This window comes from Chiloscyllium plagiosum, unplaced genomic scaffold (genome assembly GCF_037043375.1).
Source record: "Chiloscyllium plagiosum isolate Xiang-an unplaced genomic scaffold, Cpla_swu_hap1 HiC_scaffold_25, whole genome shotgun sequence".
Taxonomy (NCBI): Eukaryota; Metazoa; Chordata; class Chondrichthyes; order Orectolobiformes; family Hemiscylliidae; genus Chiloscyllium; species Chiloscyllium plagiosum.
In genome coordinates, this window is record NW_028270163.1 from 6,139,685 (window position 1) to 6,211,773 (window position 72,089).

Sequence of the window (72,089 nt, forward strand, 5' to 3'; positions counted from 1 at the left end):
ATTCTGCCACCCTGGTGCACTTTGTATGATACAATCTGCCTGTAGAACATACAAAAGAAACCTTTCACAGTATCTCAGTACATGTGACAACAATATGTCATACAATCAACTAATATCTTAAGCCTACATTTCCCATCTCCCAAACCCTCCCTCTGCCCTCAAATTAATTTAAAGCTGACTGTCTAGCCTGAGATATTGAATCCACCAGGACACTGGTCCCAGCACAACTCAAGTGCAGCCCATCGCACGAGACCCACTTCCTTCTAGCCCAGCGCTGATGCCAGTGCCCCAGGAACAGAAACCCTTTCCAGTTTTTGAACCACACATTGAAGTTCTTGAGTGTATTTACCTGATGCCAGGCTGCCCATGACTCATAGAGATGATTACCTTGGATGTTCTGCTTTTCAATTTAGCTCCCTACTGTTCAAAGTTTTTCTGCAAAACCTACTGTCTAGTCCTAGCACCCCCAACCCACCAAAACCTGCCCCAGGAAACAGTTTCTCATGCTTTAATTTGTCAAGGCATTCATGGTGATGAATACATCTATGTAGTAGCCCTTAGGTATATTTTCACTAAATATAGCAAAATCTATGAACCTAAATCATCATCACCAGTCAGATGCCTTCAGGCTAAAGTCAACAGCCATGATTTTGGGCTTTAACATGAAGACTGCCTGATTTATTTATGTAACAACATTCAGAAGTTAATAAAATGGTGGTTTCTTGAAATGATAATGCTTTTCATCATTTGTTTCCATTTTATTGTTAAAAACGAGCAAGCTGTGGACTCATACAACTAACACCAGGGAAGCAAAGACAATGTTTCCATCAATACGATTGCACCAGCTGCTGCGTGAAAGGGAACAGTGCCCACTCCTGACTAGTTAGGCCATTAACCCATCTGGTAATGGGTGTGTGCATCATCAAAATTAGCCAGAAGAGGTTTGGATTATTGACTATGGCAGCAGCACTTAGGCAAGCACTTCAAGGACAAAGGGCACTGATTCAAAGAGTGAATGAGGAGGTGATGATCAGGATGTAGCAATGGTGATGGGTATGAGCAGCTGGGGCAAACAGGTCTTCATACCCAGCATCGATATTTAGGTAAACATTTCTATAAACTTACAGTGCTCCTTTGAAGAAACGTTAACTTGGCCACTGTCACCCCGGATGAATCTGAAAATAAACAGTGAACCAGTTTTGCATGGGTTTTGCTGACTTATAAATGCAAAAGGCATAGCACCTGCTTTAAAGCCTCCTGTTTGATATTTATTTCTTTATGTGATAACATGAACAGTGCTTTTCCAGCTCTCGATAAATTTGTGCATGTTCATTGAAGACCTGGACATATGTTTACAGCAACAAAAAAAGAAATTGCTGGGAAGTCTCAGCAGGTCTGGTGGTGAAGTAACCCTGTAGAGCCCAGTATCCAGTCACCAAGTCACTGTTTACTTACCAGTAGACAATCCCTGACACTTATCCAGCTCCCTCAGAGTGAACAGAACCTCTAACACTCCTGTCTATATCTGTCAGCCAGAGCTCCCTGATTAGACCAGATTAACAGTCCCAATAAGAAAATTTATATTCTACAAGGTCTATCTAGTTGACCTCATTATCATCCCCACATCCCTCCTCCCCTAAGTCTGAGGACAGAGGCCAGTACTTTGTTTTGTGGCTCCTCCTGGGCCTTTTAGCACTGGGTCAGGTTTCCAAACTCTGCCTCCGATACAGGTGGTGTGTAATGCACAGTGGCTTGACTATTGCACCTGGAGTGTCTCGAAAGAAACTAATTCTCTTCTTCAGATGGCAAAGCCATCAAGGTGACAACAGCCACTGTGACCATCTCAGATTCTGAGGTATCTTCAACGCTTGGCAGAGATGGAGAAACCACGAGTTCCAATAACCTTTCCAACTGCCCCGAGGAGCTGGGTACATGTTGCTTCCTCACTGGTTGTGAATTTGCAGCTTTCATACAGTTCACATGCTTTTTCAGGGCCATCGCTTCCTACCCAAAACTTATATGTCACTGGACCTGACCTCGTGTCGATCTCTTACCCACGCAGGGCCATTGCCATGGTTCCTACATCAAACTTTGTCCCCTGAAGTAAATTGTCACTCTCAATTAGCGGAGTCTTGTATCAAGCAATGGGGTTCCTGATGCTGTTTCCCTCCCCCCCCCCAGGTCCGGGCAGATCAGGTTTAACCTGGTGTGGGCTCCACTCCCCGATAGAAACTCTGCTGGAGCTGTCCCTGTAATTGCATGAGGGATGGTCCTTTAATCAAATTGGAATCAGAACAGTTTGGTGTCCACTAAAGCTGTTTCTTTAAGCCTGCCCTCAGAGTTTGAACTGCTCTTTCCGCTAGACCATTGGATGATGGATGGTATTGAGCTGTCCATATACATTGAATACCATTCAACTTTAAGAAATACTCAAATTCCCTGCTGGTAAACGATGGCCAGTTATCTGTGACCAACACTTTTGGAATCTGTGTATTGCAAAAGATGCATCACCCTCTGTGTGAAAATATTGTCCCTTAGGTCCCTTTTAAATCTTTCCACTCTCACCTAAAACTCATGCCCTCTAATTTTGGATTCCCTTACCCTGGGGAAAAGACTTTATCTATTTTCCTTATCCATGCCCCTCATAATTTTATAAGCCTCTATAATGTCACCCCTTAGCCTCCGACGCTCCAGCGAAAACAGCCCCTATAGCTCAAATCCTCCAACCCTGGCAACATCCTTCTAAATCTTTTCTGAAATCTTTCAAGTTTCACAACAGCCTTCCCGTAGCAGGGAGACCAGAACTGAATGCGGTATTGCTTTCACTCAAGTTGTCTTCTCCAAGCTCAATCAGCCTGTCCATTTCCTTGGAATACTCTGCAACTCATATACTCCACTTGCCGCATTTTCTAATGATAAAGTCACTTGTAGTGCTTGTTTAAAGTCCAATTGGGCTTCAAAAGGTGGAGCACTGGAGCAGGAGAATCAACATTTAGTGCATTTGGCTTTCATCAGGAAGCGCTTCACCGAAATGTTGACATTCCTTCTCCTCGGATGCTGCCTGACCTGCTGTGCTTTTCCAGCACCACACTTTTTGACTCTGATCTCCAGCATCTGCAGTCCTCACTTTCTCCTGGTCCAATTGGGCTTCAGCTGGTAGATGCTTTCACATGGTTCCATCATTAATCCCACATATCAAACAGTCGCTCAGTGTCTCATTAAGGGTTAAACCAAAATTATATGCCTCTGCCCCTCGTCTTAACCTAGTCAAAAATCCCGATGTGGATTCTCCTGGTTATCGGATTGCCGAGTAAAACCGATAGCATCTCAGATTTAGAGGATGCTTAGGGCCATAATATTGCTAAACTAAGGCCATCAGCAAAGGTTTTAGTATCTGGTGTCTCAGGGAATGTTAGGCTACTATTAACTGAAAAAGCTGTGGGTTCCTAAGCTGTCAGGAGAGTTACTCACCGCTTTTCACCCGCCCCAATGTCATTTGCCCAGAACAAATATCGCATTCTATCCACACACTGGGCCCAGTCTTCGACAGCAGGCTTGAACGAATCAAGCTTCCCAAATAACAGCATGATGCCAGAAATGCTTACCCCAACTCAAAGACAACAGTTTTGAATGAATTTCTTCAGGAGCATGCTAATCTCTTGTCACCACTGAAAGATCTCCTCGAAGGCCCAGTATCCCCTCACTAAGTCACGTTTTAAATATATGTGGAGAGTCCTTGGCACGGATCCAGCTCCTTCAGAGCCAGCTCTCAGAGTGAACAGAACCTCCTGTTTATATCTGTCAGTCAGGGCTCCCTGATTGGACCGGATTAAGAGCCCCAATCAGAGAACTCATATTCTATGAGGTCCTCCTGACTGACCTCATTATAATCATGACAGCAGCGCCTCTAAAGGTGCTGCCAGACCTGCTGAGAGTTTCCAGCAATTTTTGTTTTTGCTTCAGTTTCCAACATCTGCAGTTCTTCCGTTCATTTTGTCATATGTTTACAGCATGTGGAAAACAGGAAATGCTGCCTACTTGGGACAGCCTCTGAAAAGAAAGACAACTTTGTAGCGAATCCCATCTTCCCAACTAGTCCACACTGACCCTCTGAAAAGTAACCCACCCACACCCATACCCCTATCCTAATATCTTATGTTTACCCCTAACTAATGCACCTAGCCTACACATCCCTGGACACTATGGACTGTGGGAGGAAACTGGAGCACCCGAAGGAAACCCATGCAGACATGGGGAGAATGTGAAAACTCCACATAGACAGTCGCTCAAGGCTGGAATCAAATTCAGGTCCCTGGTGCTGTGAGGCAGCAGTGCTAACCACTGAGCCACCATGTCTCATTACCCCTTCCAGAAAAAACTCAAACTTTTTCAAATGCAGTGCAAGTGCAATGATGTTTATGTAAGCCATGATGTTAACAGGAGTCATTTTCATACATGATAAGACCATAAGACATAAGAGTAGAAATCCAGCCATTCAGCCCATTGAGTTAGCTCTGCCATTCAATCATGGTTGATAATTTTCTCAACCCCATTCTCCTGCTTTCTCACCGTAACCATTGATTCCCCTTGACAATCAAGAACCTATCTATCTTGATTTTAAATATACTCAATGACCTGGCCTCCACAGCCTTCTGTGGCAGTGAATTCCGTACCTTTCCCACTCTCTGGCTGTTGAAGTTTCTCCTTATTTTCGTTCTGATAGGTCTTCCCTTTACTCTAAGTCTGTGCCCTCCGGTCCTAATCTCTTCTACCAATGGAAACATCTTCCCAACATCCACTCTGTCCAGGCCTTTCAGTATTCTGTAAGTTTCAATTAGATTCCCCTCCTCATCCTTCTAAACTCCATCGAGTATAAACCCAGAGTCTTCAAACATTCCTCAGATGTGACGCTTTTCATTCCTAGGATCATTCTCGTGAACCTCCTCTGAATCTGCTCCAGGAGCAGTAATTGTTCCTGAGATAGGGGGCCCAAAACTGCTCACGATACTCCAAATGTGGCCTGTCCAGAGCCTTATAGGGCCTCAGAAATATATTCCTGCTTTCTCTTCAAGATCTCTCAAGATAGCTGCTAACACTTCATTTGCCTTCCTAACTACTGACTTAACCTGCAAGTTTCTCTTGAGAGAATTCTGGATTAGAGCTCCCAAGTCTCTTTGCACTTCAGACTTCTGAATTTTCTCCCTATTTTGAAAATGACCCATGCTTCTATTCTTCCTCCCAAAGTGCATGACCTTACACTTTCCCAAGTTGTACTCCATCTGTCACCTCATTGCCCACACTCCTAACCTGTCGAAATCCTTCTGCAGCCTTCCCACCTCCTCAATGCTACCTGTCCCTCTACTGATCTTTGTATCATCTGCAAACTTAGCCAGAATGCCCTCAGTTCCCTCATCCATATCATTAATGTATAAAGTGATAAGTTGTGGTCCCAATACTGAGCCTTGTGGAACACCACTTGTCACTGGCTGCCATCCTGAGAAGGACCCTTTTATCCCCACTCTCTGCTTCCTGCCAGTCAGCCAAGCTTCTATCCATGCTAGCACCTTGCCTCTAACACCATGGGCCCTTATCTTACTCAGTAGCTTCCTGTGTGGCACCTTGTCAAAGGCTTTCTTGAAGTCCAGGTAGATAATATCCATTGGCTCTCGGTCGAACCTGCTCGTTACTTCCTTAAAGAATTCTGGAAAATTTGTTAAGTCTGACCTCCCTTTGTTGAAACCATGATGACTTTGCCCTATTTTACCATATACTTCCAAGTATTCAGAAATCTCATCCTTCACAATGGACACCAAAATCTTACCCATGACTGAGGTTACCACGAACAGCAATGAAAAGGAACACTCTCCAGGAAAGCAAGCAACGTTTCGGGCATAAGCCCTTCCTCAGGTACTAAATTGCTCATAGTATCTAGGAATCTGCAGGCTAGATGGGTTAGCTATCTGAAATGGATGTTTACTGGGTTTGATCTGGATAGGATGCTCTTTGGAACATTGGAGAGGACACAATGGACCAAATAGCCTACTTCCACACTGTAGTGATTCTGTGATACTCCACTAAGCTCTTTGAATGTCTAAAACCATAGACTTCTGACATAACACAGTTGGAAGTTTATCGGTACAAGTCCCACTTGTAAGACACATAACCTAGACTGGCTTCAGCGTAATATCGATTGACTGCTGTATTGTTGGAGCTGAGATAGAAGAGCTTTCGAGTCTGCTCTAATTTACAAGTGACTGTGGCTGACCTTTGACCTCAACTTCTCTTTCCCTCTCAACCTTTGTATTCCTAATCCTTAAATAACCAAACGTCTGTTGAGCTTATTCTCAAATGTATTCAATGAATGAACATTAGAGGTAGGGAATTCTAAATGTTAGCACACTCTGAGTGAAGAAATTTGTTCACATCTCAGTCGTAAATGACTAATGTATTTTCCCAAGACTGCAAACTCTGCAGCCAGGCAAAACATCCTCCCAGCATCTACTATGCCAAATTCTCTGAGAATTTTACATGTTTCATTGAGATCACTTCCCGTTCTTATAAATCCCAGAGAGTATTGGCTCATTCAACTCAATCTCTCTTCATAGGACAGGGTCTCTCACCGCAGGATGCAACCTCATAAGCCTTCATGACACTCCCATCACCACCTCTCCCCTCCTCCATGGCATATCCTTCATGAGATCAGGAGATCAGAACTACACAGTATTCCCTTATGTGAGAAACATAGAAGATCGAGAAAGGAGGAGACCGTTCGGCCCTTTAAGCTGCTCCACCATTTTCACCATCATGGCTGATCATCCAACTCAATAGCCTAGTCCTGTTTTCTCCCCATAACCTTTGACCCCATTTGCCCCTAGTGCTATATCTATCTGCCTCTTGAGCACTTCCAATGTTTTGGCATCAACTACTCCCTGTGATGAATTCCACAGGCTCACCACTCTTTGGGTGAAGAAATGTCTCCTCATCTCCATCCTAAATGGTCCACCCGAATCCTCAGACTGTGACCCCTGGTTCTGGACACACCCACCATTGGGAACATCCTCCCTGCATCTACTCTGTCTAGTTCTGTTAGAATTTTATAAGTCTCTATGAGATCCCTCCTTCACTTGTCTGTACTCCAGTGAAAATAATCCTAATCTAGTCAATCTCTTCTCATACGTCAGTCCCACCATCCCCGGAATCAGCCTGGGAAACCCTTGCTGTACTCCCTTGAGAGCAAGAGCATCCTTCCTTAGGATGGAGGCCAAAACTGCACACAATATTCTTGGTGTGGCCTCACCAAGGCCCTCTATCACTGCAGCAACACATCCCTGCCTCCTGTACTCGAACCTGTCACAAGGAAGGCCAGCATACCATTTGCCTTCTTTACCGCCCTACTGCCCCTGCATGCCTACCTTCAGCAACTGGAATACAAGGGCACCCGGGTCCCACTGCACATTCCCCTTTCCCAATTTACAGCTATTCAGGTAGTAATCTACCTTCTTGTTTTTGCTTCCAATGTGAACAACCTCACGTTTATCCTAATCATCTGTCATTGATTTGCCCACTCCCCCAACCTGTCCAGATCATGCTGAAGGATCTCTACATCCACGTCACAGCTCACCCTCCCACCCAACTCTGTATCATCTGCAAACTTTGAGTTGTTGCATTTTGTTCCCTCTTACAAATCATGAATATATATTGTGAATAGCTGGGGCCCTTGCACCAATCCATGTGGATTAGGAATATGCAGATTGAGAGGGAAAGTGGAGTTGAGGTCAAAGGTCAGCCATGGTCTCTTGCATGTCAGAACAGACCCAAAGAGAGTCATTTTTTATGGCTCATTTTTCTTATATCTCAGCTCCAACAATACAGCAGTCTATCCTTGTGGTTTCACCCATTTCATGTATAATTGCTGAAAAGCTTCCATAATCCTATATTCCAACCTGCTGCTTTAACTGATTGCTTGTTATATCTCCATGTTAATTTTCTTCCATTTGTATGCTTCTAAATTAACCCCTCTCTCAAATAATAAGAAATATTCTGAATTATTTCTTCCTATTTTTAGTGCCTTGAGTTTTTCTAGTACTTTTTCTTTACTGATATTAACTAGTGGCACGGTGGCTCAGTGGTTAGCACTGATGCCTCACAGTGGCAGGGACCTGGGTTCAATTCCAGCCTTGGGGGACTGTCTGTGTGGCACCTGCACGTTCTCCCCATGTCTGTGTGGGCTTTCTTCCACAATCCAAAGGTGCACAGGTTAGGTGAATTGGCTGTGCTAATAGTGTTTGGGAATGTGTAGGTTAGGTGCATTTGTCAGGGGGGCACGTAGCGTTATGAGGAATGGGTCTGTGTGGGTTACTCTTCAGAGTGTTGGTGTGGACTTGCTGGGCTGAATAGCCTGTTTGAACACTGTAGGGATTCTATTATGCCCTTTTATTGGATCCTTGTTTCCAAACATATTCCAAAATGTTTTGTTTTGTCTCTTTTGCTGTGAGGGCAGATGTATGGGGCTGGATTTTCCCCTTGGTGGCAGGAATCAGGAATTGGATGGATTTCCTCACATTTCCTGACTGGCAATGACTTCTTCACATTATCTTCATGGTTGGTGACAAGGATGAGCTGGCGTTGGTACCTCTGCCTCTCAGACAGGCTGGAGATGGACGTGGAGATGGGCACACAGGAATAAGGATAGGTTAAAAGACCTGACATACATGAGGATATTGGCACATTTCTGGAGATGAATATGAGGCCCTTCAACCCTCAAGTCCTCACCCCTTCACCATCCATAGCCCGAAATACCCAACAAACCCTTCCTTTAGTAATCAATATATACCAATGAGCAAACCTTTGCCCTAACAGTAGGTGGCACAGTGGCTCAGTGGTTAGCACTGCTGACTCACAGCGCCAGGGACCCAGGTTCAATTCCAGCCTCGGGCGACTGTCTACGTGGAGTTTGGGAGAAAGTGGGTCTGCAGACGCAGATAGTGTTCGGGGATGTGTAGGTTAGGTGCATTAGACATGGGAAACGCATGGTTATATGGTAGGGGAATAGGTCTCGGTGGGATACCCTTCAGAGGGTCTGTGTGGACTTGCTGGGCCGAAGGGCCTGTTTCTACACTATAGGAATTCTATGGCAACATGAAGAAGCCTTTGAGAAACTTACACGTCTATCAAAAGGAACAAAATTCGACATCAAAATCACCTTTAAAAATGCTATCTGCTCATAAATTTGAGATAATAATCAAACTACTTTAAAATCTATTTTTTAAAATCCTCTTAATTGTTCTGTTAGTATAACCAAACTCACGGTACCCTGGACAGCTATTCCAATAATGCCTGCTGAGCTGAATCCATTAGTGGGGTTGGAATGCAGCCAGATATTCATAATAAGATTTTAGGAAACGAGTGTGTCAATAAACCTTCCAGAGCTGAATATATTACAGCTTTTGAAGTCAGATAGAAGCTCAGCCTTTGTCAATTTTCTGAATGTTGAAACAGATGACTAACATCAGAGGTTGAGGGGCGACTTTATAGTGGTTTACAAAATCATGAGCACGTGAATGGCAGGTGTTTTTCCCTAGGGCGGGGCATTTCAAGACTAGGAGGCATAGTTTTAAGGTGGGAGGAGAAAAATTTAACAAAGACTTGGGGGAATCTTTTAAAAATGGAGTGGCTTGCAAGTGGAATAAACTTTGAGAGGAAGTGATGTTACAACGTTTAAAAGACATTTGGATAAGTATGTGAATAAGGAAGGTTTGGAGGGATGTGGGCCAAACACAAGCATGTGGGACTAGTTTACTTTGGGATTATAGTCCGCATGGACTGGTTGGACCAAAGGGTTTGTTTCCGTGTTACTTTGTCCCCTTTTTTGTTATTCTGTGCTGATTTCCAATCTTCAGGCTTGCTATTATTTATTTATCCTTTAAATCAATTACAGTCCTTAGTTGTCTTGATTAGCCACAGGAGAAAGTGAGGGCTGCAGATGCTGGAGATCAGAGCTGAATATGTGTTGCTGGAAAAGCGCAGCAGGTCAGGCAGCATCCAAGGAACAGGAGAATCGACGTTTCGGGCATAAGCCACAGTCCCACTACTTTTCCTGTGATGTTTTGATTCCTCAAGGATGCTTGTTGAGAATTTTTTTTAAAAATTAGGATGCTTGCTATTGATTATTTACCATCATATCTTTGAATTTCCCAATCTGAACTGACTTGCCATCATATGCCAGCATAAATACGTTGTAGAGTCATAGGACAGATTGAATTTAGCCCCAGACAGAGCTAAGTGATGGGCGATACTGTTCAAATCAGGTGAAAGTTCATGTGATGGACAGCCTGTCTCCTTCCTGTCTCAATTAGAATCCCTGCAGTATTCAAACAGGCCATTTGGCCCAACAAGTCCATGTCGACCCTCCGAAGAGTAACCCACCTAGACCCATTCCCCTACCCCATGAATCTACATTTACCCCTGATTAATGCACTTAACCTACACATTAAGTCAGGCACTAGGGAGACCAAGGTTGACTCCAAGTCAATTGAAGCCTTTAAATGGCAGGGGCTTTCTGCAATATGTGAGATGGTTGCCAGGTAAGCTGTATGCTGTTCAGAATGTGGACCCCAATTGGGCATACCCCTGCCCTTGGAAGAACTCTGTTGGCATCATGGTCCACTTCCACAAGACGATCTGCTGCTGCCCTCCATACCAACGCTCCATTATTCCATTTCATGTCAGCCTTTGGTTTCACTTTACTCTGGTTAGATTCCATGCTATCCCATTGAAGTTGACCATTTGCAATTTTATTCAGTTTAGAAGTCCTCTTTTTAACCTGACCTACATCGTTCTTAAATCCAATATTAAATTCTATCCTGCTCTGATCACTCTTCACTCTTTTACATCAGGTTATTACCTTGGATCACTGCACAAAACTTGATCTTTAATTGCACGTTTGCTCATTAATTTCTTGATCCATTTGCCTGCAAAACTGTAAGCATTGCATCAATGCATCCACAAAGCTACATTTACACAATCGGTGTGCCGGTTTATATGAGAATTAAATAGCCCATGATTAGTGAATTACCCTCATTGCATGCTCCTTTAATTTTCCAATCTATGCTCTGTCCAACACTGTCATTACTGTTAGCATGCCAATAAACTATCTCATCATTTTGTTTTTCCTGCATTTTGCTATTTCTTAGCCTCATTCAGTGGGCAGAACCTTCTGTTATGGAGTACGTGTTCAATGGAGGCTTAGAACTGGGCATCATTTGATGGTGTATTGACGTTTCCCATACAGTTTTATTGCTGTCAGCCAGTTATACATGCATGTGCGAGGAGCATGCTTGACTTTGTTGTGAGGGAAGCAGGGAGCTGACCCCTCGCTGTTACATTATGGGATCAAAGCTCCTGATGTAATATTTAAAGAGATTGACTTATTGTTTTGTCACATGTACCTAGGTACAATGAAAAGTTTAGTTTTGCCATCAGTACAGGCAGACCACAGCAAACAAGGACATACAGATCATAGGGTGCTTTGACAGAGTGAGGTGTACAGGGTTACAGCTACACAGGAGGTGTGTAAAGCAAGATAAACATTAGGTTTGAATTAGAGACATCCATTCAGCAATCTAATAACAGCAGGGAGGAAGCTGTTCTTGAATCTGTTGGTACATGTGTTTAAGCTTCTGCCTGGTGGAAGAGGTTGGAAGGGGGTATTACCAAGGTGGGAGGATAAAGCATTAGCTTTCAGAGTGCTTCTCCTTCATCACCACCTCAAAAGCTAGTGATTCTGAATAAGCCTGTTGGACTTTAACCTGGTGTTGTGTGATTTTTAACTTTGTCCTATTGGAGGGAAACAAGACACACATTAACTTAGATGCAGGTGCAGGAGTTTCCATTGTTTCAGCAGCACTGGGAAAGGGACCCTGTTCAGGCATCACACAAAAACGATTACATGCCCAGCAGTTATTGAACTCAATGCCATTGGAGGATTGAATGCATCCTTTCAATGTATCTATATATTAAAAAAAACTTTATATATGATCTTAAACCAGAGCTGTTCACTCTTAAGCAGGAAAGTTTGTACCGATGTGCACATGTTTCACAGAGTAGAGGAAATGGAGAGGCAACAGGATTTGCCTGAAACCCTCAGAGCTGAATTTCCACAACTAATGTTGGCTCTAGAAAAGCTGAATGCGGCATACTACAACTGACTACATCCTGAAACAAAGCCAGTATTTACACCAAGAAACATTCCTCATTCAATCACGCCAAAGGTAAGGAAGGGAATTAATGTTGAAGTAATTGATTATCTCTTTCATGATTCATTTTGGAAGGTTGAATTTGAATGTAGATTTCAGGTTTAAAGGCAGGATTCTTGGAGGAACAGAGGGATCTTGGGGTTCACACCCAGAGATCCCTCAAAGTTGACACCCAAGTTGATCTGGTTGTTAAGAAGGCCTATGGTGTGTTGGCTTTTAATAGCGGAGGATTGAGTTTAAGAGCCGTGAAGTTATGCTGCAGCTCTATAGAGCCCTGGTTAGACCACACTTAGAACATTGTATTAAGCCCTGGTCACCTCATTATAGGAAGGATGTGGAAGCTTTAGAGAGGGTGCAGAGGAGATTTAGCAGGATGCTGCCTGAAATGGAAGGCATGTCTTCTGAAGAGAGGTTGAGGGAGCTAGGGCTTTTCTCATTGGAGCAAAGAAGGATGAGAGGTGACTTGATGGTGGTGTACAAAATAATGAGGACCATAGATAAAGTGGATAGTCAGAGACTTTTCTTCAGGGCAGAAATGGCTATCAGGAAGGGTCATAACTTTAAGGTGATTGGAGGAAGGTTTAGGGGAGGTGTCAGAGATAGGCTCTTCACACAGAGAATGGTGGGTATGTGGAATGCACTGCCAATGGTGGTAGTAGAGTCAGATACATAAGGGACTGTTAAGTGACTCTTGGAGAGGCACATGGATGATAGTACAATGAACGGTATGTAGGTTAGTCTGATCTTAGAGTAGGGTAGAAGATTGGCACAACATTGAGGGCTGAAGGGCCTGTACTGTGCTGTACTGTTCTATGCTCTATGTTCTATGATAGATCCAAAAAGCTGGAGCTCTGATGTGGTCCTAGGGCCAAAACCCAATCAATCTATCGGAATGTGAATAGATCTTGCATAGCTGAATAAAGGAGCTGGATTTGTATTTAATGCTATGTTGTGGGTGGACAAGAACTTAGTAAAAATAATGAATCTACTGGAAAAATTGGGGTTTAGAAATGACCTAGTGATGAAAAGACCTCATTGCTCATCAATCTTAATGACTCATGTGCCTGTCCCCGTTGCTCAGAAGGGAAGGGTGGAGAAGAGCAGAGCAATAGTTATTGGGGACTCGATAGTTCGGGGCACAGATAGGCGGTTTTGTGGGGGCGAGAGAGACTCATGTTTGGTATGTTGCCTCCCAGGTGCAAGGGTACGTGATGTCTCTGATCGTGTTTTCCGGGTCCTTAAGGGGGAGGGGGAGCAGCCCGAAGTCATGGTCTACATTGGCACCAAAGACATAGGTAGGAAGAGGGCTGAGGATGTTAGGCAGGCTTTCAGGGAGCTAGGTTGGAAGCTCAGAGTTAGAACAAACAGTGTTGTTGTCTCTGGTTTCTTACCCGTGCCATGTGATAGAGAGTTGAGGAATAGGGAGAGAGAACAGTTAAATGCATGGCTACAGGGATGGTGCAGGAGGGAGGGATTCCGGTATCTGGATAACTGGGGTTCTTTCTGGGAAAGGTGCGACCTCTATAAACAGGATGGTCTATACCTGAACCTGAGGGGCACCAGTATCCTTGGCGGGAGGTTTGCTAGTGCTTTTGGGGGGGGTTTAAACTAACTCTGCAGGGACATGGGAACCTAGACTGTAGCTTTAGGGTGCAGGACCTGGAATGTAGATTAGATTAGATTACATTACAGTGTGGAAACAGGCCCTTCGGCCCAACAAGTCCACACCGACCCGCCGAAGCGAAACCCACCCATACCCCTACATTTACCCCTTACCTAACACTACGGGCAATTTAGCATGGCCAATTCACCTGACCCTGCACATCTTTTGGATTGTGGGAGGAAACCGGAGCACCCGGAGGAAACCCACGCAGACACGGGGAGAACGTGCAAACTCCACACAGTCAGTCGCATGAGGCGGGAATTGAACCCGGGTCTCAGGCGCTGTGAGGCAGCAGTGCTAACCACTGTGCCACCGTGCCGCCCACGGGCAGGTTAGGAACATGGCATCAATCTCAAAGGAGGGTGCCTGTAAACAGGAAAGTGGCTTGAAGTGTGTATACTTCAATGCAAGAAGTATACGAAATAAGGTAGGTGAACTTGCAGCGTGGGTTGGTACCTGGACTTTGATGTTGTGGCTATTACGGAGACATGGGTAAAACAAGGACAGGATTGGCTGTTGCAGGTTCCAGAGTTTAAATGTTTTAGTAGGGTCAGAGATGGGGGTAAAAGAGGGGGAGGTGTGGCATTGCTTGTCAAAGATAGTATTACAGCGGTGGAAAGGACGATGGATGAAGACCCGCCATCTGAGGCAGTTTGGGCTGAGGTTAGGAATAGGAAAGGTGAGGTCACCCTGTTAGGAGTCTTTTACAGGCCTCCTAATAGTCCTCGAGATGTAGAAGAAAGGATTGCGAGGATGATTCAGGAGAAGAGTGAAAGTAATAGGGTGGTTGTTATGGGGGACTTTAACTTTTCAGTTATTGACTGGGAAAGCTATAGCTCGAGTTCGTTAGATGGGTCGGTGTTTGTCCAATGTGTGCAGGAGGGTTTCCTGACACAATATGTAGACAGGCCATACTGGATTTGGTTCTGGGTAACGAACCAGGCCAGGTGTTAGAATTGGAGGTAGGTGAGCACTTTGGGGACAGTGACCACAACTTGGTGACTTTTACTCTAGTGATGGAGAGGGATAAGTGTGCACTGCAGGGCAAGAGTTATAGCTGGGGGCAGGGAAATTATGATGCGGTGAGGCATGACCAAGGATGCGTGGCTTGGAAAAGTAGGCTTCAAGGCATGGGCACAATTGATATGTGGAGCTTGTTCAAGGAGCAACTATTGAGTGTCCTTGATAAGTATGTACCTGTCAGGCTGGAGGAAAGGGTCGTGTGAGGGAGCCGTGGTTTAATAAGGAATTGGAATCCCTTGTTAAAGGGAAGAGGGCGGCCTATGTAAAGATGAGGCGTGAAGGTTCAATTGGGGCGATTGAGAGTTATAAGGTAGCCAGGAAGGATCTGAAGAGAGAGCTAAGAGCAGCAAGGAGGGGACATGATAAGTCCCTAGTTGGTAGGATTAGGGAAAACCCTAAGGCTTCCTATAGGTATGTCAGGAATAAAAGAATGACTAGGGTAGGAATAGGTCCAGTCAAGGATAGTAGTGGGAAGTTGCGTGTGGAGGCTAAAGAGATTGGGGAGACACTGAATGAATACTTTTCGCTAGTATTCACTCAGGAACAGGACATTGTTGCCGATGTGAATACTGAGTCACAATTAATTAGAATGGACGGCTTTGAGGTATGTAGGGAAGAGGTGTTGGAAATTCTGGAAAGGGTGAAAATAGATAAGTCCCCTGGGCCTGATGGCATTTATCCTAGGATTCTCTGGGAAGCAAGGGAGGAGATTGCAGAGCCATTGGCCTTGATTTTTATGTCCTCGTTGTCTACAAGAATAGTGCCAGAAGATTGGAGGCTAGGAAATGTTGTTCCCTTGTTCAAGAAGGGGAGTAGGGATAACCCTAGTAACTATAGGCCAGTGAGTCTCACTTCTGTTGTGGGCAAAGTTTTAGAGAAAATTGTAAGGGATAGGATTTATGAACATCTGGATAGGAATAATGTGATCAAGGATAGTCAGCATGGTTTTGTGAAGGGCAGGTCGTGCCTCACAAACCCTATTGAATTCTTTGAGAAGGTGACTAAGGAGGTGGATGAGGGTAAAGCGGTAAATGTGGTGTATATGGATTTTAGTAAGGCGTTTGATAAGGTTCCCCATGGTAGGCTACTGCAAAAAATACGGAGGTATGGCATTGAGGGTGAGTTGGAGGTTTGGATTAGGAATTGGCTGGATGGAAGAAGACAGAGGTTGGTAATTGATGGTAAAGGTTCATCTTGGAGTGCAGTTACTAGCGGTGTTCCGCAAGGATCTGTTTTGGGACCATTGCTGTTTGTCATTTTTATAAATGACCTGGAGGAGGGGCTAGAAGGTTGGATGAGCAAGTTTGCGGATGATACGAAAGTCGGTGGAGTTGTTGACAGTGAGGAAGGATGTGTCAGGTTACAGCGGGATATAGATAAGCTGCAGAGCTGGGCAGAAAGGTGGCAAATGGAGTTCAATGTAGATAAGTGTGAGGTGATTCACTTTGGTAAGAGTAACAAAAAGATGGGGTACTGGGCTAATAGTCGGATACTTGGTAGTGTGGATGAGCAGAGGGATCTTGGTGTCCATGTACTCAGATCTCTAAAAGTTGCCACCCAGGTAAATAGTGCGGTGAAGAAGGCATATGGCGTACTGGCTTTTATTGGTAGAGGAATTGAGTTCCGGAGTCCTGAGGTCATGTTGCAGTTGTATAAGACTCTGGTGCGGCCGCATCTGGAGTATTGTGTGCAGTTTTGGTCACCATACTATAGGAAGGATGTGGAGACACTGGAACGGGTGCAGAGGAGGTTTACCAGGATGTTGCCTGGTATGGTAGGAAGATCGTATGAGGAAAGGCTGAGGCACTTGGGGCTGTTTTCATTGGAGAAAAGAAGGTTTGGGGTGACTTGATAGAGGTGTACAAGATGATTAGGGGTTTAGATAGGGTTGACCGTGAGAACCTTTTTCCACGTATGGAGTCAGCTATTACGAGGGGGCATAGCTTTAAATTAAGGGGTGGTAGGTATAGGACAGATGTTAGGGGTAGATTCTTTACTCAGCGAGTCGTGAGTTCATGGAATGCCCTGCCAGTAGTAGTGGTGGACTCTCCCTCTTTATGGGCATTTAAACGGGCATTGGATAGGCACATGGAGGATAGTGGGCTAGTGTAGGTTAGGTGGGCTTGGATCGGCGCAACATCGAGGGCCAAAGGGCCTGTACTACGCTGTATTTTTTCTTTGTTTCTATGTTTCTATATTATTATGGCATCACAAAAGCACTAGAAATCATCCAAAAAATAATGGTATAGATGGAATTATATGTTGATGTCCTGATGCATGGATCCACTCAAACAGAACATGACACTGGAATGTGAGCTCTACTACAGTGATGCAAAGCATTCCCTCCAATTTTCACAGCCAACTGTCAAGTTCTTTGGTATATTGTAGTTGGATCAATTGCCAGAGTTGTCCAGAGATTCAGGGATAGGGAAAATCATGTCTCAAAGTTACTGTCCAACTTAGTTGTCAACACATAGCCGCATCAGAGGGTACAAGACTATACCTCACAAAAACCGAAAGAACTGTGGAAGCGAGAAATCAGAAACAAGAACGGAAGTTGCTGGAAAAGTTTTAGATTAGATGAGATTCCCTAAAGTTCAGCAGGTCTGGCAGCATCTGTGAAGAGAAATCAGGGTTAATGTTTTGGGTCTCAGTTGTGATGAAGGGTCACCAGAAACGTTAACTCTGAATTCTGTTCACAGATGCTGTCTCTCCTGTTGAGCTTTTCCAGCAAATTTTATTTTTATTTGTGACAAGATTATAAATGGTGTCAGAAGGAAACACAATGAGATTTTTTGAGAAAACCAAAGAGGTATTGACATCACCTGATATTTTACTCACTATGACGCAGAGTTGCCTATTATCATTGTCTAGATGTATTTATACTGGGATGCTCTTTCAGTTGGCTGGAAAGAATACAATTACAATACAGAGTCAGAAAGTGTGGCGCATTCGAGCAATAATAACTCCTGATGTAACTGGATTAATTGGTCACCTATCCAATGAGTTAGAAGGGAGTATCAGAAACAGAACAGGTCCTTAATAATGTAAGCAGTCAGCATTCCTATCACACACAGACGCAGGTTTAGCACAGTTGTTCATACTCCAACAAGGAGGGCCATTGAATACCTCTAGGTAGACCTTTGACAAGGAGACTTCTTCTGAGAACAAATACAGCACAAATAGAATCAGAGATTGTGAGTGCAGAAGGAATTACTGATATCTTGTTCCCAAACACCAACATCTTCTAAGAAAGGCAGCATTACATATAACAGCATGTTGCCAAATAATTACAACTTAAGCTCAGAGGAAATTAGTTCCTTGCCCTTGCACAGCCTCTGGGTTCTTGGATTTCTTTGTAAATTATGCCCTGTTGATGCCACTTGATCATAGAGTCAGAGAGCTGTACAGCACAAAACAGACATTCCCATCCAACTTGTCCATGCCGACCAGATATTCTATATTAATCCAGTCCCATTTGCCAGCACTTGGCCCATATCCCTCTTAACCCTTTTTATTCACGTACCCATCCAGATGCCTTTTAAATGTTGCAATTATACCAGCCTCCACCACTCCCTCTGGCAGCTCAGTTCATGCATGCACCACCCTCTGTGTGAAAAAGTTGCCCCTTAGTTCCCTTTTAAGTCTTTTCCCTCACATCCTAAATCTATGCCCTCTAGTTCTGGACTCCCCCACTCCAGGGAAAAGACCTTGGCTATTCACCCTGTCCATGCCCTCATGATTTTATAAACCTCTATAAGGTCATCCCTCAGCCTCCAATGCTCCAGGGAAAACAGTCCCAGCCTATTCAGCCTCTCCCAATACCTCAAACCTCCAATCCCAGCAATATCCTTATAAATCTTTTCTGAACCCTTTCAAATTTCACAACATCCTTCCTATAACAGGGAGACCAGAATTGCATGCAATATTCCAAACCAATGGCCTAACCAATGTCCGGTACAGCTGCAAATTGATTTCCCAGACTCGACGCTCTAACCAATAAAGGAAAGCATACCAAATGCCTTCTTCACTATTCTATCTACCTGAGATAGGAGCTATGAACCTGCACTCCAAGGTCTCTTTGTTCAGCAACACTCCCTCGGACCTTACCATTAAGTGTATAAGCCGTGTCTTGATTTGCTTTTCCAAACTTCAGCACCTAAATTAAACTCCATCTGCCCCTCCTCGGCCCATTGGCCCATCTGATCAAGATCCTGTTGTATTCTGAGGTAGCCTTCTTAGCTGTCCAATTTTGGTGTATCTGCAAACTTACTAATCATATCACCTATGTTCACATCAAAATCATTAATATAAATGACAAAAAGCAGTGGACGCAGCGTCGATCCTTATGGCACACCGCTGGTTCAATGGTAGCCTTTGATTACTTCTGTTTCGCAGAAATGACTGTGATCAATCTATGATCAATCAATCAATCACATGGTGAAGATTATTTGTGGCCACGATTTGTATCCCAAACGGTCAGACACTGCATGCATTTCACATGGAGGGTGCAGTGATTACAGATGTCTTCAAACTGCATTGTGTGAGCTAATTAAAGCAATTGCCCTTTGAAAGGCCTGACATCGCTCACAAGGAGAGCCCCAGTGTTTAGACTGAGAAGTAAACACTCCATCCACTTTGGATGTGGTCATTGTCATCATCCATTTCCATTAGGTTAGGAGGTTGGGCTTGGCACGTGATTGGCTGGTTCTGCCTGGCAATCAAGGTCCTCAAAGACTGGTGTACGTTTCTTCCCGGTGCTCCCTGTCAAGGTCATCAGTACTGAGCTTCCACATGCTCCCACACATCTCCTCGGAATACGACTTCATCTCCCAACATTAACCCCCTCATTAATCCTGGCCCTATTCCTTCGCCATGCAACCAACCATGCAATACTGTTCCCCTGTTAAAGCCAGCTGATTATGGTGATTGGTGACACTCCCTTCTGCAGTAACCCTTGTCCTGTAATGACTATTGCCTCCCCATCCAAATAGGTATTTTTAATCAACCTGTTCAGACGTGTTATGAGACACCACGGGAGCAAATGGGACTTGAACACAGGTCTTCTGGCCCAGAGGCAGGGACACCACCACTGTGCCACAACAGCCCCCAATATATCAGTGTGAGATATTGATATTTTCTCACCAACTTGTTCCGTGATGTTATTACACACCTGGGAAACAGATGGGACTTGAACCCAGCCCTTCTGGCTTAGAGGTGGGGACATTACTACTGGTATATAAAAACTGTCTTTCCACCCTTATGTGTTGAATTTCCCTCCTGCACAATGATTGTATTCTCTGCATTCCAATACATTGTCTCCAATCCCCAGAATTGACTTCCTCAACTTCCTTAACTGTAATGCCCCTCGACTTTCACTCAACTGACCCTCAGGTCTGACGGTGGGCCAGTCCCTGACCAACCAAGATGGACAGCCCCAACAAAAGGGAGACTGGGCATTAACCCATTTCTGTGCAGATCTGTTATCACAAATTCCCAAAGTGTTTGCACTGGACCTGCAGGATTAACCATGTCCTATTAACCTGACTGTAGTGATATGGATCACTGACACCAAGACTGACCAAGCCACTGGACTGGTACAGGACACTGCCCTTGACTTATTGTGTCAGAACCAACTGAAGGCTTTCTCTCTTAACTTGACCAAGGATTGCTTCGCTAACAATGTGAGACCTGACCGTTTAGTTGAAGCACAATGTGTTTGCCACATGCTGCAGGTGTGGCATTGATGTAGTTCACTGATCACTGCTGACAACCATGACTAGCTGCCTGGCTTTGGGTCTGTGCTAACAGCAAGATATGACAGAAGCACTGTTAGCCTTTTAACTCTGACTGAGGGGACAGAGTGCAAATAAGCAGGATAGGGTAAGGTGGAGATGCTGTAAGCTTCCAAGGAGGCGCAAAGTGAATGAGTCTTAAGACAGCACGGAGTCCTGAGATACAGTTTGGTTGGAATCATGATTTGGATGCCAGTCCCAGCTCACAAAGTGACCTTGCACCAGCATTATAATGAAAGATACAGCATTGGAGTACTGTACTGTATTAGAAGAGATATGCCATGATGATGCAATGAGGCTGGCACATGTCCAATGATCACCTCCATCAGTGTGGTGTGGGCACTTTCTGCCTCGGGAGATATTGGAGACTGCTGTCCGAGGTGGAGACTCAGAGGAACGTGTGGCAAGGTCTCCACCAGGCATCCGCTGTCAATATTACACTAGGGATCATTACCATCTGGCTTGTGGAAGAATAGAAAAATACATATTAATGAGATGGTATTAAGTGCAAATGGCATGTAAATGCATGCAAATAGGTGTCTCGCCACTCGCTGGTGAGATTTCCTTCTCGCTGCTCAATACTTGATTGCAGAATCTGACTATTCTTTTTTAATATTGAGAATCCCATTTCTGTTGATCTCGCCATTGTCCACATCAATCAGGGGAAGGGTGATTCTGCTCAGAGTCTCACGGAGATACAATAAAAGGGTCAAATCAGAGACGTAGGAAAAGATGTAGTATCAGGTGTTAAGTCTGACTGTGATATGCTAATGAGGCACAGTATACATCCATTTTAGATGCAAGGTCATATGATCTTGCTTTCTCTTGCAGTCTTGTAGCAAGATAAAGTTACAGTAACATTTTTCTCACATAAAGCTAATGTTATCTTTACCTCAGCAGTTTCTACATTTTCACTAACATCGGAATGAATGGTAGTGTGTAGGCTTGAGGATCTCAATTGCCTTCTCTTATTCTTACTGTTCTAATGTTGCTGTAGTGAGACATTTCAGACACGTCTTATAAAAACTGTGTCTATTTTACTTGATGTCTTTACTGATGATGTGGAGGTGTTGGTGTTGGACTGGGGTGGACAAAGTCAAAAGTCCCATGACAGTGGGTTATAGCCAACAGGTCTATTTGAAAATACAAGCTTTCAGAGCCCCTGTTCCTTCCTCAGGCAACAAGTGAGTCAGACATTGGACACATGAAAAGTTGTGGTTTCAAACAAACCGGTTGGACTATAACCTGGTGTTGTGTGATTTTTGACTTTGTTTTTATTGATGACAGTGAAATGCTTGCTTCAGGTTTCCTGGGTTAATCACCTATTGGGTCAGATGAGCCAGAGGAACTGAGGGCTGAACTGTGAGAATAGGCTGCATGTAATTAGCATGTATTCCCTTGAGTATAGGAGACTGCTCAGTGATCTGATCAACGTTCTTAAAATGCTAACAGGGTTTAACAGGGTTGATACAGAGAAAAATTATTTGCTCTGGATATGAAATCAAGGATGAGGGATATAAATTAGAGCTAGACCAATAGGACACATGTCAGCACAAACGGTGATGAAAATCTGAAGCTCTCTTCCCCAGAATGTGGATGATGTAGAGAAAGGGAGCTTTCAGGACTGAATTACCAGCTTTTTTTTGGGTTAGTGTGTCAAGGGATAGGGAAGAAAGAGAGGGAAATAGACGTCACATAAAGGGTGACGTGGACAGGCTGGCTGAGTGGGCAAATGCAATATAATGGGCGGCACGGTGGCTCAGTGGTTAGCACTGCTGCCTCACAGCGCCGGAGACCCGGGTTCAATTCCCGCCTCAGGCAACCGTCTGTGCGGAGTTTGCACATTCTCCCCGTGTCTGCGCGGGTTTCCTCCGGGTGCTCCGATTTCCTCCCACAGTCCAAAGGTGTGCAGGTTAGGTGAATTGACCATGCTAAATTGCCCAGTGTTCAGGGATGTGTAGGTTAGGTGCATTAATTAAGGGTAAATGTAGAGTAATAGGATAGGGGAATGGATCTGGGTTGGATACTCTTCGGAGGGTCAGTATGGACTTGTTGGACCAAATGGCCTGTTTCCAGGGATTCTATGTAATAATGCCGATAGATGTGAGGTTATCCACTTTGTCGGCAAAAACAGGGAGGCAGATTACTACCTGAATGGTGGCATTTTAGGAAAAGGTGCAGTGCAACAAGACCTGGGAGTCATGGTGAAGATTGGCATGTAGGTACAGCAGGCAGTGAGGAAAGCTAATGGCATGCTGGCCTTTACAGCAAAAGGATTTGAGCAGAGGAGTAGGGATGTCTTGCTGCAGTTATATGGGGCCTTGCTGAGACCACACCTTGAGTATTGTGTGCAGTTTTGGTCTCCTGGTCTGAGGGAGAACATTCTTACAATTGGGGGAGCCCAGCGAAGGGTTCACCAGACTGATTCCTGGGATGGCAGGACTGACATATGAAGGAAGTTTAGATCGACTGGGCTTGTACTCACTGGAAGAATGAGGTGGGAACTCATAGAAACATATAAAATCCTGATGGGACTGCACAGGCTAGATACAGGAAGAATGTTTGCAATGTTCGGAAAGTCCAGAACTAAGGGTCACAGTCTAAGGATAAGGGGTGAGCCATTTAGGACTGAGATGAAGGAGAGAGGGTTATGAACCTGTGGAATTCTCTCTCTCATAGGAAGCTGTTGAGGCCAGTTCATTAGATAGATTCAAAGGCAGCTAAAGGGATCAATGGGAGAGTGTGGGAATGGGCTACTGAGATTACATGATCAGCCATGATCATTTTGAACAGTGGTGCAAGCTTGAAGGGCCGAATGGCCTATTCCTGCACCTATGTTTCTATGTTTCTAATTGTGAAGAGTCATGATCTAATTGAATGGTGTAGTCTCGGCTTGAGGATCTGAATTGCCTTTTCCTCTTCTTACTGTTCTAACGGTGCTACGTTGCTAAGCCTTCTTCTGTCCTTAGACGTTGTGGAAAATCATAATTATGCCTTTCACCCCGTTTTAAAGAATTATAGACTGGGTGTGCATCCATCCCAGCATGCAGCCTCCACAGACACTAAAGGGTTGCACATGGTTATTTTTAAGCCACTGTAAGCACTTTATTTTTGATTGAGCTTACAAAGTTGGTACACAAAGACTAGAGTAATTCTCCTACAATACCATATTTTAACCACAGAATCGTACCATTGTCATTCTTCAATATTCCCTGTGAAGATTGATCCTTCAAGCAACATATCTCCTTCTCCTTTTCTGTTGATGTCTTGCAATCTGTCATATACTAGGTTTTTTTCCCAATTTCTACCATGTATTGTTCTCCCTGCATTTCCACCAGTATCACACCGTCTCTGTATTCTATAAATGTTGTACACAATCTGTTCATTTTTGGTTGTATGCTGTGCCTGTTTCTGTCACATAAAGTGCTCTCTCCCTATTCTGACTATCTGCTTTTTCCTCTCCTTATCTCTATCTTGTGCTTTCTACCTGTAAGCGTGTCGAGCTTGCTCCTGATCTGTAATGTGCACTGTGAACTCACCAGGTTTAAGACATATACCAAACCTTCCCCAATCATGTATCACGTCCTTTGCTCTCTCCATACATGTACCGTGTTTTCCCCAGACTTGACGTGGAGTGTGCACCTCTGTTCCCTCACTTCAACAAAGGGACTCGACTAGGGGAATTATTTTTAGGTCATTTTAATCAAATTATAAAGAAAGTCTTACAGGAAGACAAATTGTATTGCAACCATTGAATCGATCGTACGGCTCAAACAGCCTCGGGAAACATTTTAGCTAAGAGCTAAAACTCCAGATACTAAAAGAACGCATTGCTGTCACAAAACCACAGACAGTTAAAACCACATACTATTCACTGAGGAACGAAACTTCAAGGAGTTTTGAACAGAAACACACCCACTGCACTGAAATTCAAACACAGGTTTGGTGGCCCAATGGCCCTGTCTACAGCTTGGAGACTGGGTCTACGTGGGGGAGGTCCTAGCTGCTCTATGGGAGTGTTGCGTTGTCTACAAGAAGCGATTGAGTGCATTTCTAAATGCTGATGGACATTAACTATCTAGTTTAATTGCCAATTATTAGCATAAAGCATGGCATTGGTCAACTGCAATTCTCAGTTCAAATATAGTCTTTGTCAAGATGTTCTCGCAATGTTCATCCACCGGTCTTCAGTGAATGATTTTTTCCAAGAATTGGTCCTTTCAAATTCCATGCTAACGATTATGCAGCTGTCCATTGGTGCTTGACGTTACCAAATCTGCTGCCGTCTTGACGATGGGGTAAGCACAAATGTTATTTGGCAGTAATGAGATAGAGAGAGAGAGAGTGGAATGTTGTCCCACTCTCTCCAGTCACGTAGACTAAACCTTGCTGGACTGGTCTGATCTTCAGCTCCACTTCACAGCTGGGTGACACTCGAGGGTCTTTGTAGGATAAATACAAATGCAGAGCACATCAGGTAGTGTAAAGCTCTCTTTATGACATCTGTTTCATAGCCCTATGTTTTCATTTTTCAGATCAATAAAAAAAATAGATATGACAATCCAGTGTAAAATTATACATTAAATGTGGTACCGTATCATACATATTGCACACATATTAACATTAGAAACACTTCTAGTAAGCACAGTGAAGATACATAGGATTGTGATCTATTCGATATACAAACTCAAATATATATTATTTAAAGGGTGGGGGCTCACTAGGGTAAAAGGTGAAAGATATTGACAGGCAACAGGATTCAAAAACACAACTGCTGCGCAACGGTAAGGCAGCAACGGTAAGGATGGTGATGTGTTACCATGCCTCAAGGTTTATTGGCCTAAGTTGACCAAATGCCCTGTCAAACAGTTGCTACAGATTTGGTCATGTCTATTTCTCCACTGCTCACTAATTCTTGCTCTAGTGTCCTGAGATACAATTAGCCCCAATTACCTTTTCATGTTCTGTTATTTTTTTGCATTGTTAACTGGGTTTCTTCCCAAAAGCCAAAGGTAACGTTTAATGATCCAATTGACTGGAAAGGCTTTTGTTGCAAAAGCATTCGATGCCAGTCAGCTCGCTTGGCAGAAGGCAAGAGAACTGGGTGACAGGAACATACTGGCTGGCTATGCCGACTATCCATAAGGGCACGATGTCAACAGCCCATGGGATGACAGAATGAACGTCACCCTAATTACAGCGGTGCACGGTCACTTTCACCAAATCTGCGAATAGAATTGCCACATCCATCTGCTTTATATTCCCTGCTTGATATATTTTACTTGACTTAAGGGAATCCTGACAATTTCCCACTAGACAAGTTAAAAACTGCCCCAGTGTCCATAATCACAGTCATCTGATATAGTCAAGGTTCTTCTTGCTGTGTGTTTTAAACATCTAATCTCTTAACATCAGAGACAACTCATCTTTATTCTTGCACTGTAAAATTACCTAAATGCCATCCACTGCTCTTGCATACTTTCAGTGATATATCAAGCCAGAGCTTCCTGACTCCCAAATCAAAATGAATGAAAACATCTTCACTGCAGGTATCACTGAAAACTGTCTGAGCTCAATGATCCTCATCCAAAGTCCATGCACCAAAATCTGATTTAGTCAGAGAGAAAAAGGAAAATGAGAAACCCAATCAGGAAAATGTCACGAGAATAGCATTACATTTGCAAGTGCCTGGATTTTAAAAGGCACACCCCACTCTCTGATCTTCACCACATAAAGGCCTAACTCAACACTTTTTGCACATTGTGTGGGATAGGTGAATGGGTTTCATTGCAGTCTCCATCTCTGACCCTTTTACTTACAACCCACCAGTTTTCTTTCTCCCTCGTTCTCCTCAAGCTTTATCTGTCTCCAAGATTAGCTCCTCATCGATCTGTGAGCTGGCTGACCAATTGTAAGTGAGCCCACCGGACTGTAAGTGATAAAGCAATAAATGGCATGGTAGGCAGCTACACTGCAGTACCAGTCCTGTTCAGGCATCACTGTCAGGATCACAGTGAAACACAGAAGGACAGAAAATGCAGTAATGAGTCTTCTCAAGTGTGCAGTGGTGCAGGAGAGAAACACAGAATCTACAACACAGAAACAGACCCTTTGGCTCATCTGGACTACACTGCAACAAAGGAAACAGACAGACATTTAGGGAGGTTTAAGTGGCTTAGATGCCTTCAAGTCTCATCACTTAATTAAATTAGCATAATAATTATATTTAACTTGCCACAAGAGCCTTTGCTCGAGATTGTTCGACTGAATTAATTGATCTCTTGCCTCCTTAAGTTCGAGCAATTACCTCAAAATGTTATTTTTTTTTGCTTAATACATGTTAACCTCATGGTCTTGTAAATTCAGTCTTATTAAATGAGATATTAGGAAATTTAGCAGCTTAACATGCTGGCTGTGCCAAGGAGGGTGGAGGGTGAAGACTGTGAAGTGAGAAAATTGCTCGTGTTAACATTTTTATTTTAAAAAAAACCAAGAATGGATTAGCATGATCTCTTACAGGAAGTGACAGTCACATTAGTGAAAGGTCAGTGTAAATAGTGAAGACTTGTGCTGACTGAGCCATCCTCCTGGTGAACACTGACCAGCCCTTAAGAAGAAAGTCACTTGAACAGTAGGAGCTGCCTCAGATTTGATCACTGGGCAACATCCTTGCCTCTTGCAGAATGTAAAGAAGGATCATTGCGTAGGAGCTGAGCCTAAGCGGTAAAGATCCTTGCTGCAGTCATGTCCATTTGAGATTTGGACAGTTATTCTGCCACCTCTCTTGTTGTCACCCATGGAATCAACACAAATTGAGCATATTGCTTTAAAAGTGTTAGGGTTGGGCCAAGGGCTTCTCGTGACATCTCTCAACTTGACTGACCCAAAGACACAAAGCAACTCAGTCACAACTGGATAAGAATCAGCTTAGGGTGAAAGCTCTGAAGAGCTGTGTTTGACACAAAGCCCCATTGGAAGCCTGAGTCTGAGCCCAGCTGGAGGATCGTGTTGACTTCTGAAGTAGCATTCCTTCCATAATAAGTGTTATTCTTTAACATGTGCTTTCCTATCATGGTTCAAGCCATCCACATCCTGGGACACAGACTGTGTAATCTAAACGCAGATTTCAATTGGCGTGGCCACCAGAATTCTGGTGTTGCTGCTCTCCCTTGTTGCTCGCTCATAGCTGCTGTTGGATGAGAGGGAGCTTGATGTTGTCATGGAGGAGAAGCGTGAGGATGGTGTTTCCATGGAAACGCTGCTCTTGGCAATGGTGCAGACAGGGGATAAGCTCTGTTGCTTCATCCTGGCCACCAGATCTTCTTCAGAGGAAGAGCTCACATCAGCAATGTTATTGCTACAATCTGTGTCCAGCATCCATCGGTAGCTCAGGTACCTGAAGATCTCCTTGACAGAGCACCTCCTCTCCGGTTCAACAGGCAGCAGTTTCCGGAACATGCGGAGAGCGTCGTCAGTGAATCGCCTCCATTGGGATGGCACATTGGCACCTCGACGCTTCTGCCATCTCACAAACTCATCATAGAAAGAGTCTGACAGGAGGGCTTTCTCCCAGGGGAAGTTTCCCGTCAGCATGCAGAAGAGTAGGACCCCAAAAGCCCAGACATCAATGCTGTATTCCACTGAGAAGCCCTCATGTTTGGAGGCATCACAGAGCTCCGGGGCAGTGTAAGGGATGGTGCCACTCACCCGTTTGACAGGTGTGCCAGCCCGACGAGTCATCCCAAAGTCAGACAGTTTAACTTTGCGGCACTCCTTATCAAAGATGAGGATGTTCTCTGGTTTGATATCGCGGTGTACCAGCTTCCTGCTGTGCAGATAGTCCAGTGCTAAGGCAACTTGGTGCACACAGCGCTTGGCAATCTGTTCAGGAAGGCCAACCTTAGAGAGAACAAGAAACACAAGTTTCCAATATTAACCTCTTTGGTAACCACATATAACTTCAGACACAATAAGATGAAATACTTCAATCCTAACTTCAATCCCCCGACCCAAAAGATATTGAGATTGAGGACCTTGAATGCAGAGATGGTGGAATGGGAATTTCTGAAAACTGGGTTATTTTTGGGAAGGACAGACTTGAACCTGCATATTGATAGAACAGGGGACTTTCAAACAAGGGATAATGGAAGAGGACCTCAAATTAAGAAAATTCAAATGATCCATTCCAAAAGTTAGGGTAATAGATTGGAAAATCGAAGCCTCAGTCATAATGGGATGGAGGCCTGCAAACTAAAGGAAAATGAGACAGACGACGTGTAGTTCAGTAATAGGGACAGGCCAGTGAATCTGCCATCCTTTGGGTAGGCTGCAAGAGACATAGTGCCTGCTGAGAGGCTGAGAGGATGCACTCTGGGACTTAGTGACTGAGTTTGGCGACAACGTCAGGTACTCTGAGCTGAATAGCAGGTTAGAGATGGCTTCTTGGCTTCAAGATGAAGAAGGATTACCTGAGCTGCACGAGTTTCTGTCAGAAAGAGAAATCTTGCAACTATACAGCACTTTTCAAGACCACAGGATGTCTTCAGAGGCTGCGTGGCTACAGAGTCAGCCGGCCTTTAAAGCCTGGAGCAGGACCCTTGCTTGCACATGGAATGGGCCCCTGGCTGCAGAATGACGTGGGCTAGTGTAACCTGGTGGGGTAACCAGGCAGCAGCATGGTGTGGACTGGTGTGGCCCAGAGGGGGACTGTAGGAGTGACATGGTGTGGACTGGTGTGGCCCAGAGGGGGACTGTAGGAGTGACATGGGGTGTGGCCTGGTGTCGCCCAGAGAGGGACTGTAACAGTGACATGGTGTGTGCTGGTGTGGCCCAGAGTGGGACTGTAGCAGTGACATGGTGTGGCCTGATGTGGCCCAGAGTGGTACTGTAGCTGTGACATGGTGTGGCCTGGTGTGACCCAGAGTGGGACTATAACAGTGACATGGTGTGTGCTGGTGTAACCCAGAGTGGGACTGTAACAGTGACATGGTGTGTGCTGGTGTGGCCCAGAGGGGGACTGTAGCAGTGACATGGTGTGGCCTGGTGTGGCCCAGAGTGGGACTGTAACAGTGACATGGTGTGTGCTGGTGTGGCCCAGAGTGGGACTGTAGCAGTGACATGGTGTGGCCCAGAGTGGGTGGCCCAGAGGGGGACTGTAGCAGTGACATGGTGTGGACTGGTGTGGCCCAGAGGGGGACTGTAGCAGTGACATGGTGTGGCCCAGAGTGGGACTGTAGCAGTGACATGGTGTGGACTGGTGTGGCCCAGAGGGGGACTGTAGGAGTGACATGGGGTGTGGCCTGGTGTGGCCCAGAGTGGGACTGTAGCAGTGACATGGTGTGTGCTGGTGTGGCCCAGAGTGGGACTGTAGCAGTGACATGGTGTGGCCCAGAGAGGGACTGTAACAGTGACATGGTGTGGCCCAGAGTGGGACTGTAACAGTGACATAGTGTGGCCCAGAGTGGGACTGTAACAGTGACATAGTGTGGCCCAGAGGGGGACCGTAGCAGTGACATGGTGTGGCCCAGAGTGGGACTGTAGCAATGACATGGGGTGTGGCCTGGTGTGGGCCAGAGAGGGACTGTGGCAGTGACACGGTGTGGCCCAGAGTGGGACTGTAACAGTGACATGGTGTGGCCTGGTGTGGCCCAGAGTGGGACTGTAGCAGTGACATGGTGTGGGCTGGTGTGGCCCAGAGGGAGACTGTAGCAGTGACATGGTGTGGCCCGGAGGGGAACAGTAGCAGTTGACATGGTGTGTGCTGGTGTAACTCAGAGCGGAACTGTAGCAGTGACATGGTGTGGCCCAGAGTGGGACTGTAGCAGTGACATGGTGTGGCCCAGAGTGGGACTGTAGCAGTGACATGGTGTGGGCTGGTGTGGCCCAGAGTGGGACTGTAGCAGTGACATGGTGTGGGCTGGTGTGGCCCAGAGTGGGACTGTAACAGTGACATGGTGTGGGCTGGTGTGGCCCAGATTGGGACTGTAGCAGTGACATGGTGTGGCCCAGAGGGGGACTGTAGGAGTGACATGGTGTGGCCTGATGTGGCCCAGAGGGGGACTGTAGCAGTGACATGGTGTGGCCCAGAGGGGGTTGTAGCAGTGACATGGTGTGGCCCAGAGGGGGTTGTAGCAGTGACATGGTGTGGGCTGGTGTGGCCCAGAGTGGGACTGTAGCAGTGACATGGTGTGGGCTGGTGTGGCCCAGAGTGGGACTGTAACAGTGACATGGTGTGGGCTGGTGTGGCCCAGATTGGGACTGTAGCAGTGACATGGTGTGGCCCAGAGTGGGACTGTAACAGTGACATGGTGTGGGCTGGTGTGGCCCAGATTGGGACTGTAGCAGTGACATGGTGTGGCCCAGAGTGGGACTGTAGCAGTGACATGGTGTGGGCTGGTGTGGCCCAGAGTGGGACTGTAACAGTGACATGGTGTGGGCTGGTGTGGCCCAGAGGGGGACTGTAGCAGTGACATGGTGTGGCCCAGAGGGGGACTGTAGCAGTGACATGGTGTGGCCTGGTGTGGCCCAGAGGAGGCACTGTAGGAGTGACATGGTGTGGCCTGATGTGGCCCAGAGGGGGACTGTAGCAGTGACATGGTGTGGCCTGATGTGGCCCAGAGGGGGTTGTAGCAGTGACATGGTGTGGCCTGATGTGACCCAGAGGGGGACTGTAGCAGTGACATGGTGTGGCCTGATGTGGCCCAGAGTGGGACTGTAGCAGTGACATGGTGTGTGCTGGTGTGGCCCAGAGTGGGACTGTAGCAGTGACATGGTGTGGCCCAGAGAGGGACTGTAACAGTGACATGGTGTGGCCCAGAGTGGGACTGTAACAGTGACATAGTGTGGCCCAGAGTGGGACTGTAACAGTGACATAGTGTGGCCCAGAGGGGGACCGTAGCAGTGACATGGTGTGGCCCAGAGTGGGACTGTAGCAATGACATGGGGTGTGGCCTGGTGTGGGCCAGAGAGGGACTGTGGCAGTGACACGGTGTGGCCCAGAGTGGGACTGTAACAGTGACATGGTGTGGCCTGGTGTGGCCCAGAGTGGGACTGTAGCAGTGACATGGTGTGGGCTGGTGTGGCCCAGAGGGGGACTGTAGCAGTGACACAGTGTGGGCTGGTGTGGCCCAGAGGGGGACTGTAGCAGTGACATGGTGTGGCCCAGAGGGGGTTGTAGCAGTGACATGGTGTGGCCTGATGTGACCCAGAGGGGGACTGTAGCAATGACATGGGGTGTGGCCTGGTGTGGGCCAGAGAGGGACTGTGGCAGTGACACGGTGTGGCCCAGAGTGGGACTGTAACAGTGACATGGTGTGGCCTGGTGTGGCCCAGAGGGGGACTGTAGCAGTGACATGGTGTGGCCCAGAGGGGGACTGTAGCAGTGACATGGTGTGGCCTGGTGTGGCCCAGAGGAGGCACTGTAGGAGTGACATGGTGTGGCCTGATGTGGCCCAGAGGGGGACTGTAGCAGTGACATGGTGTGGCCTGATGTGGCCCAGAGGGGGTTGTAGCAGTGACATGGTGTGGCCTGATGTGACCCAGAGGGGGACTGTAGCAGTGACATGGTGTGGCCTGATGTGGCCCAGAGTGGGACTATAGCAGTGACATGGTGTGGCCTGATGTGGCCCAGAGGGGGACTGTAGCAGTGACATGGTGTGGGCTGGTGTGGCCCAGAGTGCGACTGTAGCAGGTGAGAAGGAGAAGTTGGACTCTCTTTAAGTTACCTTTCTTTAGTTTTGAATTTATTTTCCATTAGTACGAATGGTGCTGTGCATGAGGATGGCACACACAATTCCCTTTTCTTTATAGTGAATACACGTGACAATAAATGATTGATTTCAAGAGTAAGAGGACTTCAGAATAAGGGATGAGAGGGATATATGATTGGAGACCGCGGGTAACATTACATATCTTCAAACTTAAGTGAACAAGATAACTGCTTTCAAGAAATGGCTATCCATTTTATCGTATTCTAAAGAAAAGCCCTTTCTAAAGACAACCCTCAGGCACTAAAGTTCGTTCCTGATTTGATAAAAGATTGCACCTTGAGCAAAGGAAAACAAACTAATGGTCAGAAGAAGAGGAACTTAGAGAGCATAGAGTCAAGGACAATAGTATTTGACATCTTTTTGCTGTTTAAGATGTTGTGTACCTGTGGAGGAATGATATCAAACAGGTCTCCCGCAGTTGCGTATTCCTGGGCGAACACATAATATTCATCTGTTTCAAAAGCGATCCCAAACATATCAATGATGAAAGGTGAGGCTGAGAGATACAGGGAGATGCTGTACTCTCTGAGGAAGCTCTTCAGTTTGGTGGTCTTCTTCCTCAGGAACTTCAAGGCCATTTTGGTACCTGAAGTGAGAAGGAAATAAAATGAATTATTTTATTCACTGACTGACTGATGGCTATTCAATCTGAGGAACCCTGGCCTCCCGTTTGAAGTTATGTTGGTTTTGTACAAATTTTGATGAATATTTGCTGGGGAGATGGGAGGGAGGGGTGGGAAATGGGAATCTAAACACGTGAGCATTGAATACTCTCTATAAATGCAAGTCTCTTTTCTCATTTCAGTTTGCCAAGTTGTTACCTCCTGTTTAATTCAAATAACCAATGTGACAGTCAGATTATACCTGCTTGACCCACCTGATAATCAGGCGCTCAGAGATAGTGTCAAGCATCATTCCATTTATATTTCAGAACTTTTCTCAAGAAACTAGGGCAGGGCACATAATGTTGAATACTGGTCATAATGTTCACCACTTATCTACTCTCACATCCACTATTATATTCTCCTTCCCCACTCAAAGTGGCATGCTAAAGAAACAACAAACTCCCTAAAGGGTGGGGGGGAGAGGAATCAGTAAACACGATAAAACAGTGTTCTTAGAGTTGCACCATCATTAGACCCCCATTAGCTCCATCCCTCTATGCCCAGTATGGCTTACTGTCTCCTACAGCAGAGGGCTGGCACTCTGATTAAGAGGTAATCAAATCACATCACAGCACTGGTGTCATCCACCCTCTGAGAGCTCAGTCGTATACTCTCTTATGGTGACTTCCGGTGACATTCCTGAGAAGGGCATTCAAAAGTAGGTAAATGGCACAGTCCTGTGCTGTCCTCAGGAGATAGTAATGAAGAGCTACTCCAGTTTGCCCTCTACAATTCAAGCACTCCAAAGCCAACTATTGAACAACTTAACTGAAGTCAACTTGTACATATCAAGGATCAATTTTGGAACATTACTGACCAGCTCTACCTTAAGGCCTGAGCCAGTTGAGAAGCCAGTCTATTTATTCTTCTTGCTTATCTGTTAGTGGGCCAATTTCTTGTGCTCATTTCTCTGAACATCAATGGCTGGGCCTGCATTTATTACCCACCCCTAATTGCCCTGGAAAGCACGGTGGTGAACTGCCTTCATGAACAGTTACAATTCGTGCGTGTTGGGACAGCCACAGTGCTGTTGAGAAGGGACTTCCTTGACTTTGACAAAAGGGAAGATACGGAACAAGGTTCCAAGTCAAGATGGTATGTAGCTTAGAGGGGATCTTGTCAGTGTTTGTGTATCTGGTCCTTCCAGACGTTAGCTGAGAATTAGTTAAAAAGGAACTCTGGTGCACCTTGTAGACATCACACCTGCAGGCAGTGTGCATCAGTGATGCAGAGAGTGAATATTTGAAGTGGTGAATAGGGTTGTGGTGTAAAATTCCAAGCAGTGGAATGTGGTGAAACGGTTAAAAATTATGTCCCAATACATGTGTGAATCTAACCGGAATGGAGGTGTTGCTTAGTCCCGTGTGAATCTTCTTATCTGTATGTAACCAGAATGGAATGTGTTTTTCTGCTGTTCACATGAATGTTTATATCTGGAAAAGAGTATATCAGCCGGAAAAGTCTCCAGTTCGGTGAGTCTGCTCCGGGGTTACGTTTAACCGCCGAGCGTGGGTTGTTGGCAACCGCTCTACGAGAACTGACGGCTCCCAGTTTTTGTAACATGTAGAGTGAGTATAAGCCAGACCCGTTGTGCGACGCTGCGGGGAATAAAATGCCCATATTCTAGCAGTCTCGCCTCTTGGTCGTTTGTTCTGTGTCAGACTACTCTCCTACGAACCTGACCTTGAGAATTTTTTAAAACAAGGGTGCAAGTGAAATGGGGCTGCTCTCTCCTTGATGCTGTTGAGTTTCCACGGTATTATTGGAGCTGAGCTCATCAAGGAAAGTGGAGAGCATTCCATCACACTCCTGAGTTGGGTCTTGTCAACAGGCTTTGAGATTTGCAAAGTTAGTTTCCAAAAAAGGTTCTCAGCCTCTGATCTGCTGTTGTAGCCATGGTGCTTACATGGCTGACCCAATTCGGTTTCTGGTTAATTGTAACTCCCAGGGGGTTGAGAGTGGAGCTTTTAGGCTGAATGACAAGAGACCAGAGTTAGATTTTCTCTTGTCAGAGAGGGTCCATTGACTGTGGGGACATGTTCATTCAGTCAAGTCTGAATGTTCTCTGAATTTTACTGCACAGACTGCTTCAGTATTTGACAAGTCACAAACAGTGTCTAACCTTGTCCAATCATCAGCAAAGATCCCCACTTCTGACTTTTATGATGGAGGGAAGATCGCTGATGAACCGATTGAAAATACTTGGGCCCAGGACACTATTCTGAGAAATTCTAGCAGAGATGTCCAGGAGCTGATATGGTTAATCTCCAACATCCAAGACCATCTTCCTTTGAGAGAGATGTAACCCCAACCAGCAGACAATTTCCCCCTGATTCCCATTAAGTCCAGCTTTACTTGGGTCTCCTTGATGCCTTATTCGGTCAAAAGCCATTGATGTCAAATGCAGTCACTCTCATCTCACCTCTGGAATTCAACTCTTTTGTCCATGTTTGCACCAAGACTATAATAAGGTCAGAAATTGAGAGGTCCTGGCTTTGTGAGGGGCAGTTCATGCCTCACAAGCCTTATTGACTTCTTTGAGGATGTGACGAGATAGATTGACAGAGGTCGAGCAGTGGATGTGGTGTGTAAGGATTACAGCAAGGCATTTGATAAGGTCCCCCAGGGTAGGCTCATTCAGAAAGTTAGGAGGTATGGGATACAGGGAAATGTTGTTGTCTGTATACAGAATGGGCTGTCCGCAAGAAGACCGTGAGTGGTAGTGGATGAAAATTACTCCTCCTGGAGGTCGGTGACCAGTGGTGTCCCACAGGGATCTGTTCTTGGGCCTCTGCTCGTTGTAGTTTTCATAAATGGCTTGGATGAAGAAGTGAAAGGGTGAGTTAATAAGTTTGCTGATGACACAAAGGCTGGTGGTGTTGTAGATGGGGTCGAGGGCTGTTGCAGGGTACAACAAGACATTGACAGGATGCAGAGCTGGGCTGAGAAGTGGCAGATGGCGTTCAACCTGGATAAATGTGAAGTGATTCATTTTGGAAGGTCAAATTTGAATGCTGAATACAGGGTTAAAGACAGGATACTTGGCAGTGTGGAGGAACAGTGGATCTTGGGGTCTACGTACATGGATCCCTCAAAGATGCCATCCAAGTTGATTAGATTAGATTCCCTACAGTGTGGAAACAGGTCCTTTGGCCCAATCAGTCCACACCGATCCTCCGAAGAGTAACTCACCCAGACCCATTTCCCTCTGACTAATGCACCTAACACTACGGGCAATTTAGCATGGCCAATTTACCTGACCTACACATCTTTGGACTGTGGGAGGAAACCAGAGCACCTGGAGGAAACCCACGCAGACACGGGGAGAATGTGCATACTCCACACAGACAGTCGCCCGAGGCTGGAATCATACCTGGGAACCTGGTGCTGTGAGGTAGCAGTGCTAACCACTGAGCCACCATGCCACCCCATAAGGATAGGATTGTTAAGAAGGTGTATGGTGTTTTGGCTTTCATTAGCAGAGGGTCTGAGTTTAAGAGCCCTGAGGTTTTACTGCAGCTCTATTAAACCCTGGTTAGATCACACTTGGAATACTGTATCCAGTTCTGGTCGCCTCATTAGAGGCAGTATGTAGATGCTTTAGAGAGGGTGCAGAGGAGATTTACCAGGATGCTGCCTGGATTGGAGGACATGTCTAATGAAGAGGGGTTGAGTGAGCTTGGGCTTTTCACACTGGAGAGAAGCAAGAAGACAGGTGACTTGACAGAAGTGTACAAGGTAATGAGAGGCAGAGCTAGAGTAGATAGCCAGAGACTTTTCCCCAGGGCAGAAATGGCTGTCACAAGGGGTCATGATTTTACGGTGATTGGACGAAGGTATTGGAGAGATGTCAGAGGTAGGCTCTGTATGCAGAGAGAGGTGGGTGCTTGGAGTGTACTGTCAATGGTGGTAGTAGAGACAGAGATATTAGGGACATTGAAGCAACTGCTGGACAAGCACATGGACAGCTGTAAATTTGGGTGTGTGTAGGTTAGGCTGATCTTAGATTAAGATTAATGCTCAGCACAACATCGTGGGCCGAAGGGCCTGTATTGTGCTGTACTGTTCTATATGAAACCCAAATTAGGCATCACTGAGCAGGTTATGGCTGAGTCAGTGCTGCTTGATAGCACTGTCAATGACTCCAGGCATGGGGAGTACACTGAGGGGCATTAATTGGCTGGGTTGGATTTGTCCTGCTCTTTGTGGAAAGGGCATCCTTGGGTTCTTTTTGATATTGTGGGGTTAATATCAGTACTGTAGCATACCTCAACAGCTTGCAAGTGATACAGCTGGTTCTGCAGCATGCCTCTTAATGTTGTCAGACCCAATAGTCTTTATAGGCTGTGCAGTAGGCTTGATGGACTAGTTGATTTTCTCTGCCTATCATTTGTTTATAGGCTTAGCAATCACACCACAAATAACAAGAAATATGTACCCAAAACTACCCATATGGGTATAGAAAAACATAATCAAACAAATGTTGACATTAAACCAAAAAGAAATTGAGATACATGCGCAGAAGCTTGGCCAGAGAGAGAAATTTTAATGGTGTCTTAAAGGAAGAGAGACTTATGTAGAGGTAGGAGAGGATTCTAAAGTTCAAAGTCTACACAATAAAGATACAGCTGCTAATGGGATAATGCAAGTGAAGATCTGCCAGAGGCCAGATTTACAGGAGGTCAAAGGTCTTAGACTGTTGTAGAGCTGGGTGGAGTTACAAGGATAGCTGGAGAGACCACAGAGACATTTGATTATGGGATGGGTTGGGTTAACAATGCGAGTTTTCTCTCAAGCACAAGTCTCACTGGACGGGAGACCTGAGCTGTGCTCCCAACTTGCGTTGGTCTCTATGCGTGGAGTACAGATCATTGGATCAAGCAGTGCTAGGCACAGAAAAGCTGTGGTACCTCTTACTGCCATTTGAGGGAGCTCACTATCCAATAGGACCTTGCTGGGTACAAGATGCGATTGCACAGTTCCAGTGCAATGTCTGAACGATCCAGTGTTGAATTGATAGGGTTGGATATAGTCTGTAACCCTGGAACAGTATCAGATACAAATACATCCACTACTTCACTGGATGGATTCAAGTATTTAATCCCACCACTGCCACTTGTGCAGATAGCTTGTTGGAGTGGTACGGTGGCTCAGTGGTTAGCACTGCTACCTCACATTACCAGGGACCTGGGTTCGATTCTAACGTCGGGCTGTGTGGAGTTTGCACATTTTACCCGTGTCTGTGTGGGTTTCCTCCCACAATCCAAAGATGTGCAGGTTAGGTGAAGTGGCCATGCTAAACTGCCCATAATGTTCAGGGATGTGTTAGGTGCATTAATCAGGGGTAAATATTGGATATTGGGGTGGGCTACTCTTTGTAGGGTCAGTGTGGAGTTGTTGGGCGGAAGGGCCTGTTTCCACACTGTAGGGATTCTAGGAATCTGAAGAAGGTTACCAAAATTGCTTTATAGTTTCAGGACTGTTATTAAAGCTGGTATTTGGTGTCCAAGCTTCCAGGAATCAATGATCAATCTCCATGACAACCTCAAGAAAAAGATCCATCATAAAACTCCAGAAGAGTATGTGGCTTTCTCAATTTTCACTGAACACCTATTTTGTAATTGATTCTAACACTATTAAAGATGACAGAAAAGCCACTGGGTGGATTCGTGAGAAGGCAAGTGATGTAATCTCCAGGAATGCATTGCAACCAGAGTTGGCAACCAAATGCTTCAGGAATAGAAACAGAAAATGCAGGTTTAGTCGGAAATCCTGAAGCAGTCATTTCAGACTTGAGACATCAACCATTTCTCTCTCCACAGATGACATAGTCTTGGCGTGAACTGAAAGGAACAACACGGGATTTACACTGAGAAAAGTGGTTGGTGTTGACTTATTCATTCCATGCCTCCTCATTCATTTATAGACTCACTGATGCTAAGTCCTCCCTTCAGTTTTTGATGCAAATTGAACTCTCACTGTTGAATCATTCTAGTTATCTTACTTTCAAATTAAGGCACCCTATCAAAATCTCTTTGTTTGACAATGGGATTTGCCTGAAAATGAACTTTTGTCAGCACTGTATGCTAACGGATTACTATAATCTAGCTCCTATTGTAGGCTGCAGAGCTTTAGCCCATTAGAATTTAGAATCCTACTGCACAATAAGAAGCCAATCAAAGATGTGTAGACTCTTTCAAAGTGGTGTCCATTCAGTCCCACTCCACCCACTCTTGCCTCCATCACTGCATTTTTTCCTTCAATTCTCTCCTGCAAGTTTCTGTTGAGTTTACGTCCATCACTCTTTCAGACTACTTTCCAGATTTTGTTGTATGAAAATGATTTCTCTTTATTGCCATGCTGGATTTTTCTTGACTATTCCGGATTGCTGGTGCTGGCCATTTCATTTTTTACAAAGGGATGCTTGTTGTCAGAAAATGGACATGACTCGCGAAACTTAATTATTGGATGCTGCCTGACCTGCTGTGCTTTTCCAGCAACACACTTTGACTTTTTCCAAACTGAATTATCAGCCAACCTCAAAATAAGGCTGAATGGTTTGCTGGGTCTTTCAGAGGGTCGTTCTGAATCAATCACTTTGATTGAAAATGCATGGAGAAGGATAGTGGGCTTCCTTCCCGAAATGGCATTAGCTATCCAATTAGATTCTTAGTAAAAGCCAACTTTGACGCCATTTTTAATTTCTTTTGAAACTGGTTTGGTAGGATTTGATTTCACATTGACTGGACCAGTTAAGCTCTCATAAGACAGAAATTGCTACAAAAAGCAGACTGGGTTTTGTAAAAGGGTGTAAAGGTCGACAATAGTTAAAACTGCAGAAGCCCATCGGCGCCATCTGTTATGATGATGTTATAAAACCTCGGGGGAGAACATCGCAGGATCTTGCATAAATAAGACCAACAGCTGGGAACCACTGGCCCAAATCTGTCCAACGTGGAGGAGTTGCATTCCGGGAAGGCGTTGAGCATCTCGAGACTAGTCATCAGGGGAAAAAGCAGCTGCCAGGTGAAAACAGTGGAAGGAGTGTGCTGTCATATCAACGCCCCACCCGTGCCTTCCTGGCCCATGTGTAATACAGCCTGTGCTAGCTGTATCAGACTGGACTCACCCTGAGAGTGGAAGAGAGTCTCCAAGGAATGGCCAATGATGATGATGATGACCCATAGTCTCCGTAATAATGTGCTTGATATTAAAGTAACTTATACCTAGTTGCTATCAGATAATAAACTCTATCATTTCTTTAATTCTCTAGATCGAGCAGGAGCTGCACATCCCTACCAGGAAAGGGGATAGGGACATAACTCAACTGGAGACCTCATACAATATGACGAGCAGTGGTGAGGATTGATCTTAAAACACTGGGCATCATTAGATATCAATATGCTGGACAGCTCAGCAAAGCTGGTTCCATATAACAATGTTTCAGACTAGGTATCTCTAGATAGCTAATCCAGAAATATTGTAAGTACATTAATCTATCCTGTACATGATAAAATGCTTTGTTTGAACACTAATGATACCTAGTCTGAAACATTGTTATATGGAACTAGCTTTGCTGAGCTGTCCAGCATATTGATATCTAATGATGCCCAGTGTTTTAAGATCAATCCTCACCACTGCTCGTCATATTGTATGAGGTCTCCAGTTGAGTTATGTCCCTATCCCCTTTCCTGGTAGGGATGTGCAGCTCCTGCTCGATCTAGAGAATTAAAGAAATGATAGAGTTTATTATCTGATAGCAACTAGGTATAAGTTACTTTAATATCAAGCACATTATTACGGAGACTATGGGTCATCATCATCATCATTGGCAATTCCTTGGAGATGAGGATGACTCTCTTCCACTCTCAGGGTGAGTCCAGTCCGATACAGCTAGCACAGGCTATATTACACAGGAGTATCAGTGTGCACTTTGCACATTTTTATGACTGGCTCCCTGCACCCAAGGATCAAAGAATTTGAGCAAATGAAGGATGTGCCAACAGTGAGGGAATAAACTGGAGCACATTATTACCTCTGAAGCATAGGGTTGTGGATTCAAGTTGCAATGATAAAGACTTGAGCATAAAGCCAAGGTTGATACTTCCCTGTTGCGCTGAGTGAGTTGGGGTTGCTCTGCTTTTTGGATGAGGATGTTAAATTGAAGCCCCAACTGTCCTCTCGGAAGGATGTAAAAGATTCCCTGCTCACAAACAAGAGCAGTAGCAGTCTCCCTGGTGTCACTTGGTTATTATCATGGCCTGTTTGTGGGGACTTGCTGTGCAATTAATGCCAAGTTTCCAACACCACTACAGTTCAAGAAAGCATTCCATTAGTTTTGGGGTCAAGAAAAGGTGCAATATAAATGCAAGCTATTTTGTTTCCAAATTGGACAGAGAGGACTCCCCCCATGTGCATTCCCCACTGGCTTTAAGTATCAAGACAACTCCGAGCTGAAACAAAAACTTGCATATACATGCACACGCGAACTATAAATGTCAGTAAAAGGCAACAACTTGGGCATGCACAAACACCCATGCATGCAGGCACTTCCAAACAATCAATAGCTCCATTGTCAGGTCCTTATAGAATGCTAATTAATTAAATTCCTACTGAACAACAAATTGCCCAGAATAGCTGTGTCTCTCTCCACCCAAGGTGTGGCCTTTTGACAGGCTTCTAATTCCAAAACTGCCAGCTATGTTTGAGCACGTCAGCTGTCACATTGATGTTGAGTTTGTGTTCTTACGGAAAGGACTGAAAATTGCGCCACCACACCCAGACAAGGTCACACCCAACATCAGAAGAGAAAGTACACTGCTCTAAATAAATAAACCAGATAGCACCCTACGCCATACCAAGGGTGCTTCAAACAACAACAAGTGCAGTGATGTATTAACCAATATGGCAGCCACCTTGCACAAAGCAAGATTCCATAAACATCAGTCAATCGTTCTGAGATTTCATTAGATTGATAGAGGAATAGTTGGTATCCAGAATGTAAGAATGCTCTGATCTTCAGTTTGTATTAAGAGGTTTTTAAGACTTACTTTGAACTGTCAGTGTGCAGAGAAGGTGCTTCATCAGAAATTGTGGTGTAGCGGTATTTCAACCTTCAAATATCTGAGCCAACTGGAACCCAGAATCTTGACCAGTGCTGGATGACAATCTGTGCCACAGTTTCAATGGCCAATGAAGAGTCATCTAGACTCCAAACGTTAGCTTGCTTTCTCTCCGTGGAGGCTACCTGACCCATTGTCATCTCCAGCATCTGCAGTAATTTGCTCCTTCAATAGGTAATGTCTCTGTTTCAACATCTCATGGGGACCAGCGTTCTCTCTCAGTAGGTACGGCCTTGACTCAGCTAATAGCACATTTACTGCTGAGTCAAGAGTTTTTGGGTTCAAGTCCTATTCCAGTGACTTGAGGATGAGCTGTGGACTGAGATGCCAAGGCAGTACTGAAGAGAGCAACACTGTCCCTGTCCCTCCTCAGCCAACCCTCTTGAGTGGATATAAAGGATATGCATTTAAGAGCAGTGAGGTCTGGCCAAGATAATCTCTGAATCAACATCACTAAGACATTATCAGTTCCTTTGACTTATTCAAGTTGGAATTTCATGAGCTGTGGGAATTCCTGCCTAAGCCATCATTTATTGTTCATAATTGTGCTTGAGAAGATGGTAGTGATCTGTTGTTTTGAACTGCTACAGTCCTTGGAATATAGGGACACCTGCAGTACTTTTAGGAAGGGAATTTCAGGACTTTTTTCCCCCAGTGGCAGTGACTTGTGTGCAAATTGATTGTCATTTTCCTGATAATAACTACACTTCAAAAGTACTTTATTGACTGTAATGCATTTTAGGACTTCCTGAAGGCAAACAAAGTTTTTTTTTCAAACAGCAATGGTGCTGCTTTGTAGGTTCGGCAATTTCCTTCTATATATAAACACCTCTCGATCAGAAGTCCTGATCCAAACTAGTCAGGTGTAACTTATTGAGAGACTGTGGATGGTGTAGTTAAAATGCATTCTGGATCAGTGGTGCTGGAAGAGCACAGCAATTCAGGCAGCATCCGAGGACAGGCAAGATCGACGTCTCGGGCAAAATTTTGCCTGTCCTCGGATGCTGCCTGAATTGCTGTGCTCTTCCAGCACCACTGATCCAGAATCTGGTTTCCAGCATCTGTAGTCATTGTTTTTACCGAGTTAAAATGCAGTCTAGTCACCTCAAGGAATTGGCTCCCAGTGAAACAGTAACCAATGAAGATCTCCTCTCTATAGGTGTCTGATCGCATATTGGTCATGTTACTGTTATCGTGACCCAGATGTCTAGATTAATGATCGAGAAACATGAGTCTGAATGACACCACTGCAACTGTGCAATTTAAATTCAGTTAACTACATTCACCTGGAAGAGACAGTGATGATCATGAAACTAGTAAATTGTTGTAAAAACCTATTTGGATCATTAATATTCTTTCGGGAAGGAAATTTGCTGTCCTTATCCAGTCTGGCCTATGCTTGACTTCAGATGTACCGTCATGTGATTTGTGCTTGACTGTCCTCTAATACAAGCCACTCAAGTTGGACTTCAATGGCTATTAGGGTAATAAATGCTGAACTTGCCAGTGCTCCCCACAAGCTATGAAAAAGTTCTCTGGTGGCCACTGAAGTAAATGTAGCTAATGATAGCAACACAAATGAGTCAGCGCTGAGTGCTGCTCTCCATGAACTCAACAATCTGAATCAAAGCAGCCACAAGGATTATGTGAACGTCGCTCCAGTAGTAGGGCTTGTTTCTCAGCTTTAGGCTTTTACATTGCATGTTGCCAGGGCAACACAGAGAGGCTTCTGTTTTGCAATAGACTGTTATGCCTAGCTTGAAGTATGCCATTATTTAATTGGATATGAAGTAAAGTCAAACATTAGTCAGGATTTTGTGGAAGAAGCTTTGTATTACAACTGATAACAATAACATCTTATATTTATATTCCATTGTAATGCAATAAATGGCTCCCAAGACGATTCACAAAAACATAATCAGACGAAATGGAGACCAAGCCAATGAAGGAGAGAATAGGAGAGGTGACCAAAGCTTGGTCAAGGAGGTGGAATCTGAAATGGGTCATAAATGTCAATGTGGCTCAATTGGGAGCACTCTTACCTGGAAGTCTGTGGGTTCAAGTCTCACTCCAGAGATTACCAAACCACAAGGTAGTTTGTTAGTCTGTTACAGCATTGAGGGGATGCTGTAGTGTCAGTGATGTTGATCTCTCCTTAAGAGATGAAACCATGCCCCCCAAGGTGGATGTAAAACATTTCAGTACTATTTCTAAGAAGTGGAATCAGAGTTAAATGGTCAAACCTCAACCAGTGTTAGAAAGACAGAGTTTTATGGTCATTGTCGATTTGTTATTGTGTATGCAAACCGGCTCCTGCGCTTCCTGTAGGGACAACAAAGACGCTATTTCCAAAAGCTTAATTGGCTGTTAGTTGCTTTGGGATATTGTGAAAGGTGTGGTGCAAGTCCAAGTATTTTCTCTTTAAGGACATGAGGGAGGTAGAGAGGAAACCTCAGTACTGGGATAGCTGTGGCATGACCAATGTGGCTAATATTGGGGGGAAGTGTCTGGAAGGTCAGATCACTTTGCCCTCAGAGGCCCTTGGAGCTTGGGGACGGTTCAGAAACAGAACAAAATTGAGATCAAGAAGGATTTTAAACATGGGGGCATGAGAATTCTTATGTAAAGAAGAGGTAGCTAGATAGTGTGGGGAGCTATCGGAGATCATCAATAACAGGCAATGGGTGGCATAGGTTGCTTCGCCCATGTTGGATGCCAGCATAAAGGAAGAGAATGTTTCAATGCAGTCCCAAGTGTCTGAGTACTCATTGAGAAAGTGTGTGGTGGCAATTGCTACTTACCTCTGACCTTATGGATAACCAGGTCAACCTTGCCATAGGTGCCTTTCCCCAGCTCTCTAATCACCTCGTAGTATTTATTCACCTCCAACCTCTCCAGGTTCTGAGCTGTGAGCAGTTGGAGTTCCTCCAGAACATCACTGGCTCCTCGGGTCATCAGTGAAGAATTCATGGCTGTTATCAGATCCAACCTGGATCGTAGTCAACTCCAGTTCTGAATTCCAATCTTACCCTCTACAGTGAAAACAAATAAAGCATTGTCAACACATCTAAAACCAACACTCCCATCACTCCATTCAAAGCCACAATTGTCAATCTAAAACACCTAACAATGATCCTTCCTGGGCTGCTTATTCATCACTGTGCCTCCCTGTGAGGACAGTCATTCATTGGGCTGCACTAGGTGATTTTCTCTCTTTAACACTGCTATTTCCATTACCTCTTTCTTGAATAGATTCAGTGACTTGGCCTGCACATCCTCTGTGGTGGAAGCTTCCACAGGTTCACTACCCTTTGAGTGAATTTTCTTTCTTATCTCACTCCTACATGGAGTACCAAGTGCCTTTTCGCATATTTATAGAAGCTTTTACAGTCAGTTTCCATGTTGCTTGGAAATTTCAGACTTGCTGATTTTATTGACAATTTTATACATTTCCTACTTGGATCTAATACTGTCCCTAATTTATTTTCTAAGACATGGTTTAGCCATGATTACCGTTATACTCTTTTTGCATGCAACCTGAAATGCTTCAAATGTGTAAAGGGAAAGAATTTTCATTTAAATAATTAAAATAACTGCACAGAGGCTAGTATCTCATCACCAAGTGACCAGCCAGCTCAGAGTCGATTAGATTAGGTTAGATTCCCTACAGTATGGAGACAGGCCCTTCAGCCCTACAAGTCCACACAGACCATCTGAAGAGTAACCCACCCAGACCCATTCCCCTACCCTATATTTATCATCGACTAATGCACCTGACACTATGGGCAATTTAGCATGGCCAATTCATCTGACCTGCACATCTTTGGATTGTGGGAGGAAACCGGAGCACCCGGAGGAAACCCACGCAGACACGGGGAGAATGTGCAAACTCCACATAGACAGTTGCCCAAGGCTGGAATTGAACCTGGCTCCCTGGTGCCATGAGGAAGCAATGCTAATCACTGAGCCACCGTGCTGCCCATTATATTGCATTGGTCCACTCAGCCAGCCTGTCCACATCACCCTCATGTTAGTCCCCTGAAGTGAGAAGACTCTGGATCTCTGAGTCCCTGTTAGCCAGGGCTCTCTGATTAGCTCAGGTTAACCCCAATCAAGGATCTCATAGTCAATAAGATCCACCTGGTTCTAATCATTACAATAACATCATGCATTATTTCATAATGGGAAGGGTGGTTCCAAATGTATTTATAAACATTTGGCAATTTTTGAATTGTAGTCATGTCTAGATAAATGTATCAACTCAGCTGTGCACAGAATGATTCCACCAAATAGCAAAAGACAAAATGATCTGTTTTTAGTGCTATTGTTAATATTGGCTATGACACCATGGAAAGATCCCTGCTCTTTGAATATAGCCATGGGACATTTTAATGTTAATCCAACAGAGAGCATCTCCCACGGTGCTATTTTGTTCCCTTGGCATGATCTACGGGATCAGTACACAGTGCAGTTCCAAGGCAGCAAGGGCACATTCACTCTTGACTCGTAGTCAACCCAGGGTCTGAGTGATTGAAACTCAGTCCCCAAGATCACTGTTTTTGTCTGAGACTCAATAAACACACAGTGGCCACATGGTTCATGCTGAGGGTGCTCACTGAAATTAGCCTGCAGCTGATTTCAATCCAAATGAGAAAAGAAGGGTTCGGCTAGGACGCCCCAACGAACCGTGTGAAGATTAACCAGTTGCCAGGGGCAGTGCCAATGGCAAGGGGAAGCATCTTTATTTCCTCACAGTGACCAGGCCCACTCACCATTGCTGTAATAACAATTTATTGCAATTGCAGAAAATGGGGAGCCCTGAGTTTAAGCCATCGTATTGTTTTGGTTGCCTTTCTGTGAAGTTTGTTTACCACATACAGAGGGTTGTAGGGAGCTGAAATGACATGGTCCCTGGCTGATGATGTTGTGAGAAAAATGATCTCTCATTTTGTCAGTTTACAGAGAGATCTTCAATGCTGGGTAAGCGCAGTCACTGAGCAGGTCTAGATTTTAACTGGAATTTGTGTTCTTTAAATCACGGTGAAAGGTTGTATATGGATACAGAGAGACGGTTTCCTCGGAATTGCCAATCTGAAAACAAAAAGGACTGTTCTCTTTCTCTGTCCATTATTCTCTCTTCAGTATCTTCTCTTCCTATTCTCCAAATCTATCCTCATCTGTTCCCACTCGTGCCTTTTTAAACTGTTTGCTGTCTCGACTTTTTTTTTCTTGCCTTTAATTCCACCCGTCTTCACTTGTTTGTTTTCTCTCTCTCTCTACCTTTCCATCACCAGCAATAGCCCCCGTCACTCCCCTCGCTTTGTTTGACTGTTTACATCTCCATCTCCTCCGGTTTCTGTCCATCGCCAATATTGCGTGACCAGACTGCGAGATGCGGCACGCCCCACATTGCCCTAAACCAGCACCTTTTAAGAATATTGAAACGTCTCCTTGTAAATAAAGCTGCTTTGCAGCCCTGAATATTAATCCAACTGATTGCACCGACACTGCAAATTCCCATTAAAATTGCGTGGAGGCAAAATGGCCTTTTGCTGTTCAAAATTCAATGTGCAGAACATATTCAGAGGCAGCTTTAGAGGCACTACAGGGTGAAGGAATTTATGAAAGCAGACAATTTATGGCGTCTCGTTTAGTTAAACAATATTGATGCACCGGTTAACGAAATAATACAATTTGGGACATCTTTGCGTTGTGCAGGTAGGCTGGGTACTGTACAGAGAATGATGCAACGCAGATTGTTCGACCCATCGTGGTGTGCTAGCTGTTGGGAAGAGCTAACCAATCAGTTCCCTCTCACTGCCCTGTCACAATTACCCCGTCAAATATTTCTTAATTCTCTTCAAAGTTATTATCGAATCTGCTTCCTCCAGCCAGAACAATTCACCCTGAAAGGGGGAATTTTGCCCATCTGATTTCTCTGGCTTTTTTTTTGCTCATTATGCAAATAAAAGAGATCTGGAAGGTTCAAGTCCCTTGCTGATCACTGATTAGAACTGAGGCTGTTTAATATTCATTAACTTGCCTGAGCTAGCGAGATTGCAATGAGAGCGAATAGACAGGATCAGCTGAAAATAGTCACAGAGACTAGGAGCAGGTCGATAATAAAACAAACAAAAACGGACACATCAAAGCCAACATGTAGCAGCAACTAAACTGGACTATTCGGGAGATTCTCTGTTAGGCTTTGCACAAAATATAACGTCGGATACCAGTGTCAGGTATCCTTAATTTTAAAAAAAAGCTAGTGGTGGTGGAAACCAGCTTTGTATATATTCTCAAACTTTCGCAGACAGCAGTGAACGGGTGACCACTGCTGCACTGTAGTGGGTGTCTGAGACTAAAGGCTCCCTGTAATTCTCACCCACTCTAATTACTATTTCAGCAGACACCAACTGAACTATCCATACAAACACGGTTACTTGATACAAAACATCGCAAACGCACCAGCTGCAAAGAAAATTCTAACACTGCAGGTTTGTTTGTGTAAAATCGCAATATTTCTGATCGCAAAACAAGTATCCAACACCTGTCTTTCGGACTCCCCCGAGTCACAGCCATAACAACAACCTTGTTTCTTTCTCCAGATAATAAAAACAGCCTTCCCGTTGAACCCGCTCCCATCACTTGGTCCCTGTGATGCATTTGAAACGCTGCGTTTAGAGAAAGGGGAAAATTATACATTTTTTTCCAGCTCTGGAGGTTATGTGGCACTCTGTACACGTTAAACAAAACAAAAAAAAAGAAATACTGCTTTAAAGTTACTGTGCAAGTGTTTAGAGAAAAGACATACGCCTCTGAATTCTTCACAAACCGCAGTGGCACAATGCACTGGGTGAGGTCAGACAGGCATCAGCTGGATTGCCTGAAACCCCTGTCCTGTTGACTAGCCAGCTGCATTCATGCCAGCATTAGCCTGGCACTCTCATTCTGCACTGCATCCAATACATGGGCATGAAGCTATTGCCATTCCTCTAGCTAGCACCCTTTCATTGTTCATTGCAATCACCTCACTGTTTGTGTATACTATATGCATACATATGTAAGTAACAATATAGGCACATGCAGCGTTGTTACAGATATACAATAATATACGTTTATAGCTTCTAATGTTAAGAGAACGCACAATATTCCTATTGTAGATTATATTTCATTCCTTCTTATTCGATAAACAATCATAGCAAATAAATATGTTCCAGAGCTCACGTGTTCTCTTTTTGCGTTTCTATTGTTTGATGCAGAAAACAAAACCAGTGTTCTTTCTATTGCTGTACAGTTGCCTCACCTTCGTGCTGGGATACCTGGCCACAGTGCAGCCCAGATAGAGGGCAAGGATGGAATTAGTTGTGCCTGCAGCAGCTTCTGATGCTAGCATTGACTTGCTCCTTTGTTTGGGAGTGCTTGTTCTTCTCGTCTTTATCAGTACCTTGTGATGGTGTTTTTTTTCCTCCCTCTCCCACAGATGAAACTGCTGCTCATTAGATGTATTCAGACCACCATCCCTCCCTCCCTCCCTCCTCCTCAGATTGTCCTTACAGCAATCGCCCTCTCATTCTCCTGCTTTCAGTTGAGGGACATTTAAAGGGACCGAGATCAGCCGGCTGACAGCAGGTCCCACCCACAGCCTTCAACATCCAATCAAAGGCAAGGGGTCGTGCCAGCCACCAATCATACATGAGATATTACAGTCGCTGCCAATGAAAACATAGATACGCAAATAATGTTCGCCAATCACAGTCCAGTTGAGTTGGACCAATTGGGAGAAGGGTTGGTGGACCAATGAAAATGCAGGGTTCAGCACACGCACCAATGAAAGCTGTGCCCTTTGCTAGTGCTCAGGCTAGACTGGAAGATCAGTTCATCTGTCAAACTGCAGGCAGAGTGTGAGCTGCAGAGCACCAAACAAACACACAGCTATTATTTCACGCTACCCGTCTGTAGACAGGACAACCCAATATGTGGCATCCACCAGCCTTCGCATTGCAATGTAAAATTAGGATTGCAATGTGTTCTCAACAAAACACCCGGTCTGTTTACCCTGTTTCGAACAGACCCAGAAGCAATTAGATTCTTTGAGGCAATCACACACTGGCAAGGCATGCAGATGTCAGACTGTGAGAGCAAAGCCTATAATTTGAATGAACCCTGAGGTGAAATTACAGCCTTGTAATCACTCCCTGGTATCTATTATTGTGTTTATAATGCAAACAACATAATACTATTTTAATTCGTTGTACCACACGTGTATAGTTGATATCCTCACTTGTATTTGAATAACACCTGAACTTACCATCTTTTCAGTCTCACGAGGCACATGCACACCCTTGTTTTCAACCAGTTTTGCCCCAACTGTGTGTAATCATAAAATGTTTTTAAAAGCTTGCTAATCGTACAAGCGCTGCAAAAGAAGGAGCCAGGAATTCACAAAAATGTGAAACTCTCAAGAATCATGTGAAGGAAACCATAAAAGTTCAAGATCCCAAATATTACACAGCGCCATATTATCCTGCCATCACTGGGAATTGTTTATTTTCACAGTGTGTTAACCCAGTTAAAATAAACAAACACATAAGCAGAACACTGGGAATTTGAAATAGCAGGAAATGGTGGAGGTAATCAGTAGGTAGTTCCTGAGGAAAGGCAGAGGCAATATTTCAGAAGATCATCAAGTTGAGAAGTTAATCCGGTTTCTCTCTCCACTTGGCTGTCAGGGATGCTGAGTATTTCAACATTTTAAAAAAAATTAAAGCCAAATAGAATGTGATGAAATGAAGGATATCAAACTTGATTGAAATATGCTGAATATTTGGACTGCAGCAGCAAATAATTTCCACACTAATTATAATCTATTGGCAGATGGAATTGCTCACAATGAGTTGGACGGTTTGTTGTTTTATAATAGGGATGTCTGTGACAGGGTAAGTGTTACAAGAAATAAATGTCAATCTCACAGGAAATGACTCGAATAAAAGCAAAATGCTGCAGATGCTGGAAATCTTAAATAAACCAGAGAAAATTTGGAGAAACTAGGTCTTCCAGCATCTGTGGAGAGAGAGGGAAAGACACAGAGTTAACTTTTCAAGTCTGGTATGACTCTTCCTCAGCACCAAGACTGAACTTGCAATGTTAACTCTGTTGCTCTGTCAGACCTAGTTTCTTGAGCTGCTGTCTAGTTTGTTTCCTAAGAAATGATTGTTACTTATGTGACAACTGCTAATAGATTAAAAATCCAATATCTGCCTGATCTTTTGGTCAGTAATTTTCCATTATAAATTCTTGTGCCCATTTTTATAATGATAATTAGTCACGTACGCATCTCATGTTGTAACTATACCTTGTTACCAGTGGTACGCCTTAATTTTTCACTAACTTTTCAACTCCAACTGCATAGAAACCAACTTTTTGTTTCCGCTTGCAAAATTTCTGTAAGCTTTATCAAAGGAAATGCCAAATATATATCTTTAAAGTGGGAGCTGAGGATTACAAACTCTCCAGGATTGACCTGATCAGCAGAAGTGAACTATTAATCTGTAAGGACCAAATCTGGGGGCACGGGGAGGAATCACAGGGAACATTAAGAAATACAGTTGTTTCATTTTTTGAGCACTTCCGCTAATTAGTTGGAAAGATAACAACTGAATGGGAACTTAACTTTGATTTTTGAAAAAAAATGTTCATGGAATGCAGGTATTGCTGTGGATCCGAAGGGACACGTAGGCTAGACCCGGTAAGGATGGCAGATTGCCATTTTAAAAGACATTAGTGACCAGATGGGTTTTTATAACACTTGAAAGTAGTTACGTGGTCATCGTTATGTTAGCCTTCTATTTCAGACTTTCTGAATTAACACTACATCACTGCCTTTCTCAAACTGGAGATTCAGAATCATTCAATCAGGTGATAAACTGTCTGGTCACTTTACACTTTATGTGTCGCAAGACATGGATGCACAAAGGGAAAGAGTTTGGGATAGGGTGTTTGAGGGTGAGAGGCCATGAGATGAAGCCTCCTGCAGAAAGTCCAGCCACAGTAAACAACCCTGGACTGCTATCCCTGAGGAATTAACCCCCTAACATGCAACCCTGCTTTGATGTCCCCTGTGCAAAACATTGGGAGCATTGCATTAAAATATCCCAGTCGAGAGTGTGGTGCTGGAGAAACACAGCAGGTCAGGCAGTATCTGAGGAGCAGAAGAATCGACATTTTGGGCAAAAGCCCTTCTTGATCTCCAGCATCTGCAGTCCTCATATTTACCTGTTAAAATATCCAACGTTAACTACACTTCCTGTTGACTTCTTCCATTCCTGTCCAAATTATTACATCCCTCGTTGAAAATTCTTATGTAAACCCAACTTCAGAATCCCCACCATGTGGAAGCAGGCCATTCACCCCACATCTCAGCCACCCTATCCCTGTAACCCCACATTTCCCATGGCTAGCCCACCTATCATACACATCCCTGGACTCTGGGCAATTTAGCATGGCCAATTCAGCCTAACCTGCACATCTTTGAACTGTGGGAGGAAACCAGAGCACCTGAGGAGACCCACACAGACACTGGAAGAACGTGCAAATTCCACCCAACTGAGGGTGGAATCGAGCCCTGGTCCATGGCACTGTGAGGTAGCAGTGCTGAGCACTGAGCCATCATGCCACCATAATGTAGAGAACACAGTAGTGCTGCAGCTTCCTCATGAGGATGCCAAAACCAACACTAGAAAGGTTCCTGTTCACCAAGTCTCCTTAGACAGCGCCTTCCAAACCCATAACCTCTGCTAGCGAGAAGGACAGGTCAGCAGATACATGGGAACACCTCCACATGCGGATTCCCGTCCAAGACACTCACCATTCTGACTTGGAAATAGATTGCCACTTTTTCAATGTCGCTGGGTCAACATCCTTGAACGTCCTGCCAAGGGGCACTGTGGGTGCATCTACTCCAAATAGACTGCAGCAGTTCAAGACGGCAGCTCATCACCATCATGTAAGGATAGCTAGGGATATGACAATAAATGGTGCCCAGCCAGTGACATCCATACCCTATTTAGGCTTAAGAGCAATTTTAATTCAGGCATGGGCAGGGAAACCATTGATGCTTTCCTGCCACGTTAAGACAAATTTGGATACATCAGCAAGGAGAAGATGTTTAAAGGGATAAATGCAGGGAAATGCTTCCCCTGGCTATGGTGTCAAGAACCATGGGGCACCATTTCAGAACAAAAATCATTTACGATTGAATTCCATCACTCAGAGAGTGATAAATAATTGGAATTCTCTACCCAGACAGCTGTGGAAGCTTAGTCATTTTGTCAGTTCCACACAGAGTTTAATTGATTTCTAGTTATCAACAACATCAAGGCATATGGGGATTGTGTGGGAATATGGTGCTGTGATAGATGATTAGCCATGATCTGGAAAGACAGAGCAAGCTTGAGGGACTGAATCGCCTACTCCTGCTCCAATGTTCCTATGTTCCTGCAACTTATTTGGCAACCCATCTTCCAAACACTTGGAATAAAATCAGGGATATATGAATTGTTGTTGTTCACAATTGATTTGAAGAGGAGACCATTTCAACCATGTTTCCAATCCTATCACACCCATTGTCCATCTATGATGAGCCATGCTGACTTTCTCATTGAAAAATATCCCAAGAGAGATGATAATTTTGTATGAAATCCACTTTACGAACGCAAGGTGATGAATTCAAGGGTAGGCAAAGACCTAGTGGTATTGTCGCTGGACTATTAATACAGAAACAACTTCAGCTGGCAGTTCATTCCACACACGAACCACTCCCTGTGTAAAAGGATTACCCCTCATGTCCTATTTAAAATTTTCTCCTCTCACCTTAAAAATATGTTCTCAGCATAATTTAACTCCTCCACCATAAGGAAAAAGACCTTTGTTATTCACCTTATCTATGCCCCTCAGAATTTTATAAACCTCTATAAGGTCACCTCTCAATCTCCTACACTCCAGAAAAAAAAGGTCTCAGCTTATCCAGCCTACCCTTGTAGTTCAAACCTACCATTCCTGGCACCATCCTGGTAAGTCTTTGGAGTAAAGTACAAAGTTCATTAATGAAGTGATAACAATCCGTTTACCACAGCAGCAGCAGTCTGTGACCCCTGATCAAAGCCAGTGCTTCTTGAATATGTCCACCTGACTATACCCCAAGCCCCAGTGAGGAACTGAAATAAAGCTTCTTACTTAAGTACAGTTTCACATCCACAAGACCTTCCAAAGTGCTTTACAATGAAGGGCTTTTGAAGAGCAGTCCCTGTTGTCATGTAGGAAAGGCAGCTGCAAATTTGTACATGGTAAGCTCCCACAATCAGCAGTGTGATAAAAGATCACACCCTCTATATGTGTGATGATGTTTGAGAGATATGTATTGGTCTCAGGGCATGAAAAAAACATGCCAACGTTCTTCTTCAAAGTATTGTCATGCAACCTTTTATATCCACCCGATAAGGGAGACAGGGCATTGGTTTGATGTCTTATCTAAAAGAGAGCAACTCTGACATTGCAGCCTACCTGCCAGACTACACTGGAGCGTTGGCTTTGATTGTTCTGCTCAATATCAATGGGACTGGAATTCACAGCCTCTAGGGAATCAGTACGACCAACTGAGCTATGGCAGAAAGAGACTACTAAAAGGATTTCTTGGAAAATCCAAGATGATCTTCAGTTGTGTGGCAAACAACAAGAATTTACATTTATATATATACGTACAATGTAATTAAATGCCTCAAGATGCTTGTCAGCAGCTATAAAATTAAAATATGAAACCAAAGGATGAAAGGAGATATTTGGTCACCTTCATCTGATGATTCGGAGATGCCGGTGTACAAAGGACTGGGGTGTACAAAGTTAAAAATCACACAACACCTGGTTATAGTCCAACAGGTTTAATTGGAAGCACACTAGCTTTTGGAGCGACGCTCCTTCATCAGGACAATCACCTGATGAAGGAGCGTCGCTCCGAAAGCTAGTGTGCTTCCAATTAAACCTGTTGGACTATAACCTGGTGTTGTGTGATTTTTAACTTCATCTGGTGAAGTTGTGATTTTAGATAAAGCAGGTGGGCTAGAACTTGTTGTTGTGTGACTTCTGATTTCGTCCCCATCAATCCAACACCAGCACCTCCACATCATGTACTTATGAAAACCAACGATGGGCCTTCAGGTGCTGTTGCTGAACAGCAACATGAGGATGTAAAATGAAGGGTGGGGAGGTGCAACCAACATTCATAGAAACAAAAACAGGCACAACAGCAGGCCATTGAGTCCATCGAAACTGCTCTGCTATTTGACACAATTATGGCCAATACTCTAGTTTGTGTAATACTCCTGCTCTGCCCCCATATCACTAACACCATTAAGTTGATCAGTAAGGATCGCCAGAGATAACCATGCAGGAACAGTATGAGAAATAAACTGTTGGAGGTGATTCCCTGGTTATGATTAGATCGATAAGAATCAACCAGATGAGAGTCATGCCAACCAACTGGATGGCAGTGAAATGGCATGGGAGGAGGATGGAGTGGTCACTCTTGTCAAAGACTGGCAAAGAAGGACCTTTGTTAATACCACATAGGATGCCATTCATGAATTTGTTAAGAACTGATGAGTTGAAAAGAAGGCCTATTTACCACTCAGTCTGTAACTATCTGTTGATAGCTGTATTGAAACCACACAATCACCTCCAAAACACATTAGAATTGACTCCCACTGCATCCACTTGCTATTCATTTTACTTGCACCCAATCATTTGATTTTTGACTGGAAACTAGTCCTCATTATTTTACATATAAAATAAGATGGGAACAATTATATGTGAGTCATGAGTCTATTAAAAGAGATGGAATTGTTTTGTGCTGATGTATAGTCTCCATGCAGTTAGACAGAGGGGATCAGACAAGCAAACCTATTGTAGTGTTACCTCAGGCTTTCCAGTTGGGTAGCCATCCAGGCACTGTTAGCTTTGGAGCTGACTAAACTAGCCAGGAACAAGGGACAATGATCCTCTCAATCCAGAGAAAGATATTCTGAGAATATTGTGCGCAACTCTTGTCTCCCTCCAAAACAAAAGATGTTGTGAAACTTCAAAGGGTTCAGAGAAGATTTACAAGGATGTTGCCAGGGTTGGAGGGTTTGACCCATTGGGAGAGGCTGAACAGGCTGGGGCTGTTTTCCCTGGATCATCGGAGGCTGAGGGGTGACCTTATAGAGGTTTATAAAATCATCAGGGCATGGATAGGGTAAATAGACAAGGTCTTTTCCCCAGTGTGGGAGAGTCGAGAACTAGAGGGCATAGGTTTAGGGCGAGAGGGGAAAGATAAAGGGACAACTTTTTCACACAGAGGTCAATGCCTGAATGGAATGAGCTGCCAGAGGAAGTGGTAGAGGCTGGTACAATTACAATATTTAAAAGGCATCTGAATGGGTATATGAATAGGAAGGGTTTAGAGGGATATGGGCCAAGTGCTGGCAAACAGGACTAGATTAGGTTAGGATATCTGGTCAGCATGGACAAGTTGGACCAAAGGTTATGTTTCCGTGCTGTACATCTCCATGACTCTGACTCTATGATCTTTAGCCGACCCATCAGCTGGCATTTCAAATGCTCAGGAAAGAGTTGTGTGTAGATATTAAAAGAGTTTTCTGACAATTCGCTGGTCGTTGAATGAGTGTTGGTTTGCTCACTGAGCTGGAAGGTTTGTTTTCAGATGTTTCGTCACCATACTAGGTAACATCTTCAGTGAGCCTCTAGATAAAGCACTGGTGGTATGGCCCGTTTTCTATTGATGTGTTTAGGTTTTCTTGGATTGATGATGTAATTTTCTGTGGTGACATTATTTCCTGTTCTTTTTCTCAGGGGTGGTAAATGGGATCGAAATCAATATGTTGATAGAATTCTGGTTGGAATGCCATGCTTCTAGGAAGTCTACAGGAAAACAACACATATGGACCAAATACTGAACTACAGAAGCAATCCTCCCACAATCGAAGCTGCATTAGAACATTATTTCAATGCACACACTGCAGCACAGAGGAACTATGCAGAGCAGAGGAAAATCACCTATACAATGTATTCAAAAAGAATGGAAGCCAATGAACACAGTCCACCAATTTCACAGCATAAACCCAAACAAGCATACAAAACACGTCCAGAAACCCTAGCCACTCTCCCCTACATCAAAGACATCTCTGAAATGACTGCCAGTCTACTCCAGACCTCTTGGCATCATGGTAGCCCACAAACCCACCAACACACTAAAACAGCAGTTAATGAACATGAAGTACCCTATATAGACAACAAGCAAAAATAATGTCATTTACAAAATACCTTGCAAGAACTGTAACAAACACTACATTGGACAAACAGGTAGAAAACTAGCCACCAGGATACATGAACATCAACTAGCCACAAAAAGACATGACCCACTCTCACTTGTATTCTTACATAGAGATGAGGAAGGACACCACTTTGACTGGGACAACACATCCATCCGAGGGCAAGCCAAACAGAGACGTGCTCGAGAATTCCTAGAAGCATGGCATTCCAACCGGAACTCTATCAACAAACACATTGACTTGGATCCCATTTACCATCCCTTGAGAAAAATAACAGGAAATTATGTCACCACAGAAAATGACATCACTACAGGAAATGATATCAACAACCCAACGAAACCTAAAGACATAAATAGAAAGCGGATCATACCACCAGTGCTTCATTCGGAGGCTCACTGATGATGTTACCTCGTATGGTGACAAAACATCTGAAAACGAACCTTCCAGCTCAGCGAGCAAACCTACATCCAGAACTTCAACTTGAGCTACAAATCTTCTCAAAGCTCACTGGTCATTGATTATTCATACCTTTACATCCTCAAAGTATTTACAGGCAATGAAGTGCTTTTCCTTGAAATGTAATAGTCACTGTGCTAACGTGGAGAATATAGAAATAAGTTTGCCCAAAAACGTATCCCACAAACATAGAGAAGATGAGTTTCTTCACCAGAATACCTCCAACAATACAGAATCTCCTCATTTCTGTGCTGGAATGTCAGCCTAAATATTATGCTCAAATTCTTAGATTTGGACTTGGCTACACTGCCATGGTGAAAACACAACCACAGCTAAAACTATTCATGAACAATTGGAGTGGAGAACATTCCGCCTTTTATGTTATATATCAACAGATAAACAGACTATCGAGATGAAGGGTCACGTTGCTCCTATGTGTGCTATAGTGGGGTGGCACAGTGGCTCAGTGGTTAGCACTGCTGCCTCACTGTATCAGGGATCTGGGTTTGATTCCAGTCTTGGGTGACTGTGTGGAGTTTACACATTCTCCCTATGTCTGTGCAGTTTTCAGCTGGGTGCTCATGTTTCCTCCCTCAGTCTAAAGATATGCAGGTTAACTGGATTAGCCTTGGGAAATGCAGGATCACGGGGATGGGCTCAATTAGATTAGATTAAATTACTTACAGTGTGGAAACAGGCCCTTTGGCCCAACAAGTCCATACCGATCCTCCGAAGAGTAATCCACCCAGACCCATCAATGGGCCAAAAGGCCTCCTTCTATACAGTAGGGAATTCTGTATGGTCGCACTGAAAGAGAGCATAGCCAGGCTTGGGTATGTCCTGGTTATCTTTTGCCCAATAAGAATAATGAGCAGATTTTTAAAAAATTGTCAAAAGTTGAAGCATTAAAGAAAGTTTCTATTTAACTAAAGGTCCATGATCACTTTTGAGCGATGTTAATTTAGAACTCGTGTTGAAATAGCTATTAGACACCAACAAGTTGTCAGCAATCACTTAAAAAAGAGAAAGAAATGGCACTCGCATCACACTTTCACATTCTTTGGGTATTCAAAACTCAAAACATCTGTGTGGAGTTTGCACGTTCTCCCCGTGTCTGCGTGTGTTTCCTCCGGGTGCACCGGTTTCCTCCCACAATCCAAAGATGTGCAGGTTAGGTGGATTGGCCACGCTAAATTGCCCATAGTGTTTAGGGATGTGCAGGCTAGGTGGGTTAGCCCTGGGAAGTGACAAGGTTGCAGTGATAGGGTAGGGGGATGAGTCTGTGTGGGATGCGCTTTGGTGGGTCAGTGCAGACTCGATGGGCCAAAGGGATTCTTTGTGAATCATAAACTGTAAATTACTTCTGATCTATCCTTGCTATTGTAATGTGGGGAAGGCGGCAGCTAATCTATGCACAGCAAGGTTTCTCAAACAGCAAATGAGATGAATATAACAAAAAAAAACATGGTTTGGATGAAGAATTTTCCTTTTCCAGAATGCCAGAAGAAGCCTTGGCCTTTCCTTGTTTCTATTCACTTATAGAGGTACTCGGGTCATTGGCATGAACTTCAACTGTCCTTTAGGATTGCGCTGGAGAGTCAGCCCTAAGTATTATGGTTAATTTCAAAATCTCAAGACACCCCATAATCCTTTAAAGTCGCTTACGCACTTTTGAAGGGTAGTCACTATTACAATAGGGGTGATGTGGCAGCCAGTTTACACAGAGTAACATCCTGCAGGTAGCAGTGTAGAATGGCTTAGCCATGCTTATAATAGGGTAATTATTGGTTAGGTTTTTGGATAGTGCTCAGCTGCTCTGCTTTGATTAATGCTGTGGGATCATTTGCATCCTCTTGAGGAGTCAGATAGAGCTGTAGTTTAATATCTGACCCTTCAAATGGCATCTTCAACCATCCAGGATTTTCCAAAGTCAGATGTCACATGACACCAAGTGTAGGCCAGCAGGTTTATTTGAAACCACAAACTTGATTGTTAGTTTCTGCAACTCCTGGTGAAAGGGAACAGACATTGCATGTGAAAGATGCTTGCTGAGATTCTGAAAGAATACATGTCTAATTGTCTGCACCATCCTGCTAACTCCTCTCCGGTGATGTCTTGGTTCCAGTCTTGGCTTTGTACAACAAGCCCTTTGGGGCATTGTGTTCCATCCTGAAATGCTGAGCACTAGTTTCAGATTCTCCACCACGGCAAACAGATGCCCAATATTTATATAGTCACATGGGGAGTCAGTGGCATTATTGCTGGCCTATTAATCCACAGACCTAGATAATGTTGAGCAGACCTGGGTTCAAACCTAGCAACGACAGATGTTGAATTTGAATTCGAAAAATATCTGGAATTAATGATGACCATGAATCATTGTCAGTGAAAAACCCATCTGGTTCACTAATGCCCTTCAGGGAAGGAAACTGCCATCCTTACCTGGTCTGGCCTACATGTGACTTCAGTTCCACAGCAATGTGGTTGACTCTTAACTGCCTTCTAGACAATAAATGTTGGCCTAGCCAGTGACACCTTCGTCCCCGAATGAATTAAAAAAAGGAATCGTATTTCTCATCCAATATACAGACTTGACAATCAGCCTGTCTGGGCGCATCCAGTCCCAACCATCAGGTTGGGACTAGCCAGTGATGGCAGCAGCACAGTGATACACAAATAACACAGAGAGAACCTCAGCATTGATTGGAAACGTTCTGGTATCAAGAGAAGATCAGGAGCAAGCAAACCTCCCACTGATCACCACCACCTCACACTTTCATTCAGTTGGAGATAAAGCTTCAATTCCTGATGGGACCAGGACATTCCTGTAGCATGAACAATCTGATATACATAGAATATAGGAATGAAGCAGAACGTATTGAGATTTAAAGAACACATTAAGAGATGGAAATGTTTTTCACTGATGCACAGTTTTGATGGAGTTGAATACAGACATGCAGATAATCAAGCTTATTGTCATGTGAGCTTTTCTGTTGAATGAGTGTCTAGACAGAATTATCCAGTCTTTGGAGTTGATTAAACTGGTGAGGTAACACTGCTCTGATCCTGACAATGAGACATCGAGAGCCTTCCTGTCTCATGCTGTCAACCTTTATCCTCACGTCACTGCACAGCATCCTCTGTACAAACACAACCTTTGCTTTGGATCTGATCATCTGAGATAAGCAAGAGGCCAAGATTGAATGAGAGGATGCATGACTCTCACTCAGCTTGTTGTATCACAGTCAAAGCACCAACATCTAACCGAGGCATTAAAGGATTGTTATGTCGCTGCTAGGAACACAATCAATCCTACATTTTTTTCAGTAAACAAAAGAACCCGAAGAGTTGCGAATGCTGGAAAACAGGAAGAGAAACAGAAATTGTTGCAAACCTTCAGCAAGTCTGGCAGTATCTGTGGAGTGAAATCAAAGTTAACACTACAGGTCAAGTTACCCTTCTTCAGTAGAACACACTTTTGTCAAAGTAAACATAGATTTTCATCACTTGAAGCATTAATAATCTATCTTTCAGCTGGGATATTAAAATGAGGTCCCAAAGGTTCTCTCTGCCAGTTCTAAAAGATCCAATAACACTATTCTCAAAAACCGGAACAGTCCTCCCTGAGTTCTGAAGAAGAGCCATATCAGACTCAAAACATTAGCTGTTAATGTTAACTTCTCTGATGCTAGGTATCTCCAACATTTTCCATTTTTTATTTGAATTCTCCCCTTATCCCAGCCACTATTTCATCAAAGGCATAAGCCCTTCATCAGGAATCGTTATGCTCAAAACGTCGATTTTCCTGCTCCTCGGATGCTGCCTGACTGGCTGTGCTTTGCCTGCGCCACACTCTGAACTCGGATCTCCAACATCTGCGGTCCTCACTTTCTAATATTTCATCGACAATCAACAATAAATTAGATTATCTGTCGCTGCTAATGTTGGGAGCTTGCTGTGTACACATTCACTTCTACGTTTCCAGGCCTGCACTGCAGAAGTGCTGCACTGGTTGTGAAATACTTTTCAAAATCCTCAAATCGTAAAAGGTGGTAAAACAAAGAAAGCACTTTAATGGTGCAAGTAATACATACATTGTAGAATCCCTGCAGTGTGGAAGCAGGCTATTCATCCCATCGAGTCCACTCCAACCCCTTGAAGAACATCCCCCCCCCCCCCCCCCGACCCACCCCCTTACCCCATCCCTGTAACCCTGCATTTCCAATGGTTAACCCACCCGCCTGCACATCCCTGGACACTATGGACAATTTCTCATGGCCAATCCACCCAATCTGCACATCTTTGGACTGTGGGTGGAAAATGGAGAACCCCAGAGGAAACTCACACAGGCACGGGGAGAATGTGCAAACTGCACATTGAGTAAACCGAGACTGGAATCGAACCCAGGTCCCTGGCACTGTGAGGCAGCAGAGCTGATATAAGATGTTATATAATATTCCTTCTTACATCTGTCTTGTACAGGAAGGGACTCCAAGTTGACTGACAGAGTCAGACTACCTTGTCATTTGTTTGGATAGTAAGATCTGCCATTGGGGCTATTCTATGGAGTTTCCCTCCACATTAATGTTGGATGGTCAATGGTCCAATAGGAATCACCACATTGTTGGAATATATACTTGTGGATGGTGACTGAAGGCATTGTTTTTTTATTCATTCATGGAACATGGGTGTCTCTGACTGGGCCAGTATTTATTGCCCATTCCTCATTGCCCAGAGGGCAGCTGAGAATCAACTACGTTGTTGTGGGTCTGGAATCATCTGTAGGCCAGACCAGGTAAGGGTGGCAGATTTCTTTCCCTAAAGGGCATTAGTGAACCAGATGGGTTTTTCTGACAATAGACATCATGAGCTCCTTAATCCAGATTCTTTATTGGATTCAAATTCTACCATCTGCTATAATGGGATTTGAAACCAGATCCCCACAATACTAGCCCTACCATGAAGCCATTAACTTTCCCCTGAATTTCCGCATGAAAACAAAATCTCCTCATCTCACTCCTAAATAGTGAACTCAGTTGTGGTTCTAAACTCTCCAGTCAGTGGCAAAGCCTCTAATCTGTTAAACTCTCCATGATTTTTCTGTGTTCGAAGAGACCACTTCTCATTTTTCTAAGCACCCGAGAATACAGACCAATCTCACATCCTAGAACAGCTCTGTCATCCCAAGAATCTTTGATGCAGCCCCCTAATGCAAGAATATCCATTCGAAGACAAGTAGACCAAAATTGTAAGCAGTGCTCTCTCTCTCTGTTAAATAAAGGATAATATATGAGCAGCAAGCCTTCCTTACTCATATAGTCCAACACTTTAGCAATACAGGCTAACAAAACATTTGCTTTAATTCCTTGCTAAACCTGCCCATTTACAGGCACCACCCAAATTTCTTTCGGTACCATCATTTCGCCCTTTAGAAAATGTTCTGCTTTCAGCCAGAGTGGATGATCTCTCACTTCTCAAGAATATGCTCCATTTGATTGTGTGGTCTCTTAATCATCCAAATTTCTTTGCAGTCTCTTACCTCCTCACAACTTAGCCTCCAATAGTTTGTTGATTGATTCGGATGAGAAGTCTCATAGTAGCAACAACAAGACATTGCATTTATATAGTGACTTTGGAGTAGAAAAATCCCCTTAGGCTCTTTCACTGAAATTTAAGAACAAAATGGATACTGATTCAAGTTCTTGCTTCAGTTCTACTTTGTGCAGGTCTCACGACAACACAAAGATTTTAAGATAGCTAGGTGACATTACAATATTTAGGAAATGACCTTACTGTCTATACAGTTAATCAAACAGACAGCTAGCTCATTAGCAGCCAATCAGGTGGACAGCCTGAGTCAGGTAGTAAGCCAGTCAACAATGTATTAGTGACATAAACATGTAGATAATCCAGACTATATGCGTATGTGTTGGATGCCATATTAAAGTACATAGTTGTCAATAAATGTTCAGAAATTTATTTCAATAAGAACCTAAATCTCTGCAGTACATAGGCAAACATATAGGATACCACATCACATCATGATGGTGACAATTGGCAGCAGAAGCTGATGACAGCAAATTGATTCCTTAAGTTGACAGTGACTGTAGCAGTTTTGAAAAGTTCTTAAAAATCATCCGTCATCTGTCTGAGTTCAGAGCTGAAGTTCACATCTAACGACCAAGATCTACATTCACAACTTCACTGAGGTGCAGCAGCCACAATGGACGAGCAAATCATAGACTCCCTAAATTGCAGAAAGAGGCTATTTAGCCATCAAGTCTGCATCAACCTTCCATAGAGCATCCCACCCAGACCCACACCCTTATCTATCCCCGTAATCCTGCACAATCCACCTAGTCTGTATATCTTTGGACTGTGTAGAAACCGGAGCACCTGGACATGAGGCGAATGTGTAAACTCCATGCAGACAGTCAGCTGAGGGGGGAATTGAACCTGGGTCCCTGGCGCTGTGAGGCAGCAGAGCTAACCACTGAGCCACTGTGCCACCATTTCTTGGCATACTCTCTGTCTCTTGAAATATAAGCATTGTCACAGTGCATTTCATTTAAAAAAATGACAGTTTACAAGAGACCCAGAGTATGTCTGCTTTGGCAAATCAATCCTAGAATAAAGTACAGCCTAAGCTGGTAGAGAAAACCATTCTATAGATTGTTCAGGCCTTACCTGTGCACAATTGTTAGTCAATTCTGCTCCAGAAATGGCACAAAAGCAAAAATAAGGTATGTGATATCACTCTAATGCTTTTTTGTTCTGAATACCATATACAGTCACTGTATATGGTATTCAGAAAAGCTGTTTCTTTTATAGAAGATATTCTAAACATAAAACCAGTTACAACTTCTAAAACAACAGCAAGGAAAGATAATAAAAGAGGGACTCTAACAAAATAAGAGAAACATTACACTGCGATAGAGATCCTTTGTAGATGTAACAGCTTTAAAGAGCACAGAGCTGCGCAGTAAGGATGGAAAGCAAAAATCTGAACATGGACTGGCACTCCATTGATGTTTTGTCGGAAGTTCAGTTATTCAAAGAAAGAATGACTCCTCACTTCATAGATCAATTACAGCAGATAAAGAAAGACAAACATTGAGTTAAAATGTGCAAGACATCCATGTGCTTGGACGAATCTGAAATGTAACGCAGTGCTCCACAGCTGCATGCGCTGAACGGTCAACCAAGGTGTGTCGGTAACGGTAAAGGTGCAACCAAGGTGTGTCGGTAACTGTAAAGGTGCAATCAAGGTGTAATGGTTCACAAAGTCCAAGGGGGACTTCCAATATTCCAGCTTACAGATGGCAGTGATACAGTACATGTGGTCAATGTGACATTCTACATGCATGCTGAAGCCCACTGCTCTACCCAAGTACAGGAATGGACAATGTGTATTTAATGCCAATACTGACACTGATGCAACTGCAAAATCAATTCTTTACACTTCCTACACAAGGCATACTCAGGGAATTGGCTTACCGCGATGCAATCCTCACATGATAAGCTAATTGCTTATAATAGGTCTAACAAACCATGTATCAGCAAAGTCCATCTTAAAGTGACAATACAGATCCTTGGCAAGGACAGCTGAAACTCCAAATGTGGCCGCACCAGAGTTCTGCACAGCTGCAGCATGACCTCATGGCTCCGAAACTCAATCCCTCTACCGATAGAGGCTACAAATCGTATGCCTTCTTAACAACCCTATCAACCATTGGCAACTTTCAAGGATCTACGTACCTGGACACCCAGATCTCTGCTCATTTACACCACCAAGAATCTTACCATTAGCCCAGTACTCTGCATTCCTGTTACTCCTTCCACAGTGAATCACCTCACACTTTTCCACATTAAACTCCATTTGCCATCTCTGCAGCTTATCTATTTCCATCTGTAACCTACAACATCCTTCAGTACTATCCACAACTCGACAGACCTTAGTTTCATACGCAAATTTACTAACTCATTTATAAAAATGACAAACAACAGTGGACCCAAAACAGATCCTTGTGGTCTCCTATTAGTAAATTAACTCCAGGACAAATATTTCCTTTCTTTCAGCTAGCCAATTTCTGATCCAAATCACTAAAATACCCTCAATCCCATGCCTCCATATTTTGTGCAATAGCCTACTGTGGGGAACCTTATCAAATGCCTTACTGAAAACCACATACACCACATCAACCACTTTACCCTCACCCACCTTCTCAAAGAACTCAGTAAGGTTTGTGAGGCATGACCTACCCTTCACAAAACCATGTTGACTATCCCTAATCAACTCACTCCTCTCTAGATGATTATAAATCCTATATCTTATAACCCTTTCCAACACTTTACCCATAACCAAATTAAGGCTAACTTAATTACCAGGGTTGTCTCTACTCCTCTTCTTGAACAAGGGAACAACATTTGCTATTCTCCAGTCTTCTTGCACTATTCCTGTCGACAAATATCAAAGCCAAAGGCTCGGCAATCTCCCCCTGGAGAATCCTAGGATAAACCCCATCTGGCCCAGGGGATTTATCATTTATTCATTTAGCACTTCACCTATCGCCTCTGACGCCATGCACAACTTCCCACTACTATGCATGATTGGCTCCAATCTTATAGGAGAAAGTGAGGACTGTAGATGCTGGAGATCAGAGCTAAAAATGTGTTGCTGGAAAAGCGCAGCAGGTCAGGCAGCATCCAAAGAGCAGGAGAATCGACGTTTCCCCAAGTCCCTCCTCCCTACCTTTTACCTTAGCCTGCTTGGCACACTTTCCTCATTTCCTGAAAAAGGGCTCATGCCCAAAACGTCGATTCTCCTGCTCCTTGGATGCTGCCTGACCTGCTGCGCGTTTCCAGCAACACATTTTGGCTCTAATCTTACTCTAGTCATTTTTTTATTCCTGATATACCTACAGAAAGCCTTAGGGTTTTCCTTGATCCAACCTGCCAATGACTTCTCATGTCCCCTCGCTCTTCTTAGTTCTCTCTTTAGGTCTTTCCTGGCTACCTTGTAACTCTCAAGTGCCCTATCTGAACCATCACATCTCATTCTTACATAAGCCTCCTTCTTCCTCTTGACAAGAAATTCAACTTCCTTAGTAAACCACGGCTCCTGTGTTTGACAACTTCCTCCCTGCCTGACAGGTACATACTTATCAAGGACACGTAGCAGCTGTTCCTTGAATAAGCTCTAAATTTCAATTGTGCCCATCCCCTGCAGTTTCCTTTCCCATCCTCCCCATCCTATGTATTCTAAATCTTGCCTAATCGCATTGTAATTGCCTCCCCTCCGGTATATACCTATCCCTAACAATCGCTAAAGTAAACATAGCAGAATTATGGGTCACTATCACCAAAGTGATCACCTACCTCCAAGTCTAACACCTGGCCGGGTTCATTACCCAGTACCAAACCCAATGTGGCCTTGCCCCTTGTTGGCCTGTCTACATACTGTGTCAGGAAACCCTCCTGCACACACTGGACAAAAACCGACCCATCTAAAGTGCTTGAACTATAGTCATCCCAGTCAATATTTGGAAAGTTAAAGTCCCCCTAACAGCTACCCTGTCACTCTCGCTCCTATCAAGGATCATCTTTGCTATCCTTTCCTCTACATCTCTGGAACTATTTGGAGGCCTATAGAAAACTCCCAACAAGGTGATGTTTCCTTTCCTGTTTCTAACCTCAGCCCACACTACCTCAGTCGATGAGTCCTCCAACATCCTTTCTGCAACTGTAATACTGTCCTAACAGTGCCACACCACCCCCTGTTTTACCATTTTCTCTGTCCTTACTGAAACATCTAAACCCCGGAACCTGCAACAACCATTTCTGTCCCTGCTCTACCCATGTCTCTGAAATGGCCACAACATTGAAATCCCAGGTACTGACCCATGCTGCAAGTTCACCCACCTTATTCTGGATGCTCCTGGTGTTGAGGTTAACGTACTTCAAACCGACCTTTTGCTTGCTGGTGCCCTCTTGCGACCTTGAAACCTTATTTTGGAACTCCTACTCTCAACCTCCCATATACTTGAACGAAGATTTAGGTTTCCATCCTTCTGCTGAAGCAGTTTAAACCTACCCGAAGAGCATTAGACTAGATTAGACTAGATTCCCTATGGAGTCAAAACAGGCCCTTCAGCCCAACAAGTCCACACCAACCCTCCGAACAGTAACCCCGCCCCCAGAGCCTTTTCCTTCTGACTAATACATCTCACACGATGGGCAATTTAGCATGGCCAATTCACCTGACCTGCACATCTTTGGACTGTGGGAAGAAGCCAGAGCACCTGGACGAAACCCTTGCAGACACTGGGAGAATGTGCAAACTCCACACAGACAGTCACCCAAGGCTGGAATTGAACCTGGGTCCCTGGCTCTGTGAGGCAGCAGTGCTAGCCATTGACCCACCATGCTGCCCCAATATTGCAAATATCACCCCCAGGATATTGGTATGCCTCTGGTTCAGGTGAAGACCACCCTGTTTGTAGAGGTCCCGCCTACCTCAGAAAGAACCCCAATTATCCACAAATCCAAAACCCTCCCTCCTGCACCATCCTTGTAGCCATGTGTTCAACTTCTCTCTTTCCCTATTCCTCACCATGTGGCACAGGCAACAAACCATAGATAACAACTCTGTTTGTTTTAGCTCCCTGAATTTCTGCCTTAAATCCCCATCTCTCTTCCTACCTCTGTCTTTGATGCTTATGTGGACCATGACTTGGGGCTGCTCCCCCTCCCCCTCAAGGATCCCGAAAACACGATCAGAGACATCACAAACCCTAAAGGACACAGGGAGCCAAGTGCAGAGGGTGGTTTTGATCCATTGACCTCTGGGTTATGGGCCCAGCATGTACCCGCTGTGCCACTCTGCACCGGTTTGATTATATTATATTGCATCAAAGATAGTGCCCAGCCAAGCATCAATCCTCTTCACAAATGCTGTGTTTACATTCAGTATAAACTCAAACTGGGACTGGATTTCATACCACAAAGTAACATCACTTGTAAAGTTGAGAATTGTACTCAGTACAATTGTGCAACTCAATAGTTGTGTTTTGAAGAATGTTGGCAATTTACATGTAGCTTAATACTTGTTCTATGTTTAACCTATGTTCTATAGATACATTAGGGACATTTAAGCGACTCTGGGATAAGCACATGGAAAATAGTACAATGAAGGGTATGTAGGTTAGTTTGATCTTAGAGTAGGATAAAAGGCCAGCACAACATCAGATTCCTTACATTAGATTAGATTCCCTACAGTGTGGAAACAGGCCTTTCGGCCCAACAAGTCCACACCGACCCTCCAAACAGTAACCTACCCAGACCCATTCCCCTACATTTATTCCTGACTAACGTATCTCACACTATGGGCAATTTAGCATAGAAATTCACCTGACCTGCACATCTTTGGGTTGTGAGAGGAAACCGGAGCACCCGGAGGAAACCCACGCAGACACGGGGAGAATGTGCAAACTCCATACAGAGCCTGAGGTGGGAATCGAACCTGGGACCCTGACGCTGTGAGGCAGCAGTACTAACACTGAGCCTCTGTGCCGCCCTCAAGGGCCGAAGGGCCTGTACTGTGCTGTATTGTTTTATGTTCTCTGCTTAAATCCCAGACATTTGAACAGTGCACCAAAAAGATGTCCATGAGCTTAATTCCAATTTTTCAGGCACAAAGGGCTTTGTCAGCTCATGAAATCAGCAGGAAAACACTGTCTCTTTTTCAACAGCAAGGCAGTGTCAAGTCAACATGAGCCAAATTAACTTCTTCATAACAAGCTACTCCTCAAACAATATTGGACCTGCTCATATCAAAACAGAAGCTATACAGAAGATGCTTACATAGATAAGGTTGACTGATAGAAGAGTTCCCTCTTTCCCCTTTTTATCTCCATGGACTCTGCATGTGGTGACCAAAGTATCTTCTCTTTAAGATCCATAATACATGTGATAGGATGATCACCAACATAGTTTTCCACACCTCAAAGGTGCTCTATCTTCCGGCCAATGTGCCTTTCAACATTATACTGTCTTCAGGCTTACCACACTGGAGGTAGATTCATTCCAGAAATACCCTGACACATGTCCATTATAGGATATTGAGCCTAACACACTTTATTCTAAAGCTCTTACGAAAGCTCAGGCCAAGTACTCTAACATGGAAATGAAACCTCTAACTCTAGTTTACCAATTACATTGCTCATACTGATCACAAGCCAATGGAAACTATTTGACAAAAACTTCTCACAAGTCCAGCTCCATGAGTACAATGTTTACTTGTGGCACGGTGGCTCAGTGGTTAGCACTGCTGCCTCACAGCACCAGGGACCCGGATTTGATTCTAGCCTTGGGCAACTATCTGTGTAGAGTTTGCACATTCTCCCCTTGTCTGCGTGAGTTTCCTCTGGGTGCTCCGGCTTCCACCCACAGTCCAAAGGTGTGCAGGTTAGGTGAACTGGCCATGCTAAATTGCCAACAGTGTTCAGGGATGTGTAGTTTAGGTGCATTACAAATGTAGAGTAGGAGAATGGGATACTGTTCAGCTAAATGACCCGTTTCCACGCTGCAGGGATTCTATTCCATGCAAGAATGCAATTTTGAAGTACAGGATAAACTGATGCTCTTAACCAAATTCTAAATCTTGCTAAAGTAAGATATTCTTTAAACTTACAAATAAATTTAATCAAATCCAAGTCAGGTGCTAGGATGTTGCCAGGGTTGGAGGATTTGAGCTATAAGAAGGGATTGAATAGGCTAGGGCTGTTTTCCCTGGAGTGTCGGAGGCTGAAGGGTGACCCTACAGAGGTTTATAAAATCATGAGGGGCATGGATAGGATAAATAGACAAGGTCTTTTGTCTGGGGTCAGGGAGTCCAGAACTAGAGGGCATAGGTTTAGGGTGAGAGCGGAAAGATATAAAAGAGGCAGAGAGTGGTATTTGTATGGAATGAGCTGCAAGAGGAAGTGGTGGAGGCTAGTACAATTGCAACATTTAAAAGGCATCTGGATGGGTATATGAATGGGAAGGATTTGGAGGGATATGGGCCGGGTGCTGGCGGGTGGGACTAGATTGGGTTGGGATATCTGGTCATCATGGACGAGTTGGACCGAAGGGTCTGTTTCCATGCTGTACGTCTCCGTGAGTCTATGACTCTATGACATTGGTCTCATTCATGTTGAGCCCAGTTGAGCAGAGCAAATTCACCAAGCTACACCTGATGACGGCCAGCCACATCAGCTCAAGAAGATCAGTATCAGTGGGCAGTACAAACACATTCACAGGCCCCTAAGTAGCAAAGTCCTGCTGATCTATTCAGAGGCAAAGACTGTCTAGGAGTATAATCTTCAAAGGTAAACAAGTGATTATTCCAGAATCTGTACATTGAGATATGTTAAACTATAAGCATGTCGATCAGAACAGTGCAGAAAATGCCAAGAGATTGGTGAATCCACTGATTAGTCTGGCATCAATATGAACATAGATCAGTTCATCCAACTCCATTAAACTGCAACAGCCGAGAAAACCTCTTGCTCGCAATGAGATCCCTCCTGAGCCCTGGTGCAAGATTGAAATGAATATTTCCCATGTCGGAGAATATGATTACATTCTGGTGAGTGACTACTTCACCAGGTACTGTGTTGTGAGACAAATTAAAGATGCCAATAGTGCGGCAGTTATTGACACATAACCAGTAGGTTGGAGTTCATCCACAAATCATGCCCAACAATAGTCTGTGGTACTCTAGTACGTCTTTCAAAGATGTGTAGGAAGTGAGGTATTCAACACATTACCACCTCTCCTTACTATTCTCAGTCTAATACTCTTGCAAAATGTACTGTTTGTATGTTAAAGTTCATGATCATTAAAGGCTATTTTAGCCAGCTGCTTACCAAGAACCTCACATAGCCATGGTCTATCTCAATGCTCCTCCTCAAGGCAAAGG

The 72,089-nt window shown here is 44.2% G+C and overlaps 1 protein-coding gene across 1 annotated transcript; it reads right to left on the bottom strand.

Moving 5' to 3' along the window:
- Positions 1 to 27,195: 27,195 nt before the first annotated feature.
- Positions 27,196 to 49,790, bottom strand: bsk146 (brain specific kinase 146). The gene is made up of 4 exons (XM_043714369.2): positions 49,594 to 49,790; positions 45,092 to 45,322; positions 32,887 to 33,089; positions 27,196 to 28,634 (listed from the first exon to the last, which is right to left on the bottom strand). The coding sequence occupies exons 2-4, from the start codon at positions 45,258 to 45,260 to the stop codon at positions 27,849 to 27,851; spliced, it is 1,158 nt and encodes a 385-aa protein (XP_043570304.1). The 5' UTR covers positions 45,261 to 45,322; positions 49,594 to 49,790; the 3' UTR covers positions 27,196 to 27,848.
- Positions 49,791 to 72,089: the final 22,299 nt, after the last annotated feature.

Bases quoted from the DNA above. Each gene is read 5' to 3' on its own strand.
- bsk146 (XM_043714369.2), bottom strand. From the start codon at position 45,260: ATGAATTCTTCACTGATGACCCGAGGAGCCAGTGATGTTCTGGAGGAA. The intron at 33,090-45,091 runs GTAAGTAGCAAT...TTCTCACTTCAG, and splicing joins GGTTATCCATAAGGTCAGAG to GTACCAAAATGGCCTTGAAG. The intron at 28,635-32,886 runs GTACACAACATC...GTTCTCTCTAAG, and splicing joins TTGATATCATTCCTCCACAG to GTTGGCCTTCCTGAACAGAT.